The 56416-nt window shown below is 41.5% G+C and overlaps 1 protein-coding gene across 1 annotated transcript; it reads left to right on the top strand.

Annotated features, from left to right (window-relative positions):
- The first annotated feature begins 25386 nt into the window (after positions 1-25386).
- Positions 25387-32625, top strand: LOC149287464 (protein YIPF6-like). Its single transcript, XM_089492855.1, is given in 8 exon segments — positions 25387-25509; positions 26622-26700; positions 27635-27677; positions 30102-30132; positions 30135-30153; positions 30156-30219; positions 30774-30940; positions 32504-32625. Coding segments are annotated over 7 exon segments (525 nt in total). The 5' UTR covers positions 25387-25509.
- Positions 32626-56416: the final 23791 nt, after the last annotated feature.

Raw genomic sequence — 56416 nt, 5'->3', positions numbered from 1 at the left:
AGAGGGGGCAGATCAGGTAAACACTAAATCTAAATATAAATGTTTATCAATGCACATATTTTATGCTCTTTACAATTGCCTCTAATTAACACAAACCCATGAATAATACCACAGATTCATCTTGTAAAATGAATGAAATGGTTCTGATTTTTTGCAGGACAGCCCTAATTTCTGGAGGAGCCTCTTACTCTGCTTTAAACCAAAAAAAACATCAACACCCGCCAGCTCCACAGAGATCACCACTACAACCAAACTATGCTGGTTCTGCCGTATTTTTGGGAGAAAGAAGAAATGAAAAGCTAACGAGATCAAATATCAAGATCAGAGAGAGAACATTAAATGTTAGGATTAAGATTAATAAAATAATTAATAAGTTCTATAGATCATGAATCTCTGGTCTGTAGTTAGGAGTCACTGTGCACTGTATGTTTCATGAGGCCAACAATTGTGTTTTCTGTGACCGAGACCAAGTCTCACATCTACCGTTAAATGTGTGAGCCTATGATTTTAAGGCTGGATCAGGAGCTGATCAGCAGCATCCATTACCATACAATTTGGAGGAGAACCCTGAGTGCCCCTAAGTATGTGAAAAGACACAACAAATAATGCTAGGTGTGGGCAACAGAACAGACATTCCAAAATGGCATTATTTTAAAAAGTTGACAGCAACTGTTTACACTCATACGCGTTTTTAACCCCTTAAGGACAGAGCTGCAATTGCATTTTTGTAAGCTTCATGCCAATTGCTGTTAACATTTCTGGGGTGTTTGTATTTAGCTATAATTTTCTTCTTTCTTATTTACTGTAACCATACAAATGATGTATTTTTTTTAGGACAAGTAGGGCTTTCATTAGATAACATTATTTTGATAATATCATTTAATTTATTCTAAAAAAAATAATAATAAAATATAGTGATTTTGTTTTAGAAATTCTGACTTTTATTTGAAAAATAATTTACCTATCTACAAAAGCTAATGAAAACACCTTCTAAATAAATTCAAATATTTGTCCTAAGTTTAGAAATACCCAATGTTATAGGGCAATAAGGACAAGTAGCATTTTGCAATTTAAAAACCATTTTTTTATCTGGTCATCCTCAGCACACGCCCTATTTGCGACATCTTGGAAGCCAGCAAATTCAATTTGCCCCATCAAACCATATATTTTTGAAAACTAGATGCTCCAGAGTATTTCAAATGCTGTTATTTTAACTCTTCTCATTTTACCACCAGCCTTTGTCAAATTTTGTGGTAGTATTTTTTTGTTGTGGTTTTTTTCACACACATTTTAATTCAGGTATAAATCTTCAGCGCCTGGTATATATCACTGCCAAACAGCACCACAAAATGTGTTCAGCAACATCTCCTCAGTACAGTGATACCATCCATGCATAGGCTTGTCAGGTTTTCAGAGGGACAAAAAGGCCGAAAAAGGCATAAGACATGCATTCTTGCAATCCAGTGGGAACTTTGCTAGCCTGTACAGGAACAAAGTAATGAGTGGCAAACAAAAGTTTTACATGTTTCGCAACTTAATCTGGTGCTTACTCATAAACTAATATTAGATAGTTAATATTTGGGCATAGTTCTAACATCACATACTTAAACCACCAATCAAGAGTGAACAATAAAAGTTGTGCATAATTAATCACAGTAGGTTTTAACACAATTTTTCAATTTGCAATTTTACAGTTTCTATTTCACTCAAAAATCTAATAGAGTGAACTAATGCATGTGGTGAAAAAAATGGTTATGTATCTAAAACCGAAATGAAAAGTAAACAAAAACAGTTTTAAGAAGCGGGAAATAATATCTCCTTAGTCACTACAAGATTCTTTTTACTACATAATTGAAAATCAAATGTCTTGATACAAAAGTTACTATTTGGAAAAATACAATGTTGCTTTTAAGCATTAGGGAATAGCGACACCTTGTGGATTGAACCGAATTTGCAGCTCTTGATACTATGTATCCAATATACTGTGGCTGCTTTTTGTGAGGTGACTGAAAAAACGTTATCAAATACTTCAGTGCATAGTGATCTATTAGAACATATTACATAACTAATATGTATATATATAATACATTTTTACTTTTATAGCACTAATAACCGTTAGAATTTAATATTACATACCACACATTGTTTAATTTAGCTTCTTCATATCATAATATTTTCAATTAATAATAAAGTGTACTGTTACTCCAATTTAAAGGATATACCAGTGACAAATCTACTTGGCTTAAAGATGCAAAAATGGAAAGGTAATAACCAAATTTAAATGGTAATGTATGACTGCTAGAACAAGTAAACAGCCAAAATATGAATGAAACCCAACAAAATAGAATTGAAAGTTATAATAAAAATTATAATGGATATGTAAATAAGATAAAGTAGAAAGGATTCTTTGGCACATACCCACACCCACTCTGGGTGACTGTGGGAATAGATTTTGTGGTGGTGATGGTGGGAGGGCAGGATTTAATTGTTGGACCTAGGCAGCACAATGTCTTTAGCCGACCCTGATAAGGTTCTTTACAATTGTTTTCTCAATATTCATATATTCCAGCGAGCCCGTTTATAATATAACTATCTGTTCTTCTCTAAACACTTCAGTTTCCGGTGGTCCGTGAGAGCAACAGTAGGATGAGTTACTCCAATAGATGCTTCCATTCCTGAAAGTAGCCTTAATAACATGGACCTTTCTATCACCCACATCATTATTACATCTTGGTGTCGATGTTGACAAAGGACCAGGGCCGGCCCTATAATGGGGCAGACTGGGGCAATTGCCCCAGGCGGCACTTCTCAAGGGGCGGCACTTTGCCGTCCCAAGTGCCGCTGTTTTGTCAGCTGATGCGGCTACCGGCGCCGGTTTTAACATAAATGTAAAACCGCCGCCGTTTAATTACTTGCCTGCGTGCAGCGTGCCGATCGGTTCGGCTCTTCGTTCCACCCCCTTGATGCGCATTGACGCTCAAAGGGGCGGGCTCACGCAGAGCAGGTTCCCGTCACCGCGTGACAAGGAGAAGATCTCGAGCGAGAAGAGGCTGAAGAGCACGTTGGTGGAAGAAGAAAAAGTAAGTATTTAAAAAAAAATAAAAAATTGAGGTGATAAGCGGACCGATGGAGTCGCGGACAGACATTCATGCCCCTAGAGGGTTGCTGTGGAGAGGGGAGTCAGGCGACATTAACAATTGAATATCATTGAAACGTATTTGCGGGCCTACTCTATTTCAATCTGAATATTTTATGAAAAAGGAAACTGAAATTGGTTCTTTGGAGCAGTTGCTGTTTGCTTTGTACCACCAATTTTGGTTCCCATTTCATATTAAATAGAATATCGCCAATATGGAAGAAGGGGAGTGAACACCACCTGCACACATTTCAGACATGGTGCCACCATGTCTGAAATGTGTGCAGGTGGTGTTCACTCCCCTTCTTCCATATTGGCGATATTCTATTTAATATGAAATGGGAACCAAAATTGGTGGTACAAAGCAAACAGCAACTGCTCAAAACAGCACAAATGTATGACCTCAATACCTCAGCACATGAGAGGTGAGCTGTCAGCTCAAGTGTTAAGCCTGTTAAAATGGCTGTTTATGGAGGTTATCATGAACCTCTGAAATCACTGTTTTTTCCTCCAAATATGTATAGGATTTTTTGTAATAAACCTTCTTGGCCTTGGAGCAGGTTTAATGTTAACATACACTGGCTGTGCCTTCTGTTTTTGAGGTAACTACAGCTAATAGCGCTTGTGGTTATCTGTCCTATCTGGTTATCTAAAGAAAGGCCTAATTTTAAAGGGTGGGAAGGACATAATTTTAAAGGAAATATTCATGCCCCTAGAGGGTGGCTGGGGAGTGAGGACACAACAGGGTGGTTAGGACGATCTATACACAAAGGGGGGGGTGATACACATGGGTATAGGGGGCATTATAATTAACCAGTACAAAAGGAGGGGCACAAAGGGGCCTGGCAGGGGGCACAGTCAGATACACACAATAAGCAGCAATGTGGAAAGCATTTTTTATGCTCTTGACAGGTGTCAAAGCCTGTCCTGGTGTGTATTTGTTTATCTGTTTCCTGGCACTTTACTTACTGTAGGGATAAATAGAACTTTGTAATTTTTATTTATCCAGAGACAAAACGCCTTCCTGAATTTCTAGTCACGTCAAAGGACAAAACTCCAGACATCAGTGTGAGGGAAAGTGAAGGTATTGTGTTATTTACTCTATTTCAATCTGAATATTTTATGAAAAAAGAAACTTAAATTGGTTCTTTGGAGTTTGTGAAACACAATTGCTGATTTCATTATAGAGGGGACTATACACCACATATTGCTCCTTACTATACTTACTATATCTTTGTTTTTCTCATTATGTATTTGCGCCCCATGTGGAGGAGTATGCCTTTTAACCCCCTATATGCCACTCTGCCTTCAGAAATGCTCTGCGGGGATCTGGATCTTAGTCTAATAGTCAGACCTCATTTGAGGCAACATAGATTATAAGACGAGGGGTATTTTTTAATAAATCTATTTAAACTATTTATATAAATAAAGCTATGTAAAAATATGGAGTTTGCAGTTGCATGTAAATTATCACTTCCTAATTTTAGTTTTAACTATCATGATATGACATAATGGATGTAGGACAGTTTTTGCAGAATTTTTTTCCCCGAAGCGGGGGGGGGGGGGGGCAGCATTTCACACTTCGCCCCAGGCAGCACAATGTCTTGGGCCGGCCCTGCAAAGGACTAAAATGGTTACTTCTGCCAAAGGAACCTACCGTGTCTTGAAAAAAACTAGACGGTTCACAAAAAGTTCAGAAACAAATTTAGTCAGGTCTGGTGGCAAACAGACAACACTAGAAAACAGACCAAAATGAAAATAAAAATAAACAAAACACAAAAACAATAAATTAGGAGCGGGTTATAGCTTCACCACAGGATTAACTCTAATTGAGCACAGAATATATCAACTGTAAAAGCATATATTAAAACAAATGTGGTTCATTTACAAGAGGCTGGAGGTTTGCAGGATCCACTCCAGGATTCATATGGAGCCTGCATCAGGCAAAGGTGCTGGGCATTAAACCCCCCAGGGAGACTGTGGTGGGAAGAGAAAGGAGGAGGAGGTTTTGCAGAGCCTGGTTTACCTGGATCTGACTGGGAGGTCTGATTAGTGGGTGATTAGGCTGGTCAGTCTGGGACAGCATAGTATTGTTAGAAAGAGCTCCAATTGGGAGCTAGGTTGTTTCTTTTATGATTTTTGTTTTGGTTGAGCAGTTAAAGCAATAAAGCACTGCTTGCTACAAATTGGTGTGCCTGAGCCTGATTGCCCTAGAGGACTGTTACATTTTTGGCCCTCATGCTACAGGGATAATCACAATATACCGTATTCGTTTCATTATAAGACAAGGTTTTTTTTTCATCTTTTAGTCAGACCTGAAATCGAAGGTTCTGTTGAAAACAGAATCAGCTCTGCTTGCTGCCGGACATTAGGGGGCGATATCTTGTTTTTGTGTTCTTCTGCTCTCTGGTGGTCTATGCTGTTTCCTTTTATATTATTTCACTTCCTTTTTCTTGTCTTGGTTACTTGAAAGTCCTCTCAGTGTGTTTGAAAAGACAGAATAAAGTAAGCCTGTTGTCCTAAAGAAACATTTGGTGTTAGCAGATTAAATATTCCAACAAAAGGGTTATGGGCTCAGTTACTTAACAAAAATTGAATAACAATTTAACCACTGCAAACACACTGAAACCAGGGCTCCAGAGAATTACCACTTATGGTGTTTCCTATTAAGACGCCAGCTTGAGGTAGAAGGTGCGCTTTTGCCCTTGGACCAGCCGGTGCCTACAACCGGAGGTGCAGAGATTGCAGCATGGAGCACAAAAGATATTAAGGCAAGAAATGTTATTATTCCGTGTTTACCACATGAAATAGTACATATTAGAAATGGAAAGACTGCTGCAGATATGCTTAAAGCCTTGCAGAAATGATATGGGGAAGATAAGACACAGAAAAAAGTATTACTTTTCAAAGACCTTTTTACCACAAGACTAAGTGAAGGTGGAGATGCAGACAAACTTATTACAGATTTATTAAATGTGATGGACAAACTAGCTAGAGCGGGACAAGTGCTAAATGATCAGTTAAAATGGGCTTAGTTCTTCGTTCTCTATCCTGCTCCTACATTTGTGTCCACATTTAATGCAAAATGAAAGAACTCTGGGTAATTTAAAGAGCTCCATAAGAGCTGAAGCCCTCAGACAAAGAAATCAGGATACAACAGAGATGGCCTCTGCATCAAATTACATGGTCAGCCGAACATGCTAAGTGTATCAACATTAACAAGAAAGGCGTTTATATATTTTTAACAATAAAGGGTGTTTGGTCTCATTTAAAAGTGATGTGTATTGGAAAGGTTTTGAGAAGGATGGAGTATTTGTTCTAGATTTGCAAAAAGAGAGAGCCAATGTTGCTAAGAAATATACAGAGAGCAACTACTTAGCACTTTGGCACAGAGGCTTTGCACACCGTGACTCAAATGCCATTCAAGAAAAATTTGGTTAGGAACATTAATATGAAAAAGTGTGCTACTCATAGACAAAAGTGCAAAGGTGGGAAATAAGTTTAACAGAAAACCCCAAGCAATTCAAAGTAACACTGGTGGTGAGTACATGTCCAAACACACAGAGACATACCTAAGAGAACAAGGAATAGAACACCGACTCACAATTGCATATTAGACTTGGGCACCAGGGGGCTCTTCGTGTTCGTCTTCGTGCTCGTCTTCGGGGGGGAAAAAACCTTCGTATTCCGCGAATATTCGCCCGTTCCTGTCTTCTCTTCGGGCGAATATTCGCGGACATTCTTCGTGCTCGTTTAATCTTCGTTTCCTTCCCGGTTGCCTTGCAGGGGTTAATACGGGGTTAACAACACATCGGAGCAGCAGCAGCTGCCGTGAAGGAACGTGTGTGCAACTCTATTGGTCGTTTCGGCAGGGGGCTGGTCTGGCATCAACTAGTGAATTGCAGAACGCACTTCATTCGTTGATGGCAGGCCAGCCCCCTGCCGAAACGACCAATAGAGTTGCACACACGTACTGAGGTGTACTGTACACAAAATGACCTAGAGACAAATGCTCCAAGGAACTTGGCCTCCGTTTATCATACACAATCACACATCCATAGATGTTTAATAAAAGAATAGGGATTATTTTACATTTTTAAATTGATTTTGGACCACTTGTAATACATGCCTAACATTTGCTACCTATTTACAATGGCATACTTTGCAACAACCCAACTTTTACTGGACAGGACTGGAAAAAAGCAGGACTGTCCACCAAAATCTTGGGTGTGTTGGCAGGTATGCGGATGGAAAAATGTTGGACAAGAACTAAAAAATAGCTTAGGGTTAATGTACGGTTATGTTTAAGATTAGTAGCAGTGCACTGCTTTGGTTAAAGATGTATTATGTCTAAATAATAATTTAATTTTAATGGGTTTTAAAAAAAAATTAGGGGTTTATTTAAATGTATTTTAAAGTTAGATTTATTATTTAGTACTTTATTATATTTATTTAATGTTTATACTAGTGCTACCTACCGAGCTATAACTACCAACGTGTATTTGCATACCTAGTTTAGCTAAATTAGATGGGACAGGACTGGAAAAAAGCAGGACTGTCCCTGAAAAAGTTGGGTCTGTTGGCAGGTATGTGGATGGAAAAATGTTATAGTATGAAGTGTGAGTTATAGCGTTAATGCTAGTGAGTGTAGAAATGAAGGCCAGGACAAATAACAAGAGGAAAGGTCCTTGTGATTTTTGCATTGTACGTGTATGTGTTATGTGTGTTATGTGTGTTGTCACTTGTCACTGTGTTATATGTGTTATGTGTGTTATGTGTTATGTCACTGTGTTATTTGTGTTATTGTGTGTGTTATGTTTGGTTGGTTGTGTATCAGAAGGAAAATAATGAAATGGAAATGGAAAAGGAAATGGGAAAGGCGAATGAGTGGGCAATTGGCGACCCACTCACCTGTTTCACCCCAGGGCAAAGCACCCAAACACTGTCAGTCCTAGACGTTTGGCAGCGGACTTCCAGAGCTCAGACACAAGGCCCTAGCGTAAGCTGGCCACTCCGGCGGAGGTAGCAGGCGTTGCCACACCGCAAACAGACGCAGCCAGAGGGGAGAAACTGCCCTTACCACTAGGGACATTTTGGGCATGACTCTAGCCAGGAAGCGAACTGGCAGAGAAGAGATGCTGGCACCACCACCACCAGCAGCAGCATTGAAAAATGGGAAAGGCGAATGAGTGGGCAATTGGCGACCCACTCACCTGTTTCACCCCAGGGCAAAGCACCCAAACACTGTCAGTCCTAGACGTTTGGCAGCGGACTTCCAGAGCTCAGACACAAGGCCCTAGCGTAAGCTGGCCACTCCGGCGGAGGTAGCAGGCGTTGCCACACCGCAGACAGAGGCAGCCAGGGGGGAGAAACTGCCCTTACCATTAGGGACATTTGAGGCATGACACTAGCCAGGAAGCGAACTGGCATCGAAGAGACGCTGGCACCACCACCAGCAGCAGCAGCAGAATTGGGAAAGGCGAATGAGTGGGCAATTGGCGACCCACTCACCTGTTTCACCCCAGGGCAAAGCACCCAAACACTGTCAGTCCTAGACGTTTGGCAGCGGACTTCCAGAGCTCAGACACAAGGCCCTAGCGTAAGCTGGCCACTCCGGCGGAGGTAGCAGGCGTTGCCACACCGCAGACAGAGGCAGCCAGGGGGGAGAAACTGCCCTTACCATTAGGGACATTTGAGGCATGACACTAGCCAGGAAGCGAACTGGCATCGAAGAGACGCTGGCACCACCACCAGCAGCAGCAGCAGCAGCAGAATTGGGAAAGGCGAATGAGTGGGCAATTGGCGACCCACTCACCTGTTTCACCCCAGGGCAAAGCACCCAAACACTGTCAGTCCTAGACGTTTGGCAGCAGACTTCCAGAGCTCAGACACTAGGCCCTAGCGTAAGCTGGCCACTCCGGCGGAGGTAGCAGGCGTTGCCACACCGCAAACAGACGCAGCCAGGGGGGAGAAACTGCCCTTACCATTAGGGACATTTAAGGCATGACACTAGCCAGGAAGCGAACTGGCAGAGAAGAGACGCTGGCACCACCACCAGCAGCAGCAGCAGAATTGGGTAAGGCGAATGAGTGGGCAATTGGCGACCCACTCACCTGTTTCACCCCAGGGCAAAGCACCCAAACACTGTCAGTCCTAGACGTTTGGCAGCGGACTTCCAGAGCTCAGACACAAGGCCCTAGCATAAGCTGGCCACTCCGGCGGAGGTAGCAGGCGTTGCCACACCACAAACAGACGCAGCCAGGGGGGAGAAACTGCCCTTACCATTAGGGACATTTAAGGCATGACACTAGCCAGGAAGCGAACTGGCAGAGAAGAGACGCTGGCACCACCAGCAGCAGCAGCAGCAGAATTGGGTAAGGCGAATGAGTGGGCAATTGGCGACCCGCTCACCTGTTCCACCCCAGAGCAAAGCATCCAAACACTGTCAGTCCTAGACGTTTGGCAGCAGACTTCCAGAGCTCAGACACTAGGCCCTAGCGTAAGCTGGCTACATTGGCGGAGGTAGCAGGCGTTGCCACACCGCAGCAAGTGCAACCAGGGGGGGAGAAACTACCCTCTCCATTAGGGACATTTAAGGCATGACACTAGCCAGGAAGCGAACTGGCAGAGAAGAGACGCTGGCACCACCACCAGCAGCAGCAGCAGCAGCAGCATTGGAAAAGGCGAATGAGTGGGCAATTGACGACCCGCTCACCTGTTTCACCCCAGGGCAAAGCATCCAAAGACTGTCAGTCCTTGGCGTTTGGGAGCAGACTTCCAGAACTCAGACACTAGGCCCTAGCGTAAATTGGCTACACCGGCGGAGGTAGCAGGCATTGCCACACCGCAGCAAGTGCAACCAGGGGGAGAAACTACCCTCTCCATTAGGGACATTTGAGGCATGATTTCAGCCAGGAAGCGAACTGGCAAAAGATGCTGGCACCACCACCAGCAGCACCGTTGGAAAAGGAAAAAGGTGAATGAGTGGGCAATTGACGACCCGCTCACCTGTTTCACCCCAGGGCAAAGCATGAAAGTCTGTCAGTCCATGGCGTTTGGGAGCGGACTTCCAGAACTCAGACACTAGGCCCTAGCGTAAATTGGCTACACCGGCGGAGGTAGCAGACGTTGCCACACCGCAAACACGTGCAACCAGGGGGAGAAACTACCTTAAACATTACAGATAAAAAAAATTAACTTTCCAAGCTAAGAGCTGGGTAACCCAACTTGGGCAGATTGAATTTAAGGAAGGCAATCTGCTCCATCAGATGAGGTGCCATGCGTGAGCGCTGTGGACTCAGTATGTTTCCAGTCATAGAAAACACGCGCTCACTTTGAACAGTGGTTGGCGGACATGATAGTAGCTGCTGCGCAACCCATGAGAGTGCAGGCCACACACTCTTCTTTTCATCCCAGTAGCTAAGAGGATCAACATTAGGCGCAGAAGGAACTTCACAGAGGTAAAGTTTGACCATTTCAGCAGCACTACTCTCCTTTCTGCTGCTAGCTCTGTCAGATGGTCCAACTATACTCCCAAGTGCCTCTTCCCAAAACGCAGCTGCTCCACTCAGCTGTGTTGTGCTGCTTGTGGCACTGCTGCTGATGCTGCTGCTAGGAGTAGCAGACCACATCATCTCTTCCTCCTCCTGCACCTCTCCCTCCTCGGACAGCATTCCCATTTTACGCTGCCAGTCACGCACCTTGTTGACCAATTGCTCCCGGTAGCTACTGAGAACATTAAATTTCAAAGCTAGCTTTCCCTTAATTCTTGGATCGCAAAGGCACGCTAGCATCATTTCGGGACTCTCTTCCATTCGTTTGCGAAGGTGTACTTTTAGCAGATCCTTCAGCTTCCTGACTATGGCTGCTATGTCAGGATGTAGAGTGCCACCTTGAACAGCCTCACGGTTTCCAAGGAACACATCCATCTTGCTGCCTAGATGGGAGAACACTGGGATTACCTGGGCCAGACTGGCAGTGTTTGAGCTTAAATTTTCTGTGGCATCCCTGAATGGTTTAAGGACTGCCACTAGCTGGGCGATCACTGTCCAATCCTCCCTATTCAATGGAGAGGTAATCCCAATATTGTGCTCTGAGGCAAGATTATGGATTGCCCTCTGCTGCTCCAAAATCCTCTCGAGCATGTCTAACGTGGAGTTCCACCGTGTACTGACATCCTGACGTAGGCAGTGTACGGGAAGACCTGACCTCTCTTGCTCTTCCCTCAAAAGTTGGCTAGCCTTAACACTATGGTGAAAGTGCCCAGCGATCTTTCTGCAGCGGGACAGAACTACTGCTGCCACATTAGTTCCTTCTGACATTGCTGCCTTCACTACAAGATGGATGATGTGGGCTGCACAGCGCACACCAACAATATGACCATCTCGCAGCGCTTTCACCATATTGGCACCTCCGTCAGTTACCACAAAACCAACTTCAACATTGGTGCCCGCCTCTGCTCCCACCCAAAGGCTAAACATTTTCCTCATCGCATGCAGAATGTTTTGGGAAGTGTGCTTTTCATCCATCACTTCTGCATGGAGAAGGAAAGATCGGTAGCCTGCTGCAGCAGCTTCCTTAGACACACCGGGCTGCCACCAGTGTGCTGTCAAAGAAAGAAAGGCATGCTGGCCGCTAGGTGCACTCCACAAATCTGTAGTGAAATGAACAGACTGACCAGCAGCCTTGGAAAGCTCCTCTTTCACTGCTGCAACACAGGACCGATACAATGAGGGGACAATGTTCCTGCTGAAAGTGGAACGTGACGGAACTGTATATTGTGGAGCCACAGCCGCCATCAATTGTTTGAAAGGCTCCCCTTCGATCATAGAGAAGGATGCCCCTCCAACAGCAATGAACTGACCAATCAGTCGCGTTACTTTATTGGCCTGCTGTTTGGGCATTGACCTTTTGGATTGGAATGCCACAAATTGTTCCAGGGTGGGCTGGACATGCAGTGCTCCAACCTGCCTTGGTCTCTGGCTGCCAGCACTAGTTGCTGCTGCTGCTGCTGCTGCTGCTATTGGCTCAGAAGAAGAAGCTGTTGGGGTTTTTCCACGGCCACCAGCTATGCTGCCTGCACTAAGTTTTCCCTCTGCATCTTTCCCCAATAGCACAGCGTTGTGTTGAGTGCTGAGGTGATGCTTCATGCTAGCACTGGTAAAATGGCCAGACACTTTCCCTCTGCTTATTAGCTTCCCACAATGTTTGCACTTTCCATAGCGCCCTTCTTCAACATTTTCAAAGTGCTCCCAAATTGGGGCGCGCATAGCCTTGGAGTGTGCCTTGGGTGCTGCTCCTACTGCTCGGGGTGTATGAACAGAGGCAGAACTAGTGGTGGTGGGACTGGTGGTAACAGTACTGGCCATAGTGGGACTGCTAATTGCTTTAGATTTGCTAGGTTTTGCTGCTGCTGCTGGTGGTGGTGGTGGTGGTGGTGATGATCGTAGCGGAGAAGGTGGAGGCTCAGGGGAAAATTGTGCACTAGTCATTTGGACACTGCTCCCTGAGGAATCTGATTCCTGACCACTCATCTCCTCTACTTCCTCTGGCTCATAGTCTAGCTCTTCATTAGCCAGATCGAATGGAATTCCTGCTAGGCTGGAGCTAAGACTGATATCGTCGTGAGACTCGTGACTAGTAGTAGTGCGAGCAGGAAGAATAGACTCTGCACTTGGCCTCTCAGTCTCAGGCTCCTCTGCTACCTCGCTAGGTGGAGTTCCACTATGTGTAGCCCTCTCTCTAACTGTCTTTACAAAAATTTTGTAAGGACTTGGTGGCTTGCTAGAGGTACTAGGAGGACATGGCGTGGCGGTACCAGTGGGAACAGTAGGCGCAGCACTAGTGGTGGTAGAGGCGGTAGAGGTGGGGGTGGTGGTGGTGGTGGTTTTCCCTACAAAGGAATGAGATCGCTTTGGTTTGGGACCCCTCTGAGTCTTGCTGCTAATTTGGCTCTGCTTGGTACCTTGCATGCTGCTGGTGGATGGGGAAGATGCTGCTTGGGGCAAAAGGCACTTCTTTTTAGTCACTGGGCTGGTACTACTTGTGCTACCCTTTAACTTTGAACGTGCTTCTGGTGCTTTAGGCTTTCCGTAAAAAACCATAGAGCTTGTGGGCCTAGCCGCACTACTACTGCCTGCTTTTGGTGCCTTTCCTTTACTTGATGATCCTTCAAGCAATGCTTCCCCATATGATAAGCGAGAGCTTGGCCTACTTGGCCGACTAGACTGACGCAAAGGCTGCATCTTAGAACTGGTGGTGGTGCTGGTGGTGGCGGTGGTAGATGGAGCTTGTCCCTCCTTAGTCCCAAAAGGAGGATCCATTTCAAATTTTGTGTTGTGTGTGTAGTGTAGTGTAGTGTTTAAAAAACTATAAAAAAAATAAAAAAAAATAAAAATAAAAAAAAAGGAAAAACGAATTAAAGACAAAAAATTAGAGGAAGTTCTCTTCAGTGCTACTGCTTAAAAAGTAAAACTATGCACTACTGCACTGTGCTGTGTGCAATCTGCCAAAGTGCTAAAGTTATTTAAATTATTAACTCAAGATTAACTATTTAATAACTAGCAATATTTTATTTTTAATTTGAATTTACACGGGCCTAAGAGCTTAGCCTACTACTATGCTAGCCTAAAGCTATATTTCCTTACTATAAGTCTACCTCTAGGCAGACGCTCTCAAACCCACTAAGCTAAAGTGAGGTTAAATCAGATTCAGTATATGATTTATTAAATAATATTAAGTTATATAATATTAATAGATTAGAAATAATTTACTTATATATTATGTATTATAGATAGAAGAATATAGATTATGAATTAGAATTTAGAATTAGAATTACTTATATTATAGATTATGAATTAGAATTTATATTGTTATATATTATTTATAATATATTATAGATTAAGATTAAAGAAGATTAGAATTATTTTAGTACTACAGCTAGTAGCTTGAAGCTTTGCTTAGTACAGCTCGTCACAGTCAATTTTTCTTGAAAAGAATTAGAAATAAAATAAAATGTCTCAGCAAAACAGTTAGCTTCACTGCTGGCTGCACTCACTAGCCCAACAAGTTCACTTCACTGATGGACTGAGGTGAGCAAAACAAATGAAATAAAATGAAAGATTAATTAAGAAAAATTGACTTGGTCTCTTGCTGTTGCTAAAACAAAGCACAAACTATAGAGCTGCAGCACCAGTACTAATAAGATTAGCTGAACTATACGCTAGTAGTAATTATTTAATATTATTACTTTTATTTATAGCTAATTTAATTAACTATTAAGACAAGAAAGAATTATAGAATTATTGATATTACTGATTTTAGATTAGACACTAGTAGATGTCTTGAATGTCTACAGTACACTCTACACTAGTATACTATTACTAACTATAACTGACAAATATATATATAATTTTATAATGAATTCAATTATTAATTATATTAATTAATATTACTGATTTTAAATTAGACACTAGTAGATGAATGTCTACAGTACACTCTACACTAGTATACTATAGAATATATATATATATATGACTGACAAATATATATATATATAATAATGAACTATTACATTATAGATTCTATTAAATTATTATTTATAAATTCTATTTAATTTATTTAAGCAGGACAGGCAATAGGCACTAGTGCCAGCCCAGGGCAAGGGCACCCCAGTGCCACTGAGGCACTGGGTGCACTGTCAACTCAACAGCACTTACACTACAGTTGATGACAAATTAAATAAAAAAAATTAAATTAATCAAATTATTATTATTAATTATATTAAGTAGCACTGAAGTGAGGATGAAGTACACTGTGAGAAATGGCAGGCTAAGGCTTACCAGTCTCACACAGAACAGAACAATCTCTCTCTGTAACGCTCGGATGCAGCACAGCAGTGTTGCCAAAGCAGTCACAGCGAAAAATGAATGGATCTCTCAGGCAAGCTCTGGTCTTATAAAGGCGCCTTCAGAATTCAAAAAACAGCAGCACAGGCATTGGACGAGACCCTTAGCGTGACGTCACAAGAGTGAGCTGATTGGACAGACGAGATCAGCTCACTCCTGTTTGAAATTTTGGCGGCTGCGCGGCAAAAACGAAGACGATCACGAAGAATCTTCGATTCTTCGTGGTTGTGAGTCTTCGTCTTCTCCTACGTTTTGCCGGCACTGTATTCTCTTCGGCGTGTCTTCGGAACGAACAAAAAAACGGCCTCTTCGTGCTCGTTTTCATGTTCGCCCGAAGACGAATGCGCAAGTCTATTGCATATACACCAGAACAAAATGGAGTTGCAGAAAGAAAGAACATCACTAATGGGCATGGTGAGATGCATGCTTTTGGATGCAGGACTCCCCGATAAACATTGTGGAGAAGCTGTTCAGACAGCCAAAATACCTACAAAATAGGCTGCCAACTAAAGCTACTGAGGGACCTGGATCCCCCGTGATCTCTGACAGACGGGGAAGGTCTGCGCGATGGACGCAGACAACCCCCGCTGCTAACCGCACCTCCTTCCGGCTGCAGCGGAAGTTGTCTACGCGAATCGCGTAGACGTCTACCTGCTGCTTCGGCTACGCACCGGGGACTCAGAAGCACCGGTAAGTTTGGAGGAGGGAGGGTGTTTAAATGGGGTTCATAAGGCATTTCTGTAGGCAGAGTGCTCTATGAAATGCCTTTTAACCCCTTAATGCCACTCTGCCTCCAGAAATGCCTTTTAACCCTCTATACGCCACTCTGCCTCCAGAAATGCCTTTTAACCCTCTATACCCCACTCTGCCTCCAGAAATGCCTTTTAACCCTCTATACGCCACTCTGCCTCCTGAAATGCCTTATACCTCCCTATATGCCACTCTGCACCTTTTAACCCCCTAAATGCCAGAGTGGCATATAGGGGTATAAGGCATTTGTGGAGGCAGATTGGCACATAGAGGGTTAAAAGGCATATCATGGGGCACATTGGCATATAGGGGGTATAAGGCATTTCTGGGGCAGAGTGGCAAGCCTAGGAGCAGATGTGCATAACTCGGGGGACAGGTTGGGGAAAAAAGGAAATAAAAACAAAATATTTTTCTCAATCATAGCTTTTATTAAAAAAAATAGTTCACATAGTTTACATGAATTAACATTTAGTGGTAAAACTTTTTCCTATAGGGTCGTCTTATATTCGGGCTTTTTCTTTTTTTTCATAAATTAATAATCAAATTTTGGGGGGTCATCTTATAATCAGGGTCGTCTTATAATCGAGCAATTTTAACTCCATATTTATATCTACATTTACATTTATATTTATTTATATAGATTTTTATTACATACAATATTCACGTATTTTAATATTTCATATATTATTTTAGGTTTAATTTTATGTTTACTTTTATGTTTATATATATTTAATTTAAATATCCTCTAATAAAATAATTTTTTATTTACTTTTTTAATCTTATAAATCCTGCAGCCTATTAATCTCATAAGGATCCAAATACCATGATTTCTTAAAAATATCTTAAATACATAATTTAATATAAATCTTATAAGAATTCATTTTAATATACACAACACACAACAGCACTCATTAATATGCATAATTTTTATACATCCCTATGTTTTTATTTATGGAGATACTTCCTTTATGGATCTTAGAATAACAATAGCATTTTTCTAATCCCTTAATATTTATATTGATTTCATTTAAGTGATAACAGATATCCAGATCTCTATAACATTTACACTATACCTCATTCATAATAATCTCATTCACATCACCAACTCAACACATTATATTCATATTTATATTTTATTTCACAAATACACAGACAAAATATACTTTAGACAATTTATTCATTTTATTCACATTAAAATAACAGACATATTGATTTCTGTGATATTCAAATCACATCCCACCACATCTCACTATAATAAATTAAATAATTATTTAATTTCTAACACTTTGTTTTCTAATTAAGAATCACCGTCACAACTAAATATATCTACATTGCACAATCAAAACCATAAAATGAATGTTTATATATAAGTATACACAAATATATACATAAATTACCGTATTTGCTCAATTATAAGACGACCCTGATTATAAAACGACCCCCCAAAATCTCAATATTAATTTAGGAAAAAAAGAAAAAGCCTTAATATAAGACGACCCTATAGGAAAAAAGTTTTACCAGTAAATGTTAATTCATGTAAACTATTACATTTTTTAATAAAAGCTGTGATTGAGAAAAATATTTTTTTGTTTTTATTTCCTTGTATTTTCCAACCTGCCCCCCAGTTACGCACATCTGCCCCCATGCTTGCCACTCCAATATGGCACTGTGGCCCATGATATGCCTTTTAACCCTCTATATGCCACTGTGGCCCATGATATGCCTTTTAACCCCCTATGTGCCACTCTGCCTCCAGAAATGCCTTATACCCCTATATGCCACTCTGGCATTTAGGGGGTTAAAAGGCATATTATGGGGCAGAGTGGCATATAGGGAGGTATAAGGCATTTCAGGAGGTAGTGTGGCATTAAGGGGGTTAAAAGGCATTTCATAGAGCACTCTGCCTCCAGAAATGCCCTATGCCCCCATTTAACACCCCCCCCCCACACACACTTACCTGCTGTATACCGGGGCAGCAGTCTTCCTTCTGTCTCCCCCCCCATTTAACACTCCACCCCACCCCACACACTTACCGGTGCTTCCAATTTCCTGCTGTATACCGGGGCAGCGGGTTGACGTCCACGCGATCCGTAGACAACTTACGCTGCAGCCGGAAGGAGGTGTGGCTAGCAGCGAGGGTGTGGCGAACTCTGATCTCTGACAGCCGGGGAAAGTCTGCGCGATGGACGCAGACAACCCCCTGCTGCTAGCCACACCTCCTTCCGGCTGCAGCGTAAGTTGTCTACGCGTATCGAGTTGACGTCAACCCGCTGCCCCGGTATACAGCAGGAAATTGGAAGCACCGGTAAGTGGTGGTGGGGGGGGAGACAGAAGGATCCAGGTCCCCTGCAGCGGTGCGGGGGATCTGGATCTTAGTCTCATAGTCAGACCTCTATTTGAGGTCTGATTATAAGACGACCCCGATTAGAAGACGAGGGGTATTTTTCAGAGCATTTGCTCTGAAAAAAACCTCGTCTTATAATCGAGCAAATACGGTAAATGTTCTTTTGGTGGACTTGTCTTTCTCTTTGCCTTTTCTCCGTCTTCTCTCCGTCTATTTTTTCACCTTCGGGTATGGAAGCCAAATGCATTTTCACTTACCTGGTTGATTACTCCTAACCACATATTTTTTTAACCCCCCTCCTGGGAGGACCATATTATGATCATTTCAAGTAAAAGCTGAACCGCCCATGTTCTCATGAGAACTTTATTGATACGCACACTGAGGGTTGGAGACATATGGAACGCGGCAACACCAACAGAGGAGAAGCGGATGACGTACGTGATACGCGACAGTGCGCGATGACGCCCACAAGACGGGACAACAACAACAGACGGGAAACGGACGGCGTGGGATGACGTATACACGGAAATAGCTATAAAAAAAGCACAACAACGGAACAAAATTACTTACCGGATCGATTATACTTCTACTGAAGAAGCCAAGTCGGCGAAACGCGTTTAGAAGGATCTATTTGGATTATTCTACATCCCACAACTGGTGGACTTTTCATTTACACGCTTCAAGCACTTTGGGTGCATGGACCAAATGTGAGTGCATTCTTTACTGGTGACATTAATTCTTTACCCGGATATTGCACTATTTTAAGTTTATTTTTTAGAGTCAACGAAGATTATTAAAGATATTATTGCATTCAACTTGGATGGGTCTGAATCATCTATTCCACCTGTGAGTGCAACACTTTACCCACACATAAAATTGGTCTTATATTCTGCACTATATTGTTTTTTTTCCCTTATATGTATCTGCGCCCCATAATTTTTTGGTTGGTAACTACAGAAATAGTAGCTGAGATGGGGTCCATGCCTTTAGGGCAGGGCCGGACTGGGACTGAAAAGCAGCCCTCGAAAAATTTGGAGACCAGCCCCATATAGCTTATCTCACGGTGAAGCTCTTATACCCACACGCACCCCTTATACATACCCGCGTCACACTATTCGCCATTCTTTTTATCTCATTATTTGTCACTCTGCATCCAGAAATGCCTTATACCCCTATATGCCACTCTGGCATATAGGGGGTTAAAAGGCATATCATGGGACAGAGTGGCATATAGGGGGGTATAAGGCATTTCTGGAGGCAGAGTGGAATAAAGGGGGTTAAAAGGCATATCATGGGGCACTCTGCCTCCAGAAAAGCCTTATACCCCCCTATATGCCACTCTGCCTCCCTGATATGCCTCAACCCTCCTATATGCCACTCTGTCCCATGATATGCCTTCTAACCCCCTATATGCCACTCTGCCATATAGGAGGTTAAAAGGCATATCATGGGACATTTTTGTTTACTTTATATGGCAAGCCGATCCAGCTTGCCATATTAAATAAAAAATAATATATGCCACTCTGTCCCATGATATGCCTTCTAACCCCCTATATGCCACTCTGCCATATAGGGGGTTAAAAGGCATATCATGGGACAGAGTGGCATATAGGGGGTATAAGGCATTTCTGGAGGCAGAGTGGCATGAAGGGGGTTAAAAGGCATATCATGGGGCACTCTGCCTCCAGAAAAGCCTTATGCCCCCTATATGCCACTCTGCCTCCCCGATATGCTTTATACCCTCCTATTTGCTCCTCTGCCCCATGATATACCTTTTAACCCCCTTTATGCCACTCTGCATCCAGGGGGGTATAAGGCATTTCTGGAGGCAGAGTGGCATATAGGGGGACACACATACACACACATGCCGATTTTTTTTGTTTTTAACAAATACAAAAAACATTATACAGTACAAAAAATACATTATTTTACTCACCTTCTACTTCTCTTGACTTCCTGGTAGCTGCACACTGTTCTCCTCTATGCTGACAGGATGCCACTGACCTGACATCCGGTGCTGCAGCAGTCTGAGTGCGAGGGGGCGGAGCTTCCACCTCACGCTGCTCCCATCACTATGCAGCCATCAGACTGCTGGGAATGTAATCTAAACGGCCGGTGCGTGCTGATGCCGCCGGCCGGAGCTACTTTAACACTTTTTTTTTATTTATATGGTAAGCTGGATCGGCTTGCCATATAAAGTAAAAAAAAAAGTATTGAAGCAGAGGCGGCCGGCGGCATCAGCACGCATCGGCCGTTCAGATTACATTCCCAGCAATCTGATGGCCGCATAGTGATGGGAGCAGAGTGAGGGGTGAAAGGTCAGTGCGAGGGGACGGAGCTTTCACCCCTCACACTGCTCCCATCACTAGACTGCCATCGCACACGGCTGCTGGGTGCTGATGCCGGCCGGCCGCGTCAGCACCCAGCGGCCGCTTTGATTAGATTTCGGGCAGCCTGGGGGGCAATTGCCCCCCTGCCCAGCCCGCCCCTGGCACCGAGGGAGGCGTTCAATGCCATTTGCAGCCGCTCAGCGGCTGTCTTCATGGTTAGTCTGCCGGCCGCCCAGCCCACGGACCTTCCGGCCCACCGGGAAATTTCCCGGTATCCCGGTGGGCCAGTCCGGCCCTGCTTTAGGGGGCACAAACAATTGTTTTTGGTCAGAAGGGCCTTTTCCAAACAATTCTGAATTGGCGCAGGGAGACAGGAATGTCTTGTTAAGTCACGTGCCCCCGTAGCGAAACCGAGGCTGCTCGCACAGGAAGTCAGAAGCACCGGTAAGTTGGTTTTTTTGGGGGGGTTAAATGGGGGGCATAAGGCATTTCTGTAGGCAGAGTGCTCTATGAAATGCCTTTTAACCCCCTTAACGCCACTCTGCCTCCAGAAATGCCTTTTAACCCTCTATACGCCACTCTGCCTCCTGAAATGCCTAATACCTCCCTATATGCCACTCTGCCCCATAATATGCCTTTTAACCCCCTAAATGCCAGAGTGGCATATAGGGGTATAAGGCATGTCTGGAGACAGAGTGGCACATAGGGGTCAAAAGGCATATAATGGGGCACAGTGGCATATAGAGGGTTTAAGGCATTTATGGGGCAGAGTGACAAGCCTGGGGGCAGATTTGCATAACTGGGGGCAGGTTGGAAAATAAAAGGAATTAAAAACTAAATATTTTTCTCAATCATAGCTTTTATTAAAAAAAATAGTTTACATGAATTAACATTTACTATAGGAAACTTCTTTCCTATAGGGTCGTCTTACATTCAGGCTTTTTCTTTTTTTTCCTAAATTAATATTCAGATTTTGGGGGGTCGTCTTATAATCAGGGTTGTCTTATAATCGAGCAAATACGGTAATACCTGCAATGCTGTCTCCATGTATTTATTTGATCTATACCTGCAATGCTACGTTTTATATATTGTTATTGTATACCTGCAAATACAGGATTTGTATGTCTGATTCTGTTGATTTGATATATACCTTCAGTGCTGAGATCACAAGTGAATTTCAATTGATCTATGCATGCAAAGCTGGGTTTGTGTGTAAATGTGTTGATCTATACCTGCTATCGGCAGCAGGGTCTAATATTAATATATATCGGCAACTGGGGCTAATATTTATATATATATATATATCAGCAGCAGGATCCAATATTAACGAAACTGCCAGTTCAGCTGTAATTTTGAAATCATGTTTCAATCACAGTCTTTACTTCAAAGAGATAAGTACTCATGATGTAGATAAAAATGCATGTCTAATGCGTATATGTGATGGGCCATCACATAAATCAATAATAAAAGGAGGGGCTTGCTGGGGGCATTAATACAAATAGTGGTGGCTGGAGGCGATTATACAAGGGTGTGGGGGCACCACATTAATCTATACTAAAAGGGTGTTAGCTGGGGCATCAATACACAAGGGTCAAAAACACTAAGGGGGTATAAACAACAATGCAGTGTGAAAAATCCATCCTGATGTAGATGTCAGTGACGTAGATTGTGTCATGCTGTTTGTGTGTTTTTGTTTATCAGTGTACCAGAGCCTGTCCTGGGGTGTGTGTGCGTATAGGTGTTGGTGCGGCACAGCCTGTCCTGGTGTGTGTGTTTGGGTGCCCGTATGGCATAGCCTGTCCTGTGTGTGTGTTTGGGTGTCGGTGTGGCAGAGCCTGTCCTGGTGTGTGTTTGGGTATTGGTTTGGCAGAGCCTGTCCTGGTGTGAGCCTGTCCTGGTGTGTGTGTTTGTGTGTCAGTGTGGCAGAGCCTGTCCTGGTGTGTGTGTCTGGGTGTCGGTGTGACAGAGCCTGTCCTGGTGTGTGTGTCTGGGTGTCGGTGTGACAGAGCCCGTGTTGGTGTGTGTGTTTGGTTATCTGTTTCCTGACAGTTGGAATTATTTAATTTATACTTATCTAGAGATAAAATGCCCTCCTGAAGCTGTAGTGACTTCAGGGGACAAAACATTCAAGGCCCTCAAATCATTTAGTGGAAAAGTTAAGGTATTGCGTTATTTATGCTATAATATTTATTTCAAGGATTAGTCGTACTAAATTGTGGCTTCAGGCTTCCCATGTTAAATGACCGAGTTAGTCCAATAACAAAAGTATCATTCCATAGCACATTACTTTTGGCAATATATATATATATATATATATATATATATATATATTTTCTCAGTGGTATGATTTTATGGTTGAAATTATGAATGCCCCCCCAGTTTGACTGGTATCTTGTGTGCCCCCCCTATATATTGTTTCTAGAGTCGCCACTGCACATCTGAGGACTGATTATTCTTTGAGTCTGTGTAGCAGAAAAATGGCAGCATAGATTGGCTGAATAGGTCTTATCTGCATTGATTTTTTTTCTCTGCATAATAATAGGTAGGGGCGGGCAACTAAATGTGTATTAATTTACCTCTGCAAACAAGCAAGGATTATATTAAGATTACAACAGCATCTGTTGTACACTGCTCCATCTACCCCTATCCTGTGAGTGTCTTCTCTATAGCTGCACACTCTCTTTCACATTGACCTCTTCCCCTCTTTGACTCCCCTACTTTTTCTCCTGTCACTTTCTTCACTGCAGCTGCACACCATCTCACACACTGATGTTCCCTCCCCTCAATCTCCCATTCCACTTTTATTATTGGTATCTTCTCTGCAGCTGCACTCTCTCACATACACTGACTACCTCCCCTTCCATGCTTGGCCCCCTCCACTCCCTCCTGTCAGTTTTTTCTCTGCAGCTGCACAAAGTGTGGCAGCTTCACAGAGATCAGAGGAGACCAGACAGTGGCTGGAGAAGGGCGGTTGAGCAAGTGGGGGGGGGGAATCTGGGAGGAGAAGGCAATTGCTCACACGGGGCAAAGAAGGCTCAGAGAAATGGGTGGAGAGAGGACTAGGGGAATATGGGCAATGAACATGGAAAGAGACTGAGTTTTGGGCTAAACATTTCATTATCTCTATCGCCCCCTAAAGTCCGCAAGCAAGCAGAGTTGATAATGTTTCCAACAGTCCCCTTCTCAACTCAATATGCTTTAGAATCTACAACCCCTAAGTTGTCACGTAGACTCTGGTAAAGGTCTCCTGTTAGTGGCTTGGTGAGTATATCTGCTTTCATCTTTCCTGTTAGCATAAGTCAACTAATCCTTTACTACATGGTACTTCACATCAATATGCTTTGTACATGCACTCATTTTCTCTGATAGAGCAAGTCTTATACAACTTTGGTTGTCTTCAAAGATCTGCATTGGTGTGGGTTCATCTATTCCCATGTCTTTCAGTAGCGATTTGATCCATAAGACCTCTCTCCCACTGGTGGACTTACGATCTGATACATCTTCAGCCCAATCAGCATCTCTGTATCCTATTACTCTAGTCTCAATGTGCAGTCCCTTTCAGCTATCTTCCTATTCTCTTGACTGCAGTCCAGTCTCTTTGTGTGGGTGAACTAGTCTTTCTACATAGTATGCCTATTGCAGTAGCTATGTCAGTTCAGGTTGTCGTAGATAAGTATTACCTACGGCTTCTCTGTAGCCATTTGTTTCTGATAATGGTTCACTTTGCTCCATTTGCCTGTGGAAACCCACTTCCATTGAAGTAGACATTGTTTTAGCTTCTTGTAGTCCTAAACCTTCAAGCAAGTCTAGGATCTTTGGCTTTTGAATGAGGAGAAAACTTCCATCTTCGTCTCTTTCAATCTGCATGCCTAAATAGTAACCAACATTGCCCAGTTGTTTAATTTCCACTTCTTTGTTCAGATGATGTACTATTTCTGCACTGTCCTTTTGATCTTCATAGCAAATAATGAGACCATCAACATAGGTCAATATGAATATCCATCTGCCTTCTCTGTGGCGTGTATAAAGGCAGGACTTGTAAGCATTTTGTCAAGTTTTTCATTCCAAGCTCTTGCTGCTTGCTTTAAACCTTAAAGCCCCTTCTGAAGCTCACACACAAGATCCTTATTCTTGTCACATATAAATCCTGGAGCCTGTTGCATGTACAGCTCTTCTTCTATTTCTCCATGTAAGAACAGTCTTTACATCAAGGTGTTCTACGTGTATCTGTCTTCAAGCTGCTAAAGTCAAGAGTACTCTTATTGTGGTAAGCTTTACTACTAGTGCAAAAACTAATAATCCTCACCATATTTTTGAGAGTAGCCTTTTGTGAATAGCCTGGCTTTATACTTCTTTGTTTCCCCTCTTGCATCTTGCTTGGCTTTGCAGCCTTTGGCTTTCTTGTCTTTGGGTAGTTTTGTAAGAGTCTATGTTTTATTTTTCTGCAAAGCTTCTATTTCTTCTATTGCTTTTTCCATTTGTCCGCTTCTGCAGCAGGCATTTGCTCAACATCCTTCCATAATGCTGGTTCATATGGCAACACTGATCTTCCAAAGTAAGATCAAAGTCTTTTAGCTGGAGTTCATTTGTTGGGCATTAAGAGTAATTGAGTTCTTGCTCTGGAGATTCTTGTACTTTAGCTACTTCAGACTGTGCTGTCTCATCTGTTTAGGCCTGTTGATGCTTCTATCTGAACATCTTTATCCTGTTCTTCTTGAATAATGTTTATATTTCCGTCTACTGGATACTACCGTACTTGCTCAATTATAAGACGACCCTGATTATAAGATGACCCCCCAAAATTTGATTATTAATTTATGAAAAAAAGAAAAAGCCTGAATATAAGATGACCCTATAGGAAAAAGTTTTATCTTGTTGTCTTAGTTATTATTATTTTGTTGTTTTTGTTTTCAGTTTGCAGGGCTGTCAGATGTTTCTATATCTGGGGTTATTCCTGTGGAGGGAGAGATCACTGTTCCTATTGCTTCACAGTCGCATGAAGATGATTATTTTACGCCGGATGAGCCCGTCAAAGACACTATTGTATGAAAACTAACTCTTTGAATAACCTTGTTTTCTCTGTATATACATATGTTGAATAGATGGGTTGATCAAATCTATTCATCATGCAGCGCACTGGGTTAGAAAAGTTAGGAACAACGTAATATTAAGTGGGATAGCACCCAGCACTAATTCTCTTGCTGTCAAGTCATGCCTAACAACATCTGTATTAAGTCCTACCACAGTCTTACATTAGATTTTTATAACATAGGCATCTACACTTCTCTTTCCTACCTTGGTTTGTGTTCTAAGTATTATATATATATATGCTGCTTGAAGGCTTTGTCTACGTTTTTTTCTTATCCACAAGTTCTTAGAATAATAGCTCTGAAAGGATTACTGGTGTACCCAATGTAATTTTTTATGGGGGAAAAAAAATACATTATTTGTTTCTTTAGTGTTTGTCCTTACCTGGTGACATCAGAGGCCTGCTAGGCAGTACCAGAGCCACATTTCTCTTCAAAGGATGCTCTGGTTTTAGAGGAATTGACTGGGAAAATGAAGGCATTGCTGAACTAATACATTCTGATATATATGTGTGTGTAAAACAAAGTAAGAATACAGCACATACCCGATACAAAAATCAGGGATATTTATCTAAGGCGTAAATATTGGGGACTCTGTCACACTATATGGCCGTATATTGCTTTGACCACCGCTACATCAAAGTACCCCAAGTTTGGGTCCTATCTAATTTGTCATGGCTATATTTCCTACCAAGGTGATGAATCAGTGGGACTGGCTGCTCATTCCATTAAAAGCCTTCTCTGGACACTATTAATGAGGCAGATGAGGCTACTCAACCCTAGGGTTTGGTCACAACCTGCAAATGCGCAACAAAATATACAAAAAAGTCAAATTACCTCATCTGTGCTCATCTGTGCCATTGAACATTCATTTTTATTGGGGCTGATGAATAGATGTTTGTAGGTTAAAAATTTTCTTTTCTATGTCTACTACCTTTTTACAGAGGTCAGTAGGTTTTTGTGGTTTTGTAATTCTCAGAAAGGGAAGACATCTGGTCCCTTGACTGTGTTCTGCAACAGCACATTTCCTCAATAATTTTTAGGTACTTTTTGTTTGTTTTGTTTCAGATGCGGGACCTGAGGGCTGTTGGGAAAAAGTTTCTTCATGTCATGTATCCCCAAAAAAGCACAACCCTCTTAAGAGACTGTATGTGAATGCCAAAACATCTTTTACGGTTTGAGCACTAGGTGTCGCTTCTAGAGGTTATTTTGGAACTCAGATGAAATACTGATTTCCCACAAAAATTGTAATAGGAAAGAACACAAAAAGCCATTCCAGTAACAGAATAATCAGAATAAATGGGTAGATATCTCCAGTTGGTTACCCCTTCTGCGATCTTCATACCACGCCTTGGACTATATGATGTAAGTGGGTCCCGATTCCCTTTCCCTAGCGCCCACCCAGTAAATATTATTCTCAATGACTTACCTGTAGCAGTGAGACCTTGCCTCCAAACTGAAGCATTATTTCATTTAAATTTATTAGCTTGGGTGTAACTTTAAACCATGACGTGATGCCGCCAACTCCAAGTTGAACTGAGTTCCTTCCCTTGTTTCTTTTTGAAAGAGTGGTAGTAATAATAATAATTAGGAGAACCAACCCCGTATTAATGCTCACCTGGCTATAAATGGAGGAGAATGATGTGAACCGGCTTGGGAATCATTGCTTTTGCCTGCATTTGTGTTTTGGTCCTGTCCATTGCTGTATTCTAAGGCACAGCCCTATGAAATTTATGTTGCAGTCCGTTTTGCATGAGCTCCGGTGCATTTTACCGCAAGCAGGTTAATGGAGGCATTGTTTTTCTAACTGATTTAACTCCTCTCCCCAGCTGCCTCTTATAACTGAGGCCGTTCATCAGCATGATCAAATTTGCATGCAATAAAATTTATTGGTTTAATGCAAAACATACCTGCATGCAAAAAGAACAATCATGCCCTAAGATAAAGAACTCAATGGTATGCACTTCTTTGAATTACGATTATTTGAAGTGAACCATTTTGATTCTATGTCCTACTAATCTGAATTATCGTTACTGTTGGCACCATATTCCTAATGCTGTGGTCTTGTGGTCTTTCTGCAGGGGATTTATGGGGCTCTCTTGTGTTGTGCGTCTCACTTGCTCTGTAAGTATTTATTACTTCCATTTCCTTGATGTTTGGAGATTACCCAGCAGTCTGTAATTATGTGCCCAGCAGTAGCGTACCTAGCGGGGGGCGGGGGGGGGGGTTGCGATCCGCACCGGGTGCCGCTCATCAGGGGGGTGCCAACTTGCCGGCACCCCTCCAGAGACGGACAGCAATGTCCGCCGCTGGAGGAGCAGGCTCGCAAGGGAGCGGTATCGGAGGTCTTTAGCAGACCTCCGGCTCCCTTGAGTGATTTTAAGCCGGGTTCAACCACAGCTGCTGTGCGCCGGATTTGTTGTCAGATCCCGGCTCACAACACCGAAGCCGCGCCCACTGCCGTCCGTGCCCTCTGACCCAACAGAAGAACTGAAGAAGAGGAGGAAAAGAAGCTGTAAGGAGAAAAGAGGAAAGGTAGGAAAGCATTCAGTGAGTGAGAGTTGATATGTGTGTGGATTGGTATGTGTGGATTAGTATATGTGTGGATTGGTATGTGTGGATTGGTATATGTGTGGATTGGTATAAATGTGGATTGGTATGTGTGGATTAGTATATGTCTGGATTGGTATATGTGTGTGCATTGGTATGTGTGTGGATTGGTATGTGTGTGGATTGGTATGCGTGTGGGTTGGTATATGTGTGGGTTGGTATATGTGTGGATTGGTATATATGTGGATTGGTATATGTGTGGATTGGTGTGTGTGTGGATTGGTATGTGTGGATTGGTGTGTGTGCGGATTGGTATATGTGCGGATTGGTATATGTGCGGATTGGTAAGTGTGTGAGAGTGATGGGTGTTATGCTGTACCATTTCCAATGTATTTTTCATTATATAATTATGCTCTAGTACATCATAACTCCCATCACTCTATACTGTTCCATACAGTGGCAGAGCTGGGAGACAGAGGCCTTTCACTCCCACCGCAGGACTCCTGAAAGGTAAGTGAACTTCAAAGTGGGAGGGGGTAGATAGGGAGAAGGGAGTGAGACGGGGGGATAGGGGGTAGATAGGGAGAAGGGAGTGAGAAGGGGTAGGTAGGACAAAAGGGAGTGAGAAGGGGTAGATAGGGCAATCATACTCCTATCATGCCAAGTCTGCGAGTACATCCTGGAATCTGGGTATGCCTGGGCATGATAGAAATGTGATTGATGTTAACAATCATATATATATATATATATATATATATATATATATTAATATTGTTATTTAATTGTTTTGTCCTATTTTGGTGTGTTACTTGAAATAAAAGTGTTAGATTTTTTTTATGGTGTGGGGGGGCCCATATTCGGTTTCGGCCAGGTAAATGCTGCATTTTCGGTTTCAGTCCAGAATTTGTTTCGGTGCATCCCTACTACTAATGAAGTGGTAGGCCTACACCACATCAATGTTTGGCTTAGTATATAGTGATAGGAGTTATGCTGCACTATTGTCAATGTCTGGCTCAATGTATAGTGATAGGGATTATGCTGTACCACCGTCAATGTGTGCCTCAGTATATAGTGATAGGTGTTATGTTGTACCACCCTCATTGTCTGCCTCAGTATATAGTGGTAGGTGTTATGCTGTACCACTGTCAATGTCTGCCTCAGTATATAATGATAACAGTAAGTGTTATGCTTTACCACCTTCAGTGTCTGCGTCGGTATATAACGGTAGAAGCTATGCAGTTTTAAAGTGTGTGGGGGGGTGCCACATACAGGATCCGCCCCAGGTGCCAAATACTCTAGGTATGCCCCTGGTGCCCAGTGTTTATAATCTATCTGGCCTCTAAATTTTTGTATTCTTTATCATAAAACACAGTCCTCACAGAAAAGAAAATGAGACAAAAACCTGTTAATCTTTTTTTTGTTCCAGTCAGCGACCATTAACTGCAGAGCTGCCATTGTTCAGTCATGTGATGTTTTGGGAGACTTACCAAATACCACACTGAGTTAATAATTTATGAGGGTTGTAATGAATTCGGCGCCTCCATTTATTTAGTCATTGGTTGCCACAAGCAGTATTATAAAGTTTCCGTAGGTTGGGCTAAGGTACACTATGGCCATCACACCTACTGTATATAATCTTGTCAGACATGTCATTCTAAAACCGGGTGCATTAATCTGCAGTTGTGCTCCCCCACACACACACTTTTGCAGCTTCCACTCCTGGGAAGGCTTTCCACAAAGATTGCAGTATGCCCATTCAGGCAAAGTCTTTGCTACTCACGTAATACAGGCTTCAGTTTTGCTTTCTGCCACTAGAGGGAGTAGCATGCATAGAAGACTGCATGGCTACCTATCCGTAAACTAAATAAGTGATGATTCTAAGCTGGCATGATTGTTCCTAGGGCATTTGATGATTTTTAAACAGGTATATGTTTTAATTATATTTTATCTGCTTGTTTAATATTTATTAGAGCTGTAATGTTTGTCTCTTTGTCCCAGAATGCTTCAGGGTGGCCATGCAGACCAGAGTAAGATGATGGAGGACCCCACTTTGCGTAATAATACGGTTTGGGGCTGTTGTGATCACTTTAAACTCTAAGCTGCTAGGGGGAACCATGTAAGTAGAAATTAACAATTTCCATTTCTTTGTGGAAAGGATAATCAATAATAATACTTAGAGACAATTTTTAGATTATCCTGAGGAATGAATAGCGAGCTTCCAAGATTGAACTGAATGAAACTGTTATCATGTGGAATAAAAACACCTAGGCTTTTGGGTGTTCATTCATTCACTTTCTGGCATAGAGAGTATAATGATTCCATCTTCAAAATGTATTCTGTATGATGTTTGGGGAAGGGAGATATGTGCCCATCTATGTCCACACCACAGTGAACAGGCAGATTTAAAAATGTTATATAAAACAAATCTGCACACCATCGCAATACAGCCATCTAGACTATGTACACAAGTAACTAGTAACACTGACAAAAAGTCAGTTAATGTAACCGGAAATATCAAAGCAGCATACATGAATCTTTATTCTAGTGAGTGCCAAATGCTTTTATGTTGCATGAAAACAATGTGATTCGTATATTTTGCATTTAGAGCTGTAGAAGAATGCATTACTAGTCTGTTTTATGATTGTAACTATGTTTTCCTTTCTTTCACAGCTCTTTTTTCCAGAGCTTGTGTGTGCTGGGTTACTGCATCTTACCTCTGACGGTGGCCATGCTGGTGTGCAGGTTACTGCTCCTAGGGAGTAAAAACACAGTTTTCATCGTGACTGTCATCGTGCCACTGGTTGTAGTGACGGCTATGTTTGCCTGGTCCACCTTTGGTAAGGATGCTTCATTTCTTTTGTCTTGAGAGAGGTTTGTTTGTAACACTTGACAGCTATTTTGCTAGTAAATTTATAGGTGAAATTTAAACCTGCCTTTACTCACAGCCTTTATCTCTTATCTTATTTGTGAACTGCAAGTACACATCTGTGTCTCCATTGTGTCAGAGCATGCGCACACAGCATTATGTAACATAGTGGGGAGGACTGAGATTGATGTGCATGCAGTCCACCTGTTAGTACACCAATGTGAAGCTAATTCCAGTATATTTTCTTTTTATGTATATAGTAGTGATTTTGCAAAATCAGTTAACATATAACATGCTATACTAACCTGCAGTTTTCATTCTTTGTGTGCCAATTTATGGACTGCCTCTACACTTTCTTGTAATTACAAACGTGAACCTGTCATCCAATAAAAGTGTAGATGACAGGTTCCACTACAGGGAAGTATGACACATCATATACACATCGTGCTAGAGAAATACCTAGCAAATGTATATATAATAAGTTATACTTACTTGAGGGGTATTTTTTCCTGGTGGTTATGCCTGAGTATGTATGCTCACCCAGATGCACCCTCACTCCCAGAAAGCTGTATACATAATTGAGCATTATGTGGAGGATTGTGGTTATGTGAGTATCCGGCGAGGCACCCTTGGTTTTAGTTTAATCTTTATGCTGGATTAATATTCACATACAAAAGTGCAGTAGTAAATGCATAAAAAGCGGTAACATATTGTAATAAAATGTATATAGGGCCAAATACAAACTTCAAATAATTGGAACACATATAAATGTATGTGCGTCAAAAATAGGCAGAGTCACTTAGATGCAAACAAAGGTGAAACATTTAATACAAACAAAAATAGACGAATATAAAAAGTAGGTAACAAAAATACGAAACAAGTCTTACAAAACCTTGGAGAGGAATTTAGTTCATGACATCTGTCCTATGCATTCCTGAGGATGGAGGGAGGGAGGGAGTGTTGGGACGTGAAGAGTCCGTGGATGGCAAGTACATCTTCTCTCGACCTCTCTTCCCATGCCTCCCCATGTCTTACAAAAGCCTAGCTTATATGTGCCTTGGATAGTGATGTCAGTCTATTGGTCTTCACCTATTTGGGTAAACATGCTCACTAAGATCTTTACACGTCGAAATCCTATTTTAGGTAGTCACTGTACGTATATTGTAATGCCCTTTTAGAGTTACAACTATACCATGCATTAGCAAGTTACTATCCTATCTATAGAACGCCTGTTCAGCAAATCCTTCATTCCATATCTTAAGGTCAAGGAAACCTTGAAGCCTATCATTGAAACATATTAATATATCTTAATAATCATTTATTTATGAACAATGATTACATATCTTTGACTATTGCCTATACCAATAATTATATATGGTCCATTTCATATTACTAGGGTTAAAAGAGATGTTAAATGTGTTAGAATCTTTTACACATATATACAATGGTGCTTGGCAAGACACCTTTTGTAATTTTAAATAAAATAGTTGCGTACAATTACTGTTAACGTAACAACTTTTGTTTTTTCTTCTAGCATCCACTGCCTTTTTAGCAGACAGTCAGCCACCTAACCGAAAAGCTTTAGCGGTGTACCCCATATTCCTCTTCTACTTTGTCATCAGCTGGATGATCTTGACCTTTAACCCTAGTTCATGAGTGTGGACATCTTGTATAGGCTTAAGGAATCTGGGCCAGTGTAAATATACCAGCAGCCTGGTGGATCACGCACCCGTATGTCGAAGAACCAAACTATGATGAAGAATGAAACACGTGGGTACCGGCTGCTTTGTGCAAGAGTCCAAGAGTCATGATGTATATATCCCTGCACTAACTAGACACCAATTTCTGTTTTTCTTCTAAATGCATATCCAGCAATAAAAAGTTGGATTAGAGGCTCTGTGAACAGAATGAAGGCCAACACCTAAGAAATTGTTTCAGTAATTGTTATTGTTACTGTGCAACTATCATCAGACACTGATGCCACATCTATAGTTTTCAGAAGGTGTTAAACCCATTTTGATTTTGTACGCATTACCTTCAAGAGTTAGCGGGCTAAGTAGCATGTATGTGGGTCATTTGTAAAGAGGTACCACTTAATGGCACTGGTACCTTTTTTATTTTCTATGGAAAGGCCTTTTGTAGGATAACCTGGTTTCTCCCTTAACTCTGGAAACATATACACTGCATTGTTTTCCTGCATTCTTGGAATTTCATGGCAAATAAAAGCTGCCATTCTTAAATTGCGTCCAAACCTAAAGTAGCCATGAGGTTACCCTTACTTAATCTGAATATGGTATTGACAAATACGGAAGAGGTTAATATTACAGCGCTCATATTAAATGGTTGAAACATGCAACATTGCCATTTGATCTGTATTACAGGCAGTCTGTTCCTGTGCGGCAAAGCTTATTTTGTTTCCCCCAAGCTAATATTAACTAAGAATTTAGTTTTTGGAAGTCAATATCATAAAGACAATTGTGTGAATTTTTACTCTAAGGGGTATATTCACTGACCCAAGAGCTTTCAGGAAATCTGTACAAAAGGCCAACCGATCATTTTCGATCATAATGGGACCCTGGACAATTCTCTTCTAGTACCCCGATCATAGTGAGTACTCTGTCCCATTCCAGTAGTACCTCCTCCAGGCCCCTTTTCATCCCTGGTGGTTCAGTACAATGAAGGTGGGGGAATCTATCTCCCACTAGTGAGTCACTTTGTGGTTTGTGTGTTGCCTGATACTGGGTTCCAGGATACATCATCACTTCCTGGAGCTGTGCGACATCAGATGATATGCAACCTCAAAGAAGCACTCAATAGTGGCTGTTGAGGGTGCCATAGGGGCGGCTGCCCACTTGCCTTCTGTAAAAGGCAGACCTGAGGCCAATCCTAGTGAGCATCTCCTGCAAGAAGGGCTGAGCTCAGTTTGCACAATAAATGTGGCAAGATTTCTTGGAAGTAGTTTGCCCAACGCAGTTCAATGTACATGCATACTCTGGGATAGCCACTGCTAACTCCCCAACTGCTTGAGTTTCAATGGCTGCTGTACTGATCAACTTCTGCTTGCATGTGTGAATAGAGCTGCTCACTAAGGAGTAAAGATGGTACCGTCCATCTATAGTGTGTGGTGTTGTCTCTTCTTCAGATCAGTGCCTTCCTATCGGTGTTCATGTGGTGCCCAGTGGGGAGCACATTCTACCCATGCAAGCAGCTCTTACACAGTGCACCTTCACCATCATATGAGCAAAGGGCACTCAGACCCATAAAACCTGGATGATATTTAAGCGCAGTGTATAACAACTGCTTTAAAATGTAAATGCTACAGATTTTAATTCAACTCTTAATAAGGAAACTACCAGTTACATAACTTGTAAAAATCTTTAAAAAGATCATTTTTATAATGTATCCGGGTTTACTGTGCGCATAGGGAGAGTGCTATCGTCTAGGATGCTTTGCTACATTTTATGTGGGAATTGGGGGATTTTTGCTGTTTGCTTCTTGTGATGCCTTTCTTTGTTGAACATATAATGCTACAAAAAAATTGAAGAATAGTTATTTAAGCCGGTAGGAGGCGGAGGTGCATTACATTGTACATATATGCATGACTGAAAAAGAGTGTATATTGTAAAGGAGGCAATATGTGTATGTATATTGCTTCAAAAAGAATGTGTGTGTGTATAATTGTCATAGACTCACACATATGCTACAACACTACTGTTTACTCAATGTAAATATGCTTTTTGGGGGGGATTACAATGATAATTACCAGGTGGTTGCTGTGAATTAATTTCATTTGATACCTGATCTGTTTTAAAGGTTTAAATGCAATCTATATTTTTAATTTATTAAAAGTTTTCTTTTTTTAATTCAATGATGTCTGTCTGATTGGCTAACAGTCTGTGATGTACATCAATGTAGCATGACCATGGCCTTGCTAATCAAGAGAACATGAACGTTGCCTTTAAGAGGATTTTGTGCCACTGGAAAATGCAGATTAATTCCCATTCACTTTTAAGAAGACTTGTTAAGTACTAGCTCAGAGTTCCAAAACGCACAAGAAAAATGTAAACCTAAAGGTTCTGTGTCGCCAAAGATGAGATATACAACATTGTCAGACGGGTGCTGCATGATGTAAAGGGGCAAAATAAATTATTTTTTTTTTCTCCCCAATGATGCCTATGACCTAAAAATTAACATTTGAATAGTGGTACAGCTTAGAAACAGAGCCCCGGCATTCAACTCTAGCTCTCCCACATCTTACATTTACAAATGCTGTCAGAATTTTCTGAACATCGTTTCATTGAACTGTTAGCGCAGCCTGACAGTTCTGACTGTGACAAGCCTTTTATGTGTAAAGACATGTATATGTTTTTGTAAAGCGTATTAGGTGTATCGAGTTATATATTTACATGATTTATATATGACTATATGTCACTTTAATAGGAAAATGGAAAGTTAAGTAGCCCCAGACTTTCTTACCAATTGATGACTTCTCTGAAGCTAGAGGTGAGAAAAAGGAAATTCTGGAGAATTTTCTTCCCACTCTAGAGCTTTTTTATGCTCGTACACCTTTGTTGTTAAAATGTAAGCCTTTATGGTCATCCCATTTGTTTTCTTTCCGTTCGAGTTGGTCACTGACACTGAATCCTCCCATCCTTGGAATCTCTTCCACCGCTAGGAGAGAGAAGACTGTCTCCACATGAAGTTACCATCCTGTGTGCATATTGTTAAACTTTAATTAGTATTTATGTCCATTCAGAGGGTACACATTAAACATGTTTACGCCATGGTAACCGGGTTGATAAATCTCATTATATAAAGTTTAAGAAATTAGAAGAGCATTTAATATGTTTCATTAGATACTGGGCACCGCACATGCCCTCTGAAATTCTATCAAAGAGCTAACAATTGCCTCTCACAATCCTACTGCACCAGACGTGCAGTCACACAATGCTGTGTTACCTGACCCTAACACCAGCCATAGACCTTTGCTGCCGCTGGCCCCTGGGTGGACGGTGTATCAGGAAATATGCCGGTACCCAGTGAGGCCAATTCTTCCCTGGATGAGTGCACTCAACACACTACTGAACTTATTTGATTATTATAGAAAACATTTTTTCAGTGTTATCAATATTAAAGATTTCACTGTACCACTTCTGATGAAAAGCTTTCCCACATATCTACCACATAAGTACAACATCCTTACCCTCTAGTATTAGATTATGGCCTCTTGTTCTAACATTTCCCCTCCTTTGTAATGAATTTCCCTCCTCTCCTTTGTTAAATCTCTTTAATCATGATTTAAGAAATGTTTCATAAAAAAATACTTGTTCATGAAGGGGTTAAATTGCAGCCAAACTGTCACTGCTCCCATGTCTCTTTCTCTTGGTCTTTATGATGTCATATTCTGCCAAGTTCTATATGCACAGGGCTTGTGGCCACACTCCTGCACTTACCTGTTCAGTGAGATACAAGCATTCGCTTGGCTTTGCTCAGAAGTGCAGATTTGGAGATAGAGAGTGAATTTTTGAGAGATAATGTGGAAAAAGGTAAGTTTATTTACTGTATTTTACATTAAAGTGTAACAACCATCACCCCCCAGACCTCCGCAGGCTGACAACCAGCAAACAAAAGGTTACAGGAATTTACCAGAACATAGAAGCCGTTCTATAGCTAAGCTTTATATTTTAGGTGATTACCTTTCATATTTTAATTGTCTGAAATAATATTACCCAGCATGCAGCTCATTCCCTCATCCTGATTGGCCATTCAAATCTTTTCCATTTATTTATATGTATGGAGCTGCTTCAGAGGTCTAGTTTTTTAAAGGCATTTAACACGATGTAATAGGAGCTTTCCAGAGTTTTGGGTTTAGCGATAGGTCCTTGTCAAATGTATCGTTAATCTGGAATTGGCTCTGGGGCCAATATTATCCATCTTTGCTTCTGCTCATGGATTTGGTGACATCACAGGTTATGTTGCATAATTGTTGTTAAAGGGTTGTATAATTACCTGCCCAGCCATAAAACTAGATTTAATGTAAGGAAGTTAAATAGAACAGTGGAAGCGGTAGAGACTATTACAGTAAGGGAATCTAAACATGTGTTGGATACGCATATGGCTCTTAAAGACGAGACCAGGTTCTAATAAATGTTTGAGTCTAGATGGGCCGGATGGGGCCAATCTGCTTGCAGGCTCTATGTTTCTATGTTAGCATTTTTAGGATGAATCAAGAGATGGTGTTCAAAATGTGAATTCATTTACAGTATTGTCTATTAGCAGTGCTATCAGAGCTCCATAAATCTCACCTAATAACTTCATCCCGACTGGTTGATCTTTTTTGGTGATGGTTTTGCAGCCCAATAGATAGTAGTGGAGAAAGTGTGAAAAACTTGGTGAACCCTTTTCAAAAATGTTAACTTATTAACTGTTAAAAAAATATTATTATTATTATAACTATACAGATTTCACCATCCTGCTTACATTCATATTCTGACCTACTGTCAGTTCTCCTATTTGAAGGCATATATGGCGACCTCATTGGCCATTTTTTTCAGGATTCATATGCATTTCACGTGTTGCTGACCAGCCTGTGTAAAGTACGGCACCACATACAGCAGCAGGCGGAATTTTACATGTAAATAGCCTGCAACATATTCTGATTTATTTATATAGCAGCATCATATTCTGCAGCGCTGTACAACAGAGTGAGATGTATATGTGTTCTAAAACAAATGGCTGAGGTTGACACCCTAAAGCCACCAGTCCATCTCAGAGCCTAATGTGTGTATGTATATATATATCTATATATCTATAGATATATAGATATATATATATATATATATATATACATTTGCTCCCCTAGCCCTCCCATATACAAGGCTGATCATACATAATTTTTTTCTGTTTCTTTTAGCCACGTATTTCATTATCCAGGGCCATGGAGATGGACTCTGGTGTTTTTGCAGACACCATAAGGATAATAGATAATTTTTACCAGATGTGCTCAGATGAGAACCTGTGCAAAACAGTGAGTATTACCCTTTTGTGTTAAGTATTTTTTCCACTTTTCTGCAGGCCCAGAAAATTTCAGCAACTTGATTTACTCCTTTCTCTTTCTTATTTTCCTCAAAAGGTCCCCGACATTGACGCAACCATAAACAGCCATTGCTAAATAAAAACCTCTATCAATAAACACATTAATAGACAAATCCAAATATATTTGACAGGATTCTGCATCTGCAAAATCTATCATGTGCTCAAGATGGTTGGAGTGTGGCTTTAACATTTCACCATATACAAGGCTTTGAATGATTATACAAATCCTTAATCTTCATTATTTAGTGCCACGTTTCATCCTGTGGCCGGGGAAAGGAGCCACCCTGATTTGTCCGAGGTCAGGACGATGTTAGATCATTTGTGGCACAAAATAAATGATTTGATGGGGTTAAAGTGAAATGGCCAGCTTCAAACATGTCCAAAATAGAAAATGAGGATAGGGTGACCAGTTTTCAAAACTAATATGTTTAGGATGTTTTTCTGCTTTTACTTATTTTTTCACTTTCCTGTAGACTCATCTCGATTTAACCCTTCCTCCTTTTTTTTCCTTGCCAGTTTGTTGAAATAGACCTGGGAGAAACCACAGTGGGTGACTACAGTAATGATGCTACAGAGTGGGCAGATCAGGTAAACACTAAATCTAAATATAAATGTTTATCAATGCACATATTTTATGCTCTTTACAATTGCCTCTAATTAACAAAAACCCATGAATAATGCCGCAGATTCATCTTGTAAAATGAATGAAATGTAAGGGAATTTAAACATGTGTTGGATACGCATATGGCTCTTAAAGACGAGACCACGGTCTAATAAATATTTGAGTCTAGATGGGCCGGATGGGGCCAGTCTGCTGGCAGGCTCTATGTTTCTATGTTAGTATTTTTAGGATGAATCAAGAGGTGGTGTTCAAAATGTGAGTTCATTTACAGTATTGTCTATTAGCGGTGCTATCAGAGCTGCATAAATCTCATCTAATTCCCTCATCCCGACTGGTTGATCTTTTTTGGTGATAGTTTTGCAGCCCAATAGAAAGTAGTGGAGAAAGTGTGAAAAACTTGGTGAAACTTTTTTCAGAAATGTTAACAGAACTTATTAACTATTAACAAATTATTATTATAACTGTACAGATTTCACCATCCTGCTTACATTCATATTCTGACCTACTGTCAGTTCTCCTATTTGAAGGCATATATGGCGACCTCATTGGCCATTTTTTCCAGGATTCATTTGCATTTCACATGTTGCTGACCAGCCTGTGTAAAGTACGGCACCACATACAGCAGCAGGCGGAATTTTACATCTAAATAGCCAGCAACATATTCTGATTTATTTATATAGCAGCATCATATTCTGCAGCGCTGTACAACAGAGTGAGATGTATATGTGTTCTAAAAAAAAATGGCTGAGGTTGACACCCTAAAGCCACCAGTCCATCTCAGAGCCTAATGAAGCTGTGGTGTGTGTGTGTGTGTGTGTATATATATATACACATTTGCTCCCATATCCCTCCCATATACAAGGCTGATCATACATAATTTTTTTCTGTTTCTTTTAGCCACGTATTTCATTATCCAGGGCCATGGAGATGGACTCTGATGTTTTTGCAGACACCATAAGGATAACAGATAATTCGTACCAGATGTTCTCAGATGAGAACCTGTGCAAAACAGTGGGTATTACCCTTTTGTGTTAAGTATTTTTTCTACTTTTCTGCAGGCCCACAAAATTTCATCAACTTGATTTACTCCTTTCTCTTTCTTATTTTCCTCAAAAGGTCCCTGACATTGACGCAACCACAAATAAAGAGCTTGAGGATCAGGTAAACAGCCATTGCTAAATAAAAAACCTCTATTAATAAACACATTAATAGACAAATCCAAATATATTTGAGAGGATTCTGCATCTGCAAAATCTATCATGTGCTCAAGATGGTTGGAGTGTGGCTTTAACATTTCACCATATACAAGGCTTTGAATGATTATACAAATCCTTAATCTCCATTATTTAGTGCCACGTTTCATCCTGTGGCCGGGGAAAGGAGCCACCCTGATTTGTCCGAGGTCAGGACAATGTTAGATCATTTGTGGCACGTCATAAAGTGAAATGACCAGCTTCAAACATGTCCAAAATAGGAAATGAGGGCAGGGTGACCAGTTTTCAAAACTGTAATATGTTTAGGATGTTTTTACTTATTTTTTCACTTTCCTGTAGACTCATCTCGATTTAACCCTTCCTCCTTTTTTTTTCTTGCCAGTTTCTTGAAATAGACCTGGGAAAATTCACAGTGAGCGACTTCAGTGATGATTCTACAGAGTGGGCAGATCAGGTAAACACAAAATCTAAATATAAATGTTTATAAATGCACATATTTTATGCTCTTTACAATTGCCTCTAATTAACAACAACCCATGAATAATGCCGCAGATTCATCTTGTAAAATGAATGAAATGTAAGGGAATTTAAACATGTGTTGGATACGCATATGGCTCTTAAAGACGAGACCACGGTCTAATAAATGTTTGAGTCTAGATGGGCCGGATGGGGCCAATCTGCTGGCAGGCTCTATGTTTTTATGTTAGCATTTTTAGGATGAATCAAGAGGTGGTGTTCAAAATGTGAATTCATTTACAGTATTGTCTATTAGCGGTGCTATCAGAGCTGCATAAATCTCACCTAATAACCTCATCCCGACTGGTTGATCTTTTTTTTGGTGATAGTTTTGCAGCCCAATAGAAAGTAGTGAAGAAAGTGTGAAAAACTTGGTGAAACTTTTTTCAGAAATGTTAACAGAACTTATTAACTATTAACAAATTATTATTATAACTGTACAGATTTCACCATCCTGCTTACATTCATATTCTGACCTACTGTCAGTTCTCCTATTTGAAGGCATATATGGCGACCTCATTGGCCATTTTTTTCAGGATTCATATGCATTTCACATGTTGCTGACCAGCCTGTGTAAAGTACGGCACCACATACAGCAGCAGGCGGAATTTTACATCTAAATAGCCAGCAACATATTCTGATTTATTTATATAGCAGCATCATATTCTGCAGCGCTGTACAACAGAGTGAGATGTATATGTGTTTTAAAAAAAATGGCTGAGGTTGACACCCTAAAGCCACCAGTCAATCTCAGAGCCTAATGAGGCTTATGTGTGTGTGTATGTGTATGTATATATATATATATATATATATATATATACACACACACACACACACATTTGCTCCCGTATCCCTCCCATATACAAGGCTGACCATACATAATTTTTTTCTGTTTCTTTTAGCCACGTATTTCATTATCCATGGAGATGGACTCTGATGTTTTTGCAGACACCATAATGATAACAGATAATTGGTACCAGATGTTCTCAGATGAGAACCTGTGCAAAACAGTGAGTATTACCCTTTTGTGTTATGTATTTTTTCCACTTTTCTGCAGGCCCAGAAAATTTCAGCAACTTGATTTACTCCTTTCTCTTTCTTACTTTCCTCAAAAGGTCCCTGACATTGACACAACCACAAAGAAAGAGCTTGAGGATCAGGTAAACAGCCGTTGCTAAATAAAAACCTCTATTAATAAACACATTAATAGACAAATCCAAATATATTTGAGAGAATTCTGCATCTGCAAAATCTATCATGTGCTCAAGATGGTTGGAGTGTGGCTTTAACATTTCACCATATACAAGGCTTTGAATGATTATACAAATCCTTAATCTCCATTATTTAGTGCCACGTTTCATCCTGTGGCCGGGGAAAGGAGCCACCCTGATTTGTCCGAGGTCAGGACGATGTTAGATCATTTGTGGCACAAAATAAATGATTTGATGGGGTTAAAGTGAAATGGCCAGCTTCAAACATGTCCAAAATAGAAAATGAGGACAGGGTGACCAGTTTTCAAAACTGTAAAATGTTTAGGATGTTTTTATGCTTTTACTTATTTTTTCACTTTCCTCTAGACTCATCTCGATTTAACCCTTCCTCTTTTTTTTTGCTTGCCAGTTTGTTGAAATAGACCTGGGAGAATCCACAGTGAGCGACTACAGTGATGATGCTACAGAGGGGGCAGATCAGGTAAACACTAAATCTAAATATAAATGTTTATCAATGCACATATTTTATGCTCTTTACAATTGCCTCTAATTAACACAAACCCATGAATAATACCACAGATTCATCTTGTAAAATGAATGAAATGGTTCTGATTTTTTGCAGGACAGCCCTAATTTCTGGAGGAGCCTCTTACTCTGCTTTAAACCAAAAAAAACATCAACACCCGCCAGCTCCACAGAGATCACCACTACAACCAAACTATGCTGGTTCTGCCGTATTTGTGGGAGAAAGAAGAAATGAAAAGCTAACGAGATCAAATATCAAGATCAGAGAGAGAACATTAAATGTTAGGATTAAGATTAATAAAATAATTAATAAGTTCTATAGATCATGAATCTCTGGTCTGTAGTTAGGAGTCACTGTGCACTGTATGTTTCATGAGGCCAACAATTGTGTTTTCTGTGACCGAGACCAAGTCTCACATCTACCGTTAAATGTGTGAGCCTATGATTTTAAGGCTGGATCAGGAGCTGATCAGCAGCATCCATTACCATACAATTTGGAGGAGAACCCTGAGTGCCCCTAAGTATGTGAAAAGACACAACAAATAATGCTAGGTGTGGGCAACAGAACAGACATTCCAAAATGGCATTATTTTAAAAAGTTGACAGCAACTGTTTACACTCATACGCGTTTTTAACCCCTTAAGGACAGAGCTGCAATTGCATTTTTGTACGCTTCATGCCAATTGCTGTTAACATTTCTGGGGTGTTTGTATTTAGCTATAATTTTCTTCTTTCTTATTTACTGTAACCATACAAATTATGTATTTTTTTTAGGACAAGTAGGGCTTTCATTAGATAACATTATTTTGATAATATCATTTAATTTATTCTAAAAAAAATAATAATAAAATATAGTGATTTTGTTTTAGAAATTCTGACTTTTATTTGAAAAATAATTTACCTATCTACAAAAGCTAATGAAAACACCTTCTAAATAAATTCAAATATTTGTCCTAAGTTTAGAAATACCCAATGTTATAGGGCAATAAGGACAAGTAGCATTTTGCAATTTAAAAACCATTTTTTTATCTGGTCATCCTCAGCACACGCCCTATTTGCGACATCTTGGAAGCCAGCAAATTCAATTTGCCCCACCAAACCATATATTTTTGAAAACTAGATGCTCCAGAGTATTTCAAATGCTGTTATTTTAACTCTTCTCATTTTACCACCAGCCTTTGTCAAATTTTGTGGTAGTATTTTTTTGTTGTGGTTTTTTTCACACGCATTTTAATTCAGGTATAAATCTTCAGCGCCTGGTATATATCACTGCCAAACAGCACCACAAAATGTGTTCAGCAACATCTCCTCAGTACAGTGATACCATCCATGCATAGGCTTGTCAGGTTTTCAGAGGGACAAAAAGGCCGAAAAAGGCATAAGACATGCATTCTTGCAATCCAGTGGGAACTTTGCTAGCCTGTACAGGAACAAAGTAATGAGTGGCAAACAAAAGTTTTACATGTTTCGCAACTTAATCTGGTGCTTACTCATAAACTAATATTAGATAGTTAATATTTGGGCATAGTTCTAACATCACATACTTAAACCACCAATCAAGAGTGAACAATAAAAGTTGTGCATAATTAATCACAGTAGGTTTTAACACAATTTTTCAATTTGCAATTTTACAGTTTCTATTTCACTCAAAAATCTAATAGAGTGAACTAATGCATGTGGTGAAAAAAATGGTTATGTATCTAAAACCGAAATGAAAAGTAAACAAAAACAGTTTTAAGAAGCGGGAAATAATATCTCCTTAGTCACTACAAGATTCTTTTTACTACATAATTGAAAATCAAATGTCTTGATACAAAAGTTACTATTTGGAAAAATACAATGTTGCTTTTAAGCATTAGGGAATAGCGACACCTTGTGGATTGAACCGAATTTGCAGCTCTTGATACTATGTATCCAATATACTGTGGCTGCTTTTTGTGAGGTGACTGAAAAAACGTTATCAAATACTTCAGTGCATAGTGATCTATTAGAACATATTACATAACTAATATGTATATATAATACATTTTTACTTTTATAGCACTAATAACCGTTAGAATTTAATATTACATACCACACATTGTTTAATTTAGCTTCTTCATATCATAATATTTTCAATTAATAATAAAGTGTACTGTTACTCCAATTTAAAGGATATACCAGTGACAAATCTACTTGGCTTAAAGATGCAAAAATGGAAAGGTAATAACCAAATTTAAATGGTAATGTATGACTGCTAGAACAAGTAAACAGCCAAAATATGAATGAAACCCAACAAAATAGAATTGAAAGTTATAATAAAAATTATAATGGATATGTAAATAAGATAAAGTAGAAAGGATTCTTTGGCACATACCCACACCCACTCTGGGTGACTGTGGGAATAGATTTTGTGGTGGTGATGGTGGGAGGGCAGGATTTAATTGTTGGACCTAGGCAGCACAATGTCTTTAGCCGACCCTGATAAGGTTCTTTACAATTGTTTTCTCAATATTCATATATTCCAGCGATCCCGTTTATAATATAACTATCTGTTTCCGGTGGTCCGTGAGAGCAACAGTAGGATGAGTTACTCCAATAGATGCTTCCATTCCTGAAAGTAGCCTTAATAACATGGACCTTTCTATCACCCACATCATTATTACATCTTGGTGTTGATGTTGACAAAGGACTAAAATGGTTACTTCTGCCAAAGGAACCTACCGTGTCTTGAAAAAAACTAGACGGTTCACAAAAAGTTCAGAAACAAATTTAGTCAGGTCTGGTGGCAAACAGACAACACTAGAAAACAGACCAAAATGAAAATAAAAATAAACAAAACACAAAAACAATAAATTAGGAGCGGGTTATAGCTTCACCACAGGATTAACTCTAATTGAGCACAGAATATATCAACTGTAAAAGCATATATTAAAACAAATGTGGTTCATTTACAAGAGGCTGGAGGTTTGCAGGATCCACTCCAGGATTCATATGGAGCCTGCATCAGGCAAAGGTGCTGGGCATTAAACCCCCCAGGGAGACTGTGGTGGGAAGAGAAAGGAGGAGGAGGTTTTGCAGAGCCTGGTTTACCTGGATCTGACTGGGAGGTCTGATTAGTGGGTGATTAGGCTGGTCAGTCTGGGACAGCATAGTATTGTTAGAAAGAGCTCCAATTGGGAGCTAGGTTGTTTCTTTTATGATTTTTGTTTTGGTTGAGCAGTTAAAGCAATAAAGCACTGCTTGCTACAAATTGGTGTGCCTGAGCCTGATTGCCCTAGAGGACTGTTACATTTTTGGCCCTCATGCTACAGGGATAATCACAATATACCGTATTCGTTTCATTATAAGACAAGGTTTTTTTTTCATCTTTTAGTCAGACCTGAAATCGAAGGTTCTGTTGAAAACAGAATCAGCTCTGCTTGCTGCCGGACATTAGGGGGCGATATCTTGTTTTTGTGTTCTTCTGCTCTCTGGTGGTCTATGCTGTTTCCTTTTATATTATTTCACTTCCTTTTTCTTGTCTTGGTTACTTGAAAGTCCTCTCAGTGTGTTTGAAAAGACAGAATAAAGTAAGCCTGTTGTCCTAAAGAAACATTTGGTGTTAGCAGATTAAATATTCCAACAAAAGGGTTATGGGCTCAGTTACTTAACAAAAATTGAATAACAATTTAACCACTGCAAACACACTGAAACCAGGGCTCCAGAGAATTACCACTTATGGTGTTTCCTATTAAGACGCCAGCTTGAGGTAGAAGGTGCGCTTTTGCCCTTGGACCAGCCGGTGCCTACAACCGGAGGTGCAGAGATTGCAGCATGGAGCACAAAAGATATTAAGGCAAGAAATGTTATTATTCCGTGTTTACCACATGAAATAGTACATATTAGAAATGGAAAGACTGCTGCAGATATGCTTAAAGCCTTGCAGAAATGATATGGGGAAGATAAGACACAGAAAAAAGTATTACTTTTCAAAGACCTTTTTACCACAAGACTAAGTGAAGGTGGAGATGCAGACAAACTTATTACAGATTTATTAAATGTGATGGACAAACTAGCTACAGCGGGACAAGTGCTAAATGATCAGTTAAAATGGGCTTAGTTCTTCGTTCTCTATCCTGCTCCTACATTTGTGTCCACATTTAATGCAAAATGAAAGAACTCTGGGTAATTTAATGAGCTCCATAAGAGCTGAAGCCCTCAGACAAAGAAATCAGGATACAACAGAGATGGCCTCTGCATCAAATTACATGGTCAGCCGAACATGCTAAGTGTATCAACATTAACAAGAAAGGCGTTTATATATTTTTAACAATAAAGGGTGTTTGGTCTCATTTAAAAGTGATGTGTATTGGAAAGGTTTTGAGAAGGATGGAGTATTTGTTCTAGATTTGCAAAAAGAGAGAGCCAATGTTGCTAAGAAATATACAGAGAGCAACTACTTAGCACTTTGGCACAGAGGCTTTGCACACCGTGACTCAAATGCCATTCAAGAAAAATTTGGTTAGGAACATTAATATGAAAAAGTGTGCTACTCATAGACAAAAGTGCAAAGGTGGGAAATAAGTTTAACAGAAAACCCCAAGCAATTCAAAGTAACACTGGTGGTGAGTACATGTCCAAACACACAGAGACATACCTAAGAGAACAAGGAATAGAACACCGACTCACAATTGCATATTAGACTTGGGCACCAGGGGGCTCTTCGTGTTCGTCTTCGTGCTCGTCTTCGGGGGGGAAAAAACCTTCGTATTCCGCGAATATTCGCCCGTTCCTGTCTTCTCTTCGGGCGAATATTCGCGGACATTCTTCGTGCTCGTTTAATCTTCGTTTCCTTCCTGGTTGCCTTGCAGGGGTTAATACGGGGTTAACAACACATCGGAGCAGCAGCAGCTGCCGTGAAGGAACGTGTGTGCAACTCTATTGGTCGTTTCGGCAGGGGGCTGGTCTGGCATCAACTAGTGAATTGCAGAACGCACTTCATTCGTTGATGGCAGGCCAGCCCCCTGCCGAAACGACCAATAGAGTTGCACACACGTACTGAGGTGTACTGTACACAAAATGACCTAGAGACAAATGCTCCAAGGAACTTGGCCTCCGTTTATCATACACAATCACACATCCATAGATGTTTAATAAAAGAATAGGGATTATTTTACATTTTTAAATTGATTTTGGACCACTTGTAATACATGCCTAACATTTGCTACCTATTTACAATGGCATACTTTGCAACAACCCAACTTTTACTGGACAGGACTGGAAAAAAGCAGGACTGTCCACCAAAATCTTGGGTGTGTTGGCAGGTATGCGGATGGAAAAATGTTGGACAAGAACTAAAAAATAGCTTAGGGTTAATGTACGGTTATGTTTAAGATTAGTAGCAGTGCACTGCTTTGGTTAAAGATGTATTATGTCTAAATAATAATTTAATTTTAATGGGTTTTAAAAAAAAATTAGGGGTTTATTTAAATGTATTTTAAAGTTAGATTTATTATTTAGTACTTTATTATATTTATTTAATGTTTATACTAGTGCTACCTACCGAGCTATAACTACCAACGTGTATTTGCATACCTAGTTTAGCTAAATTAGATGGGACAGGACTGGAAAAAAGCAGGACTGTCCCTGAAAAAGTTGGGTCTGTTGGCAGGTATGTGGATGGAAAAATGTTATAGTATGAAGTGTGAGTTATAGCGTTAATGCTAGTGAGTGTAGAAATGAAGGCCAGGACAAATAACAAGAGGAAAGGTCCTTGTGATTTTTGCATTGTACGTGTATGTGTTATGTGTGTTATGTGTGTTGTCACTTGTCACTGTGTTATATGTGTTATGTGTGTTATGTGTTATGTCACTGTGTTATTTGTGTTATTGTGTGTGTTATGTTTGGTTGGTTGTGTATCAGAAGGAAAATAATGAAATGGAAATGGGAAAGGCGAATGAGTGGGCAATTGGCGACCCACTCACCTGTTTCACCCCAGGGCAAAGCACCCAAACACTGTCAGTCCTAGACGTTTGGCAGCGGACTTCCAGAGCTCAGACACAAGGCCCTAGCGTAAGCTGGCCACTCCGGCGGAGGTAGCAGGCGTTGCCACACCGCAAACAGACGCAGCCAGAGGGGAGAAACTGCCCTTACCACTAGGGACATTTTGGGCATGACTCTAGCCAGGAAGCGAACTGGCAGAGAAGAGATGCTGGCACCACCACCACCAGCAGCAGCATTGAAAAATGGGAAAGGCGAATGAGTGGGCAATTGGCGACCCACTCACCTGTTTCACCCCAGGGCAAAGCACCCAAACACTGTCAGTCCTAGACGTTTGGCAGCGGACTTCCAGAGCTCAGACACAAGGCCCTAGCGTAAGCTGGCCACTCCGGCGGAGGTAGCAGGCGTTGCCACACCGCAGACAGAGGCAGCCAGGGGGGAGAAACTGCCCTTACCATTAGGGACATTTGAGGCATGACACTAGCCAGGAAGCGAACTGGCATCGAAGAGACGCTGGCACCACCACCAGCAGCAGCAGCAGCAGCAGAATTGGGAAAGGCGAATGAGTGGGCAATTGGCGACCCACTCACCTGTTTCACCCCAGGGCAAAGCACCCAAACACTGTCAGTCCTAGACGTTTGGCAGCAGACTTCCAGAGCTCAGACACTAGGCCCTAGCGTAAGCTGGCCACTCCGGCGGAGGTAGCAGGCGTTGCCACACCGCAAACAGACGCAGCCAGGGGGGAGAAACTGCCCTTACCATTAGGGACATTTAAGGCATGACACTAGCCAGGAAGCGAACTGGCAGAGAAGAGACGCTGGCACCACCACCAGCAGCAGCAGCAGAATTGGGTAAGGCGAATGAGTGGGCAATTGGCGACCCACTCACCTGTTTCACCCCAGGGCAAAGCACCCAAACACTGTCAGTCCTAGACGTTTGGCAGCGGACTTCCAGAGCTCAGACACAAGGCCCTAGCATAAGCTGGCCACTCCGGCGGAGGTAGCAGGCGTTGCCACACCACAAACAGACGCAGCCAGGGGGGAGAAACTGCCCTTACCATTAGGGACATTTAAGGCATGACACTAGCCAGGAAGCGAACTGGCAGAGAAGAGACGCTGGCACCACCAGCAGCAGCAGCAGCAGAATTGGGTAAGGCGAATGAGTGGGCAATTGGCGACCCGCTCACCTGTTCCACCCCAGAGCAAAGCATCCAAACACTGTCAGTCCTAGACGTTTGGCAGCAGACTTCCAGAACTCAGACACTAGGCCCTAGCGTAAATTGGCTACACCGGCGGAGGTAGCAGGCATTGCCACACCGCAGCAAGTGCAACCAGGGGGAGAAACTACCCTCTCCATTAGGGACATTTGAGGCATGATTTCAGCCAGGAAGCGAACTGGCAAAAGATGCTGGCACCACCACCAGCAGCACCGTTGGAAAAGGAAAAAGGTGAATGAGTGGGCAATTGACGACCCGCTCACCTGTTTCACCCCAGGGCAAAGCATGAAAGTCTGTCAGTCCATGGCGTTTGGGAGCGGACTTCCAGAACTCAGACACTAGGCCCTAGCGTAAATTGGCTACACCGGCGGAGGTAGCAGACGTTGCCACACCGCAAACACGTGCAACCAGGGGGAGAAACTACCTTAAACATTACAGATAAAAAAAATTAACTTTCCAAGCTAAGAGCTGGGTAACCCAACTTGGGCAGATTGAATTTAAGGAAGGCAATCTGCTCCATCAGATGAGGTGCCATGCGTGAGCGCTGTGGACTCAGTATGTTTCCAGTCATAGAAAACACGCGCTCACTTTGAACAGTGGTTGGCGGACATGATAGTAGCTGCTGCGCAACCCATGAGAGTGCAGGCCACACACTCTTCTTTTCATCCCAGTAGCTAAGAGGATCAACATTAGGCGCAGAAGGAACTTCACAGAGGTAAAGTTTGACCATTTCAGCAGCACTACTCTCCTTTCTGCTGCTAGCTCTGTCAGATGGTCCAACTATACTCCCAAGTGCCTCTTCCCAAAACGCAGCTGCTCCACTCAGCTGTGTTGTGCTGCTTGTGGCACTGCTGCTGATGCTGCTGCTAGGAGTAGCAGACCACATCATCTCTTCCTCCTCCTGCACCTCTCCCTCCTCGGACAGCATTCCCATTTTACGCTGCCAGTCACGCACCTTGTTGACCAATTGCTCCCGGTAGCTACTGAGAACATTAAATTTCAAAGCTAGCTTTCCCTTAATTCTTGGATCGCAAAGGCACGCTAGCATCATTTCGGGACTCTCTTCCATTCGTTTGCGAAGGTGTACTTTTAGCAGATCCTTCAGCTTCCTGACTATGGCTGCTATGTCAGGATGTAGAGTGCCACCTTGAACAGCCTCACGGTTTCCAAGGAACACATCCATCTTGCTGCCTAGATGGGAGAACACTGGGATTACCTGGGCCAGACTGGCAGTGTTTGAGCTTAAATTTTCTGTGGCATCCCTGAATGGTTTAAGGACTGCCACTAGCTGGGCGATCACTGTCCAATCCTCCCTATTCAATGGAGAGGTAATCCCAATATTGTGCTCTGAGGCAAGATTATGGATTGCCCTCTGCTGCTCCAAAATCCTCTCGAGCATGTCTAACGTGGAGTTCCACCGTGTACTGACATCCTGACGTAGGCAGTGTACGGGAAGACCTGACCTCTCTTGCTCTTCCCTCAAAAGTTGGCTAGCCTTAACACTATGGTGAAAGTGCCCAGCGATCTTTCTGCAGCGGGACAGAACTACTGCTGCCACATTAGTTCCTTCTGACATTGCTGCCTTCACTACAAGATGGATGATGTGGGCTGCACAGCGCACACCAACAATATGACCATCTCGCAGCGCTTTCACCATATTGGCACCTCCGTCAGTTACCACAAAACCAACTTCAACATTGGTGCCCGCCTCTGCTCCCACCCAAAGGCTAAACATTTTCCTCATCGCATGCAGAATGTTTTGGGAAGTGTGCTTTTCATCCATCACTTCTGCATGGAGAAGGAAAGATCGGTAGCCTGCTGCAGCAGCTTCCTTAGACACACCGGGCTGCCACCAGTGTGCTGTCAAAGAAAGAAAGGCATGCTGGCCGCTAGGTGCACTCCACAAATCTGTAGTGAAATGAACAGACTGACCAGCAGCCTTGGAAAGCTCCTCTTTCACTGCTGCAACACAGGACCGATACAATGAGGGGACAATGTTCCTGCTGAAAGTGGAACGTGACGGAACTGTATATTGTGGAGCCACAGCCGCCATCAATTGTTTGAAAGGCTCCCCTTCGATCATAGAGAAGGATGCCCCTCCAACAGCAATGAACTGACCAATCAGTCGCGTTACTTTATTGGCCTGCTGTTTGGGCATTGACCTTTTGGATTGGAATGCCACAAATTGTTCCAGGGTGGGCTGGACATGCAGTGCTCCAACCTGCCTTGGTCTCTGGCTGCCAGCACTAGTTGCTGCTGCTGCTGCTGCTGCTGCTATTGGCTCAGAAGAAGAAGCTGTTGGGGTTTTTCCACGGCCACCAGCTATGCTGCCTGCACTAAGTTTTCCCTCTGCATCTTTCCCCAATAGCACAGCGTTGTGTTGAGTGCTGAGGTGATGCTTCATGCTAGCACTGGTAAAATGGCCAGACACTTTCCCTCTGCTTATTAGCTTCCCACAATGTTTGCACTTTCCATAGCGCCCTTCTTCAACATTTTCAAAGTGCTCCCAAATTGGGGCGCGCATAGCCTTGGAGTGTGCCTTGGGTGCTGCTCCTACTGCTCGGGGTGGATGAACAGAGGCAGAACTAGTGGTGGTGGGACTGGTGGTAACAGTACTGGCCATAGTGGGACTGCTAATTGCTTTAGATTTGCTAGGTTTTGCTGCTGGTGGTGGTGGTGGTGGTGATGATCGTAGCGGAGAAGGTGGAGGCTCAGGGGAAAATTGTGCACTAGTCATTTGGACACTGCTCCCTGAGGAATCTGATTCCTGACCACTCATCTCCTCTACTTCCTCTGGCTCATAGTCTAGCTCTTCATTAGCCAGATCGAATGGAATTCCTGCTAGGCTGGAGCTAAGACTGATATCGTCGTGAGACTCGTGACTAGTAGTAGTGCGAGCAGGAAGAATAGACTCTGCACTTGGCCTCTCAGTCTCAGGCTCCTCTGCTACCTCGCTAGGTGGAGTTCCACTATGTGTAGCCCTCTCTCTAACTGTCTTTACAAAAATTTTGTAAGGACTTGGTGGCTTGCTAGAGGTACTAGGAGGACATGGCGTGGCGGTACCAGTGGGAACAGTAGGCGCAGCACTAGTGGTGGTAGAGGCGGTAGAGGTGGGGGTGGTGGTGGTGGTGGTTTTCCCTACAAAGGAATGAGATCGCTTTGGTTTGGGACCCCTCTGAGTCTTGCTGCTAATTTGGCTCTGCTTGGTACCTTGCATGCTGCTGGTGGATGGGGAAGATGCTGCTTGGGGCAAAAGGCACTTCTTTTTAGTCACTGGGCTGGTACTACTTGTGCTACCCTTTAACTTTGAACGTGCTTCTGGTGCTTTAGGCTTTCCGTAAAAAACCATAGAGCTTGTGGGCCTAGCCGCACTACTACTGCCTGCTTTTGGTGCCTTTCCTTTACTTGATGATCCTTCAAGCAATGCTTCCCCATATGATAAGCGAGAGCTTGGCCTACTTGGCCGACTAGACTGACGCAAAGGCTGCATCTTAGAACTGGTGGTGGTGCTGGTGGTGGCGGTGGTAGATGGAGCTTGTCCCTCCTTAGTCCCAAAAGGAGGATCCATTTCAAATTTTGTGTTGTGTGTGTAGTGTAGTGTAGTGTTTAAAAAACTATAAAAAAAAAAAAAAAAAAAAAAAAATTAAAAAAAAGGAAAAACGAATTAAAGACAAAAAATTAGAGGAAGTTCTCTTCAGTGCTACTGCTTAAAAAGTAAAACTATGCACTACTGCACTGTGCTGTGTGCAATCTGCCAAAGTGCTAAAGTTATTTAAATTATTAACTCAAGATTAACTATTTAATAACTAGCAGTATTTTATTTTTAATTTGAATTTACACGGGCCTAAGAGCTTAGCCTACTACTATGCTAGCCTAAAGCTATATTTCCTTACTATAAGTCTACCTCTAGGCAGACGCTCTCAAACCCACTAAGCTAAAGTGAGGTTAAATCAGATTCAGTATATGATTTATTAATTAATATTAAGTTATATAATATTAATAGATTAGAAATAATTTACTTATATATTATGTATTATAGATAGAAGAATATAGATTATGAATTAGAAATTAGAATTACTTATATTATAGATTATGAATTAGAATTTATATTGTTATATATTATTTATCATATATTATAGATTAAGATTAAAGAAGATTAGAATTATTTTAGTACTACAGCTAGTAGCTTGAAGCTTTGCTTAGTACAGCTCGTCACAGTCAATTTTTCTTGAAAAGAATTAGAAATAAAATAAAATGTCTCAGCAAAACAGTTAGCTTCACTGCTGGCTGCACTCACTAGCCCAACAAGTTCACTTCACTGATGGACTGAGGTGAGCAAAACACTAAGGGTACTTTTAATAAAATTGAAATAAAATGTAAAATAAATGAGAAAATCTTTGCAAAACAGTTAACGTCACTGCTTGCTGATCAAAAAAAAACACAGCACTTATGCGGCTGCACTCACTAGCCCAACAAGTTCACTTCACTGATGGACTGAGGTGAGCAAAACAAATGAAATAAAATGAAAGATTAATTAAGAAAAATTGACTTGGTCTCTTGCTGTTGCTAAAACAAAGCACAAACTATAGAGCTGCAGCACCAGTACTAATAAGATTAGCTGAACTATACGCTAGTAGTAATTATTTAATATTATTACTTTTATTTATAGCTAATTTAATTAACTATTAAGACAAGAAAGAATTATAGAATTATTGATATTACTGATTTTAGATTAGACACTAGTAGATGTCTTGAATGTCTACAGTACACTCTACACTAGTATACTATTACTAACTATAACTGACAAATATATATATAATTTTATAATGAATTCAATTATTAATTATATTAATTAATATTACTGATTTTAAATTAGACACTAGTAGATGAATGTCTACAGTACACTCTACACTAGTATACTATAGAATATATATATATATATGACTGACAAATATATATATATATAATAATGAACTATTACATTATAGATTCTATTAAATTATTATTTATAAATTCTATTTAATTTATTTAAGCAGGACAGGCAATAGGCACTAGTGCCAGCCCAGGGCAAGGGCACCCCAGTGCCACTGAGGCACTGGGTGCACTGTCAACTCAACAGCACTTACACTACAGTTGATGACAAATTAAATAAAAAAAATTAAATTAATCAAATTATTATTATTAATTATATTAAGTAGCACTGAAGTGAGGATGAAGTACACTGTGAGAAATGGCAGGCTAAGGCTTACCAGTCTCACACAGAACAGAACAATCTCTCTCTGTAACGCTCGGATGCAGCACAGCAGTGTTGCCAAAGCAGTCACAGCGAAAAATGAATGGATCTCTCAGGCAAGCTCTGGTCTTATAAAGGCGCCTTCAGAATTCAAAAAACAGCAGCACAGGCATTGGACGAGACCCTTAGCGTGACGTCACAAGAGTGAGCTGATTGGACAGACGAGATCAGCTCACTCCTGTTTGAAATTTTGGCGGCTGCGCGGCAAAAACGAAGACGATCACGAAGAATCTTCGATTCTTCGTGGTTGTGAGTCTTCGTCTTCTCCTACGTTTTGCCGGCACTGTATTCTCTTCGGCGTGTCTTCGGAACGAACAAAAAAAACGGCCTCTTCGTGCTCGTTTTCATGTTCGCCCGAAGACGAATGCGCAAGTCTATTGCATATACACCAGAACAAAATGGAGTTGCAGAAAGAAAGAACATCACTAATGGGCATGGTGAGATGCATGCTTTTGGATGCAGGACTCCCCGATAAACATTGTGGAGAAGCTGTTCAGACAGCCAAAATACCTACAAAATAGGCTGCCAACTAAAGCTACTGAGGGACCTGGATCCCCCGTGATCTCTGACAGACGGGGAAGGTCTGCGCGATGGACGCAGACAACCCCCGCTGCTAACCGCACCTCCTTCCGGCTGCAGCGGAAGTTGTCTACGCGAATCGCGTAGACGTCTACCTGCTGCTTCGGCTACGCACCGGGGACTCAGAAGCACCGGTAAGTTTGGAGGAGGGAGGGTGTTTAAATGGGGTTCATAAGGCATTTCTGTAGGCAGAGTGCTCTATGAAATGCCTTTTAACCCCTTAATGCCACTCTGCCTCCAGAAATGCCTTTTAACCCTCTATACGCCACTCTGCCTCCAGAAATGCCTTTTAACCCTCTATACGCCACTCTGCCTCCTGAAATGCCTTATACCTCCCTATATGCCACTCTGCACCTTTTAACCCCCTAAATGCCAGAGTGGCATATAGGGGTATAAGGCATTTGTGGAGGCAGATTGGCACATAGAGGGTTAAAAGGCATATCATGGGGCACATTGGCATATAGGGGGTATAAGGCATTTCTGGGGCAGAGTGGCAAGCCTAGGAGCAGATGTGCATAACTCGGGGGACAGGTTGGGGAAAAAAGGAAATAAAAACAAAATATTTTTCTCAATCATAGCTTTTATTAAAAAAAATAGTTCACATAGTTTACATGAATTAACATTTAGTGGTAAAACTTTTTCCTATAGGGTCGTCTTATATTCGGGCTTTTTCTTTTTTTTCATATATTAATAATCAAATTTTGGGGGGTCATCTTATAATCAGGGTCGTCTTATAATCGAGCAATTTTAACTCCATATTTATATCTACATTTACATTTATATTTATTTATATAGATTTTTATTACATACAATATTCACGTATTTTAATATTTCATATATTATTTTAGGTTTAATTTTATGTTTACTTTTATGTTTATATATATTTAATTTAACCCCTTAATGACAATTGCCGGTCCTGGCACGGCACGGAAAAGCATGTGCTTTACGACAATTGACGTGCCAGGACCGGCACGTCTTTAAACGGGTGCAGAAAGCGATCTACTATCGCTTTCTGCACCCAAAAAGCGTTGCTGAATGCCTCGACCTCGAGGCATTCAGCAACGCCGCGATCGGCACGAAGGGGCCATCTCTGGCCCCTCCACGGGGCGTCAACATCCGCCATACTTTGTATGGCGGCGGACGCCCGTTTTAAAAGCGTTTAGGAGGCGATCGACGATCGCCTCCTAAACTTAAATGGTGTCGCTGGAATGCCTC

Source organism: Sceloporus occidentalis, unplaced genomic scaffold, assembly GCF_023333645.1.
Source record: "Sceloporus occidentalis isolate IW3139 unplaced genomic scaffold, rSceOcc1.0.p SCAF_60, whole genome shotgun sequence".
NCBI lineage: Eukaryota > Metazoa > Chordata > Lepidosauria > Squamata > Phrynosomatidae > Sceloporus > Sceloporus occidentalis.
The sequence above is the reverse complement of the archived record's forward strand: the minus strand, read 5'-3'. Positions and strand labels throughout refer to the sequence as shown.